The sequence below is a fragment of the Cyanistes caeruleus genome, chromosome 2, assembly GCF_971803275.1.
Source record: "Cyanistes caeruleus chromosome 2, bCyaCae1.hap1.1, whole genome shotgun sequence".
NCBI lineage: Eukaryota > Metazoa > Chordata > Aves > Passeriformes > Paridae > Cyanistes > Cyanistes caeruleus.
Window position 1 is genome coordinate 84739080 of NC_141702.1, and position 70911 is coordinate 84809990.

The window sequence follows — 70911 nt, forward strand, 5'->3', positions numbered from 1 at the left end:
TGGATATTGGTGGAGATTTTGTGAGATGCTGCAGGAATGTGGTTGGGTTTTGAGAAGATTTAGGGATTTTTGTGGTATATTCGTGGAATTTTCAGCAGCTTTCAAGTATTTTGTGAGAGTCTTCTTCAATTTTGTGGAAATTTCCGGAGATTTTGTGAGATGTTGCAGGAATTTTGTGGGATTTTTGTGGAATTTTGAGGATTTCTCTTGAATTTTGTGGGATTTGGAGGAGACTTGAAGAAGTTGGAGGGATTTTTCCTAAATGTTGTGGAAATTGGTGGAGATTTTGTGAGATGTTTCAGGAATTTGTTTGGATTTTGAGAAGATGTAGGGAATTTTGTTGGATTTTTGTGGAATTTTGAGGATTTCTCTTGAATTTTGTGGGATTTGGAGGAGACTTGAAGAATTTTGCGGGAATTTTCTTAGATTTTGTGGAAATGTGTGGAGATTTTGTGAGATGTCTGTAGAATTTTGTAATGTTTTGTGAAGATGTAGGGAATTTTGTGGCATTTTTCTGGAATTTTGAGGGGCTTTCAAGAACTTTGTGAGAGTTTTTTTGAATTTTTTGGAAATTTGTTGAGATTTTGTGAGATGGTTCTGGAGTTTGGTGGGATATTGAGGAAATTCAGTGAATTTGGAGGGAATTTTCTTGAATTTTGTGGAAATTGTTGGAGATTTTGTGGGATGTTGCAGGAATGTGGTTGGGTTCTGAGAAGATTTAGGGAATTGTGTGGGGCTTGTACAGAATTTGGTGGGATTTCTCTTGAATTTTGTGGGATTTCTATTGAATTTTATGGGATGTTTGTGGGATGTTTGTGAGATGTTTGTAGGATGTTTGTGGTATTTGGAGGAGACTTGAAGAATTTTGCGGGATTTTTCTTGAATTGTTTGGAAATTGGTGGAGATTTTGTGAGATGTTGCAGGAGTTTGTTTGGGTTCTGAGAAGATGGAAGGAATTTTGTGGGATTTTTGTGGAATTTTGAGGATTTGTCTTGAATTTTGTGGGATTTGGAGGAGACTTGAAGAATTTTGCGGAATTTTCTTAGATTATGTGGAAATTTGTTGAGATTTTCTGAGATGGTTCTGGAATTTGGTGGGATATTGAGGAAATTCAGTGAATTTTGAGGGATTTTTCTTGAATTTTGTGGAAATTGTTGGAGATTTTGTGGGATGTTGCAGGAATTGGGTAGGGTTTTGAGAAGGTTTAGGGAATTTTGTGGCATTTTTCTGCAATTTTGTGAGGCTTTTCCAGAATTTTTGGTGATATTGAGGTGATTTGGTGGGATGTTTCTGGAATTTTGTGGGATTTTTCTGGGATTTGTAGGAGACTTGAAGAATTTTACGGGATTTTTCTTGAATTGTTTGGAAATTGGTGGAGATTTTGTGAGATGTTGCAGGAGTTTGTTTGGGTTTTGAGAAGATGTAGGGAATTTTGTGGCATTTTTCTGGAATTTTGAGGGGCTTTCAAGAACTTTGTGAGAGTTTTCTTGAATTTAGTGGAAATTTGTTGAGATTTTGTGAGATGGTTCTGGAATTTGGTGGGATTTTTGTGGGATTTTGAGGATTTGTCTTGAATTTTGTGGGATTTGGAGGAGACTTGAAGAATTTGGAGGGAATTTTCTTGAATTTTTTGGATATTGGTGGAGATTTTGTGAGATGCTGCAGGAATGTGGTTGGGTTTTGAGAAGATTTAGGGATTTTTGTGGGATATTCGTGGAATTTTCAGCAGCTTTCAAGTATTTTGTGAGAGTCTTCTTCAATTTTGTGGAAATTTCCGGAGATTTTGTGAGATGTTGCAGGAATGTGGTTGGGTTTTGAGAAGATTTAGGGAATTGTGTGGGGCTTGTACAGGATTTTGTGCGATTTCTTTTGAATTTTGTGGGATTTCTCTTGAATTTTGTGGGATGTTTGTGGGATGTTTGTGGGATGTTTGTGGGATGTTTGTGGGATGTTTGTGGTATTTGGAGGAGACTTGAAGAATTTTGCGGGATTTTTCTTGAATTGTTTGGAAATTGGTGGAGATTTTGTGAGATGTTGCAGGAGTTTGTGTGGGTTCTGAGAAGATGGAAGGAATTTTGTGGGATTTTTGTGGAATTTTGAGGATTTCTCTTGAATTTTGTGGGATTTGGAGGAGACTTGAAGAATTTGGAGGGAATTTTCTTAGATTTTTGGAAATTTGTTGAGATTTTGTGAGATGGTTTTGGAATTTGGTGGGATATTGAGGAAATTCAGTGAATTTTGAGGGATTTTTCTTGAATTTTGTGGAAATTGTTGGAGATTTTGTGGGATGTTGCAGGAATTTGGTAGGGTTTTGAGAAGGTTTAGGGAATTTTGTGGCATTTTTCTGCAATTTTGTGAGGCTTTTCCAGAATTTTTGGTGATATTGAGGTGATTTGGTGGGATGTTTCTGGAATTTTGTGGGATTTTTCTGGGATTTGTACGAGACTTGAAGAATTTTGCGGGATTTTTCTTGAATTGTTTGGAAATTGGTGGAGATTTTGTGAGATGTTGCAGGAGTTTGTTTGGGTTTTGAGAAGATGTAGGGAAGTTTGTGGCATTTTTCTGGAATTTTGAGGGGCTTTCAAGAACTTTGTGAGAGTTTTCTTGAATTTAGTGGAAATTTGTTGAGATTTTGTGAGATGGTTCTGGAATTTGGTGGGATTTTTGTGGGATTTTGAGGATTTGTCTTGAATTTTGTGGGATTTGGAGGAGACTTGAAGAATTTGGAGGGAATTTTCTTGAATTTTTTGGATATTGGTGGAGATTTTGTGAGATGCTGCAGGAATGTGGTTGGGTTTTGAGAAGATTTAGGGATTTTTGTGGGATATTCGTGGAATTTTCAGCAGCTTTCAAGTATTTTGTGAGAGTCTTCTTGAATTTTGTGGAAATTTCCGGAGATTTTGTGAGATGTTGCAGGAATTTTGTGGGATTTTTGTGGAATTTTGAGGATTTCTCTTGAATTTTGTGGGATTTGGAGGAGACTTGAAGAAGTTGGAGGGATTTTTCCTAAATGTTGTGGAAATTGGTGGAGATTTTGTGAGATGTTTCAGGAATTTGTTTGGATTTTGAGAAGATGTAGGGAATTTTGTTGGATTTTTGTGGAATTTTGAGGATTTCTCTTGAATTTTGTGGGATTTGGAGGAGACTTGAAGAATTTTGCGGGAATTTTCTTAGATTTTGTGGAAATGTGTGGAGATTTTGTGAGATGTCTGTAGAATTTTGTAATGTTTTGTGAAGATGTAGGGAATTTTGTGGCATTTTTCTGGAATTTTGAGGGGCTTTCAAGAACTTTGTGAGAGTTTTTTTGAATTTTTTGGAAATTTGTTGAGATTTTGTGAGATGGTTCTGGAGTTTGGTGGGATATTGAGGAAATTCAGTGAATTTGGAGGGAATTTTCTTGAATTTTGTGGAAATTGTTGGAGATTTTGTGGGATGTTGCAGGAATGTGGTTGGGTTCTGAGAAGATTTAGGGAATTGTGTGGGGCTTGTACAGAATTTGGTGGGATTTCTCTTGAATTTTGTGGGATTTCTATTGAATTTTATGGGATGTTTGTGGGATGTTTGTGAGATGTTTGTAGGATGTTTGTGGTATTTGGAGGAGACTTGAAGAATTTTGCGGGATTTTTCTTGAATTGTTTGGAAATTGGTGGAGATTTTGTGAGATGTTGCAGGAGTTTGTTTGGGTTCTGAGAAGATGGAAGGAATTTTGTGGGATTTTTGTGGAATTTTGAGGATTTGTCTTGAATTTTGTGGGATTTGGAGGAGACTTGAAGAATTTTGCGGAATTTTCTTAGATTATGTGGAAATTTGTTGAGATTTTCTGAGATGGTTCTGGAATTTGGTGGGATATTGAGGAAATTCAGTGAATTTTGAGGGATTTTTCTTGAATTTTGTGGAAATTGTTGGAGATTTTGTGGGATGTTGCAGGAATTGGGTAGGGTTTTGAGAAGGTTTAGGGAATTTTGTGGCATTTTTCTGCAATTTTGTGAGGCTTTTCCAGAATTTTTGGTGATATTGAGGTGATTTGGTGGGATGTTTCTGGAATTTTGTGGGATTTTTCTGGGATTTGTACGAGACTTGAAGAATTTTACGGGATTTTTCTTGAATTGTTTGGAAATTGGTGGAGATTTTGTGAGATGTTGCAGGAGTTTGTTTGGGTTTTGAGAAGATGTAGGGAATTTTGTGGCATTTTTCTGGAATTTTGAGGGGCTTTCAAGAACTTTGTGAGAGTTTTCTTGAATTTAGTGGAAATTTGTTGAGATTTTGTGAGATGGTTCTGGAATTTGGTGGGATTTTTGTGGGATTTTGAGGATTTGTCTTGAATTTTGTGGGATTTGGAGGAGACTTGAAGAATTTGGAGGGAATTTTCTTGAATTTTTTGGATATTGGTGGAGATTTTGTGAGATGCTGCAGGAATGTGGTTGGGTTTTGAGAAGATTTAGGGATTTTTGTGGGATATTCGTGGAATTTTCAGCAGCTTTCAAGTATTTTGTGAGAGTCTTCTTCAATTTTGTGGAAATTTCCGGAGATTTTGTGAGATGTTGCAGGAATTTTGTGGGATTTTTGTGGAATTTTGAGGATTTCTCTTGAATTTTGTGGGATTTGGAGGAGACTTGAAGAAGTTGGAGGGATTTTTCCTAAATGTTGTGGAAATTGGTGGAGATTTTGTGAGATGTTTCAGGAATTTGTTTGGATTTTGAGAAGATGTAGGGAATTTTGTTGGATTTTTGTGGAATTTTGAGGATTTCTCTTGAATTTTGTGGGATTTGGAGGAGACTTGAAGAATTTTGCGGGAATTTTCTTAGATTTTGTGGAAATGTGTGGAGATTTTGTGAGATGTCTGTAGAATTTTGTAATGTTTTGTGAAGATGTAGGGAATTTTGTGGCATTTTTCTGGAATTTTGAGGGGCTTTCAAGAACTTTGTGAGAGTTTTTTTGAATTTTTTGGAAATTTGTTGAGATTTTGTGAGATGGTTCTGGAGTTTGGTGGGATATTGAGGAAATTCAGTGAATTTGGAGGGAATTTTCTTGAATTTTGTGGAAATTGTTGGAGATTTTGTGGGATGTTGCAGGAATGTGGTTGGGTTCTGAGAAGATTTAGGGAATTGTGTGGGGCTTGTACAGAATTTGGTGGGATTTCTCTTGAATTTTGTGGGATTTCTATTGAATTTTATGGGATGTTTGTGGGATGTTTGTGAGATGTTTGTAGGATGTTTGTGGTATTTGGAGGAGACTTGAAGAATTTTGCGGGATTTTTCTTGAATTGTTTGGAAATTGGTGGAGATTTTGTGAGATGTTGCAGGAGTTTGTTTGGGTTCTGAGAAGATGGAAGGAATTTTGTGGGATTTTTGTGGAATTTTGAGGATTTGTCTTGAATTTTGTGGGATTTGGAGGAGACTTGAAGAATTTTGCGGAATTTTCTTAGATTATGTGGAAATTTGTTGAGATTTTCTGAGATGGTTCTGGAATTTGGTGGGATATTGAGGAAATTCAGTGAATTTTGAGGGATTTTTCTTGAATTTTGTGGAAATTGTTGGAGATTTTGTGGGATGTTGCAGGAATTGGGTAGGGTTTTGAGAAGGTTTAGGGAATTTTGTGGCATTTTTCTGCAATTTTGTGAGGCTTTTCCAGAATTTTTGGTGATATTGAGGTGATTTGGTGGGATGTTTCTGGAATTTTGTGGGATTTTTCTGGGATTTGTACGAGACTTGAAGAATTTTGTGGGATTTTTCTTGAATTGTTTGGAAATTGTTGGAGATTTTGTGGGATGTTGCAGGAATTGGGTAGGGTTTTGAGAAGGTTTAGGGAATTTTGTGGCATTTTTCTGCAATTTTGTGAGGCTTTTCCAGAATTTTTGGTGATATTGAGGTGATTTGGTGGGATGTTTCTGGAATTTTGTGGGATTTTTCTGGGATTTGTACGAGACTTGAAGAATTTTGCGGGATTTTTCTTGAATTGTTTGGAAATTGGTGGAGATTTTGTGAGATGTTGCAGGAGTTTGTTTGGGTTTTGAGAAGATGTAGGGAAGTTTGTGGCATTTTTCTGGAATTTTGAGGGGCTTTCAAGAACTTTGTGAGAGTTTTCTTGAATTTAGTGGAAATTTGTTGAGATTTTGTGAGATGGTTCTGGAATTTGGTGGGATTTTTGTGGGATTTTGAGGATTTGTCTTGAATTTTGTGGGATTTGGAGGAGACTTGAAGAATTTGGAGGGAATTTTCCTGAATTTTTTGGATATTGGCGGAGATTTTGTGAGATGCTGCAGGAATGTGGTTGGGTTTTGAGAAGATTTAGGGATTTTTGTGGGATATTCGTGGAATTTTCAGCAGCTTTCAAGTATTTTGTGAGAGTCTTCTTGAATTTTGTGGAAATTTCCGGAGATTTTGTGAGATGTTGCAGGAATTTTGTGGGATTTTTGTGGAATTTTGAGGATTTCTCTTGAATTTTGTGGGATTTGGAGGAGACTTGAAGAAGTTGGAGGGATTTTTCCTAAATGTTGTGGAAATTGGTGGAGATTTTGTGAGATGTTTCAGGAATTTGTTTGGATTTTGAGAAGATGTAGGGAATTTTGTTGGATTTTTGTGGAATTTTGAGGATTTCTCTTGAATTTTGTGGGATTTGGAGGAGACTTGAAGAATTTTGCGGGAATTTTCTTAGATTTTGTGGAAATGTGTGGAGATTTTGTGAGATGTCTGTAGAATTTTGTAATGTTTTGTGAAGATGTAGGGAATTTTGTGGCATTTTTCTGGAATTTTGAGGGGCTTTCAAGAACTTTGTGAGAGTTTTCTTGAATTTAGTGGAAATTTGTTGAGATTTTGTGAGATGGTTCTGGAATTTGGTGGGATTTTTGTGGGATTTTGAGGATTTGTCTTGAATTTTGTGGGATTTGGAGGAGACTTGAAGAATTTGGAGGGAATTTTCTTGAATTTTTTGGATATTGGTGGAGATTTTGTGAGATGCTGCAGGAATGTGGTTGGGTTTTGAGAAGATTTAGGGATTTTTGTGGGATATTCGTGGAATTTTCAGCAGCTTTCAAGTATTTTGTGAGAGTCTTCTTCAATTTTGTGGAAATTTCCGGAGATTTTGTGAGATGTTGCAGGAATGTGGTTGGGTTTTGAGAAGATTTAGGGAATTGTGTGGGGCTTGTACAGGATTTTGTGCGATTTCTTTTGAATTTTGTGGGATTTCTCTTGAATTTTGTGGGATGTTTGTGGGATGTTTGTGGGATGTTTGTGGGATGTTTGTGGTATTTGGAGGAGACTTGAAGAATTTTGCGGGATTTTTCTTGAATTGTTTGGAAATTGGTGGAGATTTTGTGAGATGTTGCAGGAGTTTGTGTGGGTTCTGAGAAGATGGAAGGAATTTTGTGGGATTTTTGTGGAATTTTGAGGATTTCTCTTGAATTTTGTGGGATTTGGAGGAGACTTGAAGAATTTGGAGGGAATTTTCTTAGATTTTTGGAAATTTGTTGAGATTTTGTGAGATGGTTTTGGAATTTGGTGGGATATTGAGGAAATTCAGTGAATTTTGAGGGATTTTTCTTGAATTTTGTGGAAATTGTTGGAGATTTTGTGGGATGTTGCAGGAATTGGGTAGGGTTTTGAGAAGGTTTAGGGAATTTTGTGGCATTTTTCTGCAATTTTGTGAGGCTTTTCCAGAATTTTTGGTGATATTGAGGTGATTTGGTGGGATGTTTCTGGAATTTTGTGGGATTTTTCTGGGATTTGTACGAGACTTGAAGAATTTTGCGGGATTTTTCTTGAATTGTTTGGAAATTGGTGGAGATTTTGTGAGATGTTGCAGGAGTTTGTTTGGGTTTTGAGAAGATGTAGGGAAGTTTGTGGCATTTTTCTGGAATTTTGAGGGGCTTTCAAGAACTTTGTGAGAGTTTTCTTGAATTTAGTGGAAATTTGTTGAGATTTTGTGAGATGGTTCTGGAATTTGGTGGGATTTTTGTGGGATTTTGAGGATTTGTCTTGAATTTTGTGGGATTTGGAGGAGACTTGAAGAATTTGGAGGGAATTTTCTTGAATTTTTTGGATATTGGTGGAGATTTTGTGAGATGCTGCAGGAATGTGGTTGGGTTTTGAGAAGATTTAGGGATTTTTGTGGTATATTCGTGGAATTTTCAGCAGCTTTCAAGTATTTTGTGAGAGTCTTCTTGAATTTTGTGGAAATTTCCGGAGATTTTGTGAGATGTTGCAGGAATTTTGTGGGATTTTTGTGGAATTTTGAGGATTTCTCTTGAATTTTGTGGGATTTGGAGGAGACTTGAAGAAGTTGGAGGGATTTTTCCTAAATGTTGTGGAAATTGGTGGAGATTTTGTGAGATGTTTCAGGAATTTGTTTGGATTTTGAGAAGATGTAGGGAATTTTGTTGGATTTTTGTGGAATTTTGAGGATTTCTCTTGAATTTTGTGGGATTTGGAGGAGACTTGAAGAATTTTGCGGGAATTTTCTTAGATTTTGTGGAAATGTGTGGAGATTTTGTGAGATGTCTGTAGAATTTTGTAATGTTTTGTGAAGATGTAGGGAATTTTGTGGCATTTTTCTGGAATTTTGAGGGGCTTTCAAGAACTTTGTGAGAGTTTTTTTGAATTTTTTGGAAATTTGTTGAGATTTTGTGAGATGGTTCTGGAGTTTGGTGGGATATTGAGGAAATTCAGTGAATTTGGAGGGAATTTTCTTGAATTTTGTGGAAATTGTTGGAGATTTTGTGGGATGTTGCAGGAATGTGGTTGGGTTCTGAGAAGATTTAGGGAATTGTGTGGGGCTTGTACAGAATTTGGTGGGATTTCTCTTGAATTTTGTGGGATTTCTATTGAATTTTATGGGATGTTTGTGGGATGTTTGTGAGATGTTTGTAGGATGTTTGTGGTATTTGGAGGAGACTTGAAGAATTTTGCGGGATTTTTCTTGAATTGTTTGGAAATTGGTGGAGATTTTGTGAGATGTTGCAGGAGTTTGTTTGGGTTCTGAGAAGATGGAAGGAATTTTGTGGGATTTTTGTGGAATTTTGAGGATTTGTCTTGAATTTTGTGGGATTTGGAGGAGACTTGAAGAATTTTGCGGAATTTTCTTAGATTATGTGGAAATTTGTTGAGATTTTCTGAGATGGTTCTGGAATTTGGTGGGATATTGAGGAAATTCAGTGAATTTTGAGGGATTTTTCTTGAATTTTGTGGAAATTGTTGGAGATTTTGTGGGATGTTGCAGGAATTGGGTAGGGTTTTGAGAAGGTTTAGGGAATTTTGTGGCATTTTTCTGCAATTTTGTGAGGCTTTTCCAGAATTTTTGGTGATATTGAGGTGATTTGGTGGGATGTTTCTGGAATTTTGTGGGATTTTTCTGGGATTTGTACGAGACTTGAAGAATTTTACGGGATTTTTCTTGAATTGTTTGGAAATTGGTGGAGATTTTGTGAGATGTTGCAGGAGTTTGTTTGGGTTTTGAGAAGATGTAGGGAATTTTGTGGCATTTTTCTGGAATTTTGAGGGGCTTTCAAGAACTTTGTGAGAGTTTTCTTGAATTTAGTGGAAATTTGTTGAGATTTTGTGAGATGGTTCTGGAATTTGGTGGGATTTTTGTGGGATTTTGAGGATTTGTCTTGAATTTTGTGGGATTTGGAGGAGACTTGAAGAATTTGGAGGGAATTTTCTTGAATTTTTTGGATATTGGTGGAGATTTTGTGAGATGCTGCAGGAATGTGGTTGGGTTTTGAGAAGATTTAGGGATTTTTGTGGGATATTCGTGGAATTTTCAGCAGCTTTCAAGTATTTTGTGAGAGTCTTCTTCAATTTTGTGGAAATTTCCGGAGATTTTGTGAGATGTTGCAGGAATGTGGTTGGGTTTTGAGAAGATTTAGGGAATTGTGTGGGGCTTGTACAGGATTTTGTGCGATTTCTTTTGAATTTTGTGGGATTTCTCTTGAATTTTGTGGGATGTTTGTGGGATGTTTGTGGGATGTTTGTGGGATGTTTGTGGGATGTTTGTGGTATTTGGAGGAGACTTGAAGAATTTTGCGGGATTTTTCTTGAATTGTTTGGAAATTGGTGGAGATTTTGTGAGATGTTGCAGGAGTTTGTGTGGGTTCTGAGAAGATGGAAGGAATTTTGTGGGATTTTTGTGGAATTTTGAGGATTTCTCTTGAATTTTGTGGGATTTGGAGGAGACTTGAAGAATTTGGAGGGAATTTTCTTAGATTTTTGGAAATTTGTTGAGATTTTGTGAGATGGTTTTGGAATTTGGTGGGATATTGAGGAAATTCAGTGAATTTTGAGGGATTTTTCTTGAATTTTGTGGAAATTGTTGGAGATTTTGTGGGATGTTGCAGGAATTTGGTAGGGTTTTGAGAAGGTTTAGGGAATTTTGTGGCATTTTTCTGCAATTTTGTGAGGCTTTTCCAGAATTTTTGGTGATATTGAGGTGATTTGGTGGGATGTTTCTGGAATTTTGTGGGATTTTTCTGGGATTTGTACGAGACTTGAAGAATTTTGCGGGATTTTTCTTGAATTGTTTGGAAATTGGTGGAGATTTTGTGAGATGTTGCAGGAGTTTGTTTGGGTTTTGAGAAGATGTAGGGAAGTTTGTGGCATTTTTCTGGAATTTTGAGGGGCTTTCAAGAACTTTGTGAGAGTTTTCTTGAATTTAGTGGAAATTTGTTGAGATTTTGTGAGATGGTTCTGGAATTTGGTGGGATTTTTGTGGGATTTTGAGGATTTGTCTTGAATTTTGTGGGATTTGGAGGAGACTTGAAGAATTTGGAGGGAATTTTCTTGAATTTTTTGGATATTGGTGGAGATTTTGTGAGATGCTGCAGGAATGTGGTTGGGTTTTGAGAAGATTTAGGGATTTTTGTGGGATATTCGTGGAATTTTCAGCAGCTTTCAAGTATTTTGTGAGAGTCTTCTTGAATTTTGTGGAAATTTCCGGAGATTTTGTGAGATGTTGCAGGAATTTTGTGGGATTTTTGTGGAATTTTGAGGATTTCTCTTGAATTTTGTGGGATTTGGAGGAGACTTGAAGAAGTTGGAGGGATTTTTCCTAAATGTTGTGGAAATTGGTGGAGATTTTGTGAGATGTTTCAGGAATTTGTTTGGATTTTGAGAAGATGTAGGGAATTTTGTTGGATTTTTGTGGAATTTTGAGGATTTCTCTTGAATTTTGTGGGATTTGGAGGAGACTTGAAGAATTTTGCGGGAATTTTCTTAGATTTTGTGGAAATGTGTGGAGATTTTGTGAGATGTCTGTAGAATTTTGTAATGTTTTGTGAAGATGTAGGGAATTTTGTGGCATTTTTCTGGAATTTTGAGGGGCTTTCAAGAACTTTGTGAGAGTTTTTTTGAATTTTTTGGAAATTTGTTGAGATTTTGTGAGATGGTTCTGGAGTTTGGTGGGATATTGAGGAAATTCAGTGAATTTGGAGGGAATTTTCTTGAATTTTGTGGAAATTGTTGGAGATTTTGTGGGATGTTGCAGGAATGTGGTTGGGTTCTGAGAAGATTTAGGGAATTGTGTGGGGCTTGTACAGAATTTGGTGGGATTTCTCTTGAATTTTGTGGGATTTCTATTGAATTTTATGGGATGTTTGTGGGATGTTTGTGAGATGTTTGTAGGATGTTTGTGGTATTTGGAGGAGACTTGAAGAATTTTGCGGGATTTTTCTTGAATTGTTTGGAAATTGGTGGAGATTTTGTGAGATGTTGCAGGAGTTTGTTTGGGTTCTGAGAAGATGGAAGGAATTTTGTGGGATTTTTGTGGAATTTTGAGGATTTGTCTTGAATTTTGTGGGATTTGGAGGAGACTTGAAGAATTTTGCGGAATTTTCTTAGATTATGTGGAAATTTGTTGAGATTTTCTGAGATGGTTCTGGAATTTGGTGGGATATTGAGGAAATTCAGTGAATTTTGAGGGATTTTTCTTGAATTTTGTGGAAATTGTTGGAGATTTTGTGGGATGTTGCAGGAATTGGGTAGGGTTTTGAGAAGGTTTAGGGAATTTTGTGGCATTTTTCTGCAATTTTGTGAGGCTTTTCCAGAATTTTTGGTGATATTGAGGTGATTTGGTGGGATGTTTCTGGAATTTTGTGGGATTTTTCTGGGATTTGTAGGAGACTTGAAGAATTTTACGGGATTTTTCTTGAATTGTTTGGAAATTGGTGGAGATTTTGTGAGATGTTGCAGGAGTTTGTTTGGGTTTTGAGAAGATGTAGGGAATTTTGTGGCATTTTTCTGGAATTTTGAGGGGCTTTCAAGAACTTTGTGAGAGTTTTCTTGAATTTAGTGGAAATTTGTTGAGATTTTGTGAGATGGTTCTGGAATTTGGTGGGATTTTTGTGGGATTTTGAGGATTTGTCTTGAATTTTGTGGGATTTGGAGGAGACTTGAAGAATTTGGAGGGAATTTTCTTGAATTTTTTGGATATTGGTGGAGATTTTGTGAGATGCTGCAGGAATGTGGTTGGGTTTTGAGAAGATTTAGGGATTTTTGTGGGATATTCGTGGAATTTTCAGCAGCTTTCAAGTATTTTGTGAGAGTCTTCTTCAATTTTGTGGAAATTTCCGGAGATTTTGTGAGATGTTGCAGGAATGTGGTTGGGTTTTGAGAAGATTTAGGGAATTGTGTGGGGCTTGTACAGGATTTTGTGCGATTTCTTTTGAATTTTGTGGGATTTCTCTTGAATTTTGTGGGATGTTTGTGGGATGTTTGTGGGATGTTTGTGGGATGTTTGTGGGATGTTTGTGGTATTTGGAGGAGACTTGAAGAATTTTGCGGGATTTTTCTTGAATTGTTTGGAAATTGGTGGAGATTTTGTGAGATGTTGCAGGAGTTTGTGTGGGTTCTGAGAAGATGGAAGGAATTTTGTGGGATTTTTGTGGAATTTTGAGGATTTCTCTTGAATTTTGTGGGATTTGGAGGAGACTTGAAGAATTTGGAGGGAATTTTCTTAGATTTTTGGAAATTTGTTGAGATTTTGTGAGATGGTTTTGGAATTTGGTGGGATATTGAGGAAATTCAGTGAATTTTGAGGGATTTTTCTTGAATTTTGTGGAAATTGTTGGAGATTTTGTGGGATGTTGCAGGAATTGGGTAGGGTTTTGAGAAGGTTTAGGGAATTTTGTGGCATTTTTCTGCAATTTTGTGAGGCTTTTCCAGAATTTTTGGTGATATTGAGGTGATTTGGTGGGATGTTTCTGGAATTTTGTGGGATTTTTCTGGGATTTGTACGAGACTTGAAGAATTTTGCGGGATTTTTCTTGAATTGTTTGGAAATTGGTGGAGATTTTGTGAGATGTTGCAGGAGTTTGTTTGGGTTTTGAGAAGATGTAGGGAAGTTTGTGGCATTTTTCTGGAATTTTGAGGGGCTTTCAAGAACTTTGTGAGAGTTTTCTTGAATTTAGTGGAAATTTGTTGAGATTTTGTGAGATGGTTCTGGAATTTGGTGGGATTTTTGTGGGATTTTGAGGATTTGTCTTGAATTTTGTGGGATTTGGAGGAGACTTGAAGAATTTGGAGGGAATTTTCTTGAATTTTTTGGATATTGGTGGAGATTTTGTGAGATGCTGCAGGAATGTGGTTGGGTTTTGAGAAGATTTAGGGATTTTTGTGGTATATTCGTGGAATTTTCAGCAGCTTTCAAGTATTTTGTGAGAGTCTTCTTGAATTTTGTGGAAATTTCCGGAGATTTTGTGAGATGTTGCAGGAATTTTGTGGGATTTTTGTGGAATTTTGAGGATTTCTCTTGAATTTTGTGGGATTTGGAGGAGACTTGAAGAAGTTGGAGGGATTTTTCCTAAATGTTGTGGAAATTGGTGGAGATTTTGTGAGATGTTTCAGGAATTTGTTTGGATTTTGAGAAGATGTAGGGAATTTTGTTGGATTTTTGTGGAATTTTGAGGATTTCTCTTGAATTTTGTGGGATTTGGAGGAGACTTGAAGAATTTTGCGGGAATTTTCTTAGATTTTGTGGAAATGTGTGGAGATTTTGTGAGATGTCTGTAGAATTTTGTAATGTTTTGTGAAGATGTAGGGAATTTTGTGGCATTTTTCTGGAATTTTGAGGGGCTTTCAAGAACTTTGTGAGAGTTTTTTTGAATTTTTTGGAAATTTGTTGAGATTTTGTGAGATGGTTCTGGAGTTTGGTGGGATATTGAGGAAATTCAGTGAATTTGGAGGGAATTTTCTTGAATTTTGTGGAAATTGTTGGAGATTTTGTGGGATGTTGCAGGAATGTGGTTGGGTTCTGAGAAGATTTAGGGAATTGTGTGGGGCTTGTACAGAATTTGGTGGGATTTCTCTTGAATTTTGTGGGATTTCTATTGAATTTTATGGGATGTTTGTGGGATGTTTGTGAGATGTTTGTAGGATGTTTGTGGTATTTGGAGGAGACTTGAAGAATTTTGCGGGATTTTTCTTGAATTGTTTGGAAATTGGTGGAGATTTTGTGAGATGTTGCAGGAGTTTGTTTGGGTTCTGAGAAGATGGAAGGAATTTTGTGGGATTTTTGTGGAATTTTGAGGATTTCTCTTGAATTTTGTGGGATTTGGAGGAGACTTGAAGAATTTTGCGGAATTTTCTTAGATTATGTGGAAATTTGTTGAGATTTTCTGAGATGGTTCTGGAATTTGGTGGGATATTGAGGAAATTCAGTGAATTTTGAGGGATTTTTCTTGAATTTTGTGGAAATTGTTGGAGATTTTGTGGGATGTTGCAGGAATTGGGTAGGGTTTTGAGAAGGTTTAGGGAATTTTGTGGCATTTTTCTGCAATTTTGTGAGGCTTTTCCAGAATTTTTGGTGATATTGAGGTGATTTGGTGGGATGTTTCTGGAATTTTGTGGGATTTTTCTGGGATTTGTACGAGACTTGAAGAATTTTGCGGGATTTTTCTTGAATTGTTTGGAAATTGGTGGAGATTTTGTGAGATGTTGCAGGAGTTTGTTTGGGTTTTGAGAAGATGTAGGGAAGTTTGTGGCATTTTTCTGGAATTTTGAGGGGCTTTCAAGAACTTTGTGAGAGTTTTCTTGAATTTAGTGGAAATTTGTTGAGATTTTGTGAGATGGTTCTGGAATTTGGTGGGATTTTTGTGGGATTTTGAGGATTTGTCTTGAATTTTGTGGGATTTGGAGGAGACTTGAAGAGTTTGGAGGGAATTTTCTTGAATTTTTTGGATATTGGTGGAGATTTTGTGAGATGCTGCAGCAATGTGGTTGGGTTTTGAGAAGATTTAGGGATTTTTGTGGGATTTTCGTGGAATTTTCAGCAGCTTTCAAGTTTTTTGTGAGAGTCTTCTTGAATTTTGTGGAAATTTCCAGAGATTTTGTGAGATGTTGCAGGAATGTTGTTGGGTTCTGAGAAGATTTAGGGAATTGTGTGGGGCTTGTACAGGATTTTGTGCGATTTCTGTTGAATTTTGTGGGATTTCTCTTGAATTTTGTGGGATGTTTGTGGGATGTTTGTGGGATGTTTGTGGTATTTGGAGGAGACTTGAAGAATTTTGCGGGATTTTTCTTGAATTGTTTGGAAATTGGTGGAGATTTTGTGAGATGTTGCAGGAGTTTGTGTGGGTTTTAAGAAGATAGAAGGAATTTTGTGGGATTTTTGTGGAATTTTGAGGATTTCTCTTGAATTTTGTGGGATTTGGAGGAGACTTGAAGAATTTGGAGGGAATTTTCTTAGATTTTGTGGAAATTTGTTGAGATTTTGTGAGATGGTTCTGGAATTTGGTGGGATTTTTGTGGGATTTTGAGGATTTGTCTTGAATTTTGTGAGATTTGGAGGAGACTTGAAGAATTTTGCAAAATTTTCTTAGATTTTGTGGAAATTTGTTGAGATTTTCTGAGATGGTTCTGGAATTTGGTGGGATATTGAGGAAATTCAGTGAATTTTGAGGGATTTTTCTTGAATTTTGTGGAAATTGTTGGAGATTTTGTGGGATGTTGCAGGAATTGGGTAGGGTTTTGAGAAGGTTTAGGGAATTTTGTGGCATTTTTCTGCAATTTTGTGAGGCTTTTCCAGAATTTTTGGTGATATTGAGGTGATTTGGTGGGATGTTTCTGGAATTTTGTGGGATTTTTCTGGGATTTGTACGAGACTTGAAGAATTTTGCGGGATTTTTCTTTAATTGTTTGGAAATTGTTGGAGATTTTGTGAGATGTTGCAGGAGTTTGTTTGGGTTCTGAGAATATGGAAGGAATTTTGTGGGATTTTTGTGGAATTTTGAGGATTTGTCTTGAATTTTGTGGGATTTGGAGGAGACTTGAAGAATTTTGCGGAATTTTCTTAGATTTTGTGGAAATTTGTTGAGATTTTGTGAGATGGTTCTGGAATTTGGTGGGATATTGAGGAAATTCAGTGAATTTTGAGGGATTTTTCTTGAATATTTGTGGAAATTGTTGGAGATTTTGTGGGATGTTGCAGGAATTGGGTAGGGTTTTGAGAAGGTTTAGGGAATTTTGTGGCATTTTTCTGCAATTTTGTGAGGCTTTTCCAGAATGTTTGGTGATATTGAGGTGATTTGGTGGGATGTTTCTGGAATTTTGTGGGATTTTTCTGGGATTTGTACAAGACTTGAAGAATTTTGCGGGATTTTTCTTGAATTGTTTGGAAATTGGTGGAGATTTTGTGAGATGTTGCAGGAGTTTGTTTGGGTTTTGAGAAGATGTAGGGAAGTTTGTGGCATTTTTCTGGAATTTTGAGGGGCTTTCAAGAACTTTGTGAGAGTTTTCTTGAATTTAGTGGAAATTTGTTGAGATTTTGTGAGATGGTTCTGGAATTTGGTGGGATTTTTGTGGGATTTTGAGGATTTGTCTTGAATTTTGTGGGATTTGGAGGAGACTTGAAGAATTTGGAGGGAATTTTCCTGAATTTTTTGGATATTGGTGGAGATTTTGTGAGATGCTGCAGGAATGTGGTTGGGTTTTGAGAAGATTTAGGGATTTTTGTGGGATATTCGTGGAATTTTCAGCAGCTTTCAAGTATTTTGTGAGAGTCTTCTTGAATTTTGTGGAAATTTCTGGAGATTTTGTGAGATGTTGCAGGAATTTTGTGGGATTTTTGTGGAATTTTGAGGAATTCTCTTGAATTTTGTGGGATTTGGAGGAGACTTGAAGAAGTTGGAGGGATTTTTCCTAAATGTTGTGGAAATTGGTGGAGATTTTGTGAGATGTTTCAGGAATTTGTTTGGATTTTGAGAAGATGTAGGGAATTTTGTTGGATTTTTGTGGAATTTTGAGGATTTCTCTTGAATTTTGTGGGATTTGGAGGAGACTTGAAGAATTTTGCGGGAATTTTCTTAGATTTTGTGGAAATGTGTGGAGATTTTGTGAGATGTCTGTAGAATTTTGTAATATTTTGTGAAGATGTAGGGAATTTTGTGGCATTTTTCTGGAATTTTGAGGGGCTTTCAAGAACTTTGTGAGAGTTTTCTTGAATTTAGTGGAAATTTGTTGAGATTTTGTGAGATGGTTCTGGAGTTTGGTGGGATATTGAGGAAATTCAGTGAATTTGGAGGGAATTTTCTTGAATTTTGTGGAAATTGTTGGAGATTTTGTGGGATGTTGCAGGAATGTGGTTGGGTTCTGAGAAGATTTAGGGAATTGTGTGGGGCTTGTACAGAATTTGGTGGGATTTCTCTTGAATTTTGTGGGATTTCTATTGAATTTTATGGGATGTTTGTGGGATGTTTGTGAGATGTTTGTAGGATGTTTGTGGTATTTGGAGGAGACTTGAAGAATTTTGCGGGATTTTTCTTGAAATGTTTGGAAATTGGTGGAGATTTTGTGAGATGTTGCAGGAGTTTGTTTGGGTTCTGAGAAGATGGAAGGAATTTTGTGGGATTTTTGTGGAATTTTGAGGATTTCTCTTGAATTTTGTGGGATTTGGAGGAGACTTGAAGAATTTTGCAGAATTTTCTTATATTTAGTGGAAATTTGTTGAGATTTTGTGAGATGGTTCTGGAATTTGGTGGGATATTGAGGAAATTCAGTGAATTTTGAGGGATTTTTCTTGAATTTTGTGGAAATTGTTGGAGATTTTGTGGGATGTTGCAGGAATTGGGTAGGGTTTTGAGAAGGTTTAGGGAATTTTGTGGCATTTTTCTGCAATTTTGTGAGGCTTTTCCAGAATTTTTGGTGATATTGAGGTGATTTGGTGGGATGTTTCTGGAATTTTGTGGGATTTTTCTGGGATTTGTACGAGACTTGAAGAATTTTGCGGGATTTTTCTTGAATTGTTTGGAAATTGGTGGAGATTTTGTGAGATGTTGCAGGAGTTTGTTTGGGTTTTGAGAAGATGTAGGGAAGTTTGTGGCATTTTTCTGGAATTTTGAGGGGCTTTCAAGAACTTTGTGAGAGTTTTCTTGAATTTAGTGGAAATTTGTTGAGATTTTGTGAGATGGTTCTGGAATTTGGTGGGATTTTTGTGGGATTTTGAGGATTTGTCTTGAATTTTGTGGGATTTGGAGGAGACTTGAAGAATTTGGAGGGAATTTTCTTGAATTTTTTGGATATTGGTGGAGATTTTGTGAGATGCTGCAGGAATGTGGTTGGGTTTTGAGAAGATTTAGGGATTTTTGTGGGATATTCGTGGAATTTTCAGCAGCTTTCAAGTATTTTGTGAGAGTCTTCTTGAATTTTGTGGAAATTTCCGGAGATTTTGTGAGATGTTGCAGGAATTTTGTGGGATTTTTGTGGAATTTTGAGGATTTCTCTTGAATTTTGTGGGATTTGGAGGAGACTTGAAGAAGTTGGAGGGATTTTTCCTAAATGTTGTGGAAATTGGTGGAGATTTTGTGAGATGTTTCAGGAATTTGTTTGGATTTTGAGAAGATGTAGGGAATTTTGTTGGATTTTTGTGGAATTTTGAGGATTTCTCTTGAATTTTGTGGGATTTGGAGGAGACTTGAAGAATTTTGCGGGAATTTTCTTAGATTTTGTGGAAATGTGTGGAGATTTTGTGAGATGTCTGTAGAATTTTGTAATGTTTTGTGAAGATGTAGGGAATTTTGTGGCATTTTTCTGGAATTTTGAGGGGCTTTCAAGAACTTTGTGAGAGTTTTTTTGAATTTTTTGGAAATTTGTTGAGATTTTGTGAGATGGTTCTGGAGTTTGGTGGGATATTGAGGAAATTCAGTGAATTTGGAGGGAATTTTCTTGAATTTTGTGGAAATTGTTGGAGATTTTGTGGGATGTTGCAGGAATGTGGTTGGGTTCTGAGAAGATTTAGGGAATTGTGTGGGGCTTGTACAGAATTTGGTGGGATTTCTCTTGAATTTTGTGGGATTTCTATTGAATTTTATGGGATGTTTGTGGGATGTTTGTGAGATGTTTGTAGGATGTTTGTGGTATTTGGAGGAGACTTGAAGAATTTTGCGGGATTTTTCTTGAATTGTTTGGAAATTGGTGGAGATTTTGTGAGATGTTGCAGGAGTTTGTTTGGGTTCTGAGAAGATGGAAGGAATTTTGTGGGATTTTTGTGGAATTTTGAGGATTTCTCTTGAATTTTGTGGGATTTGGAGGAGACTTGAAGAATTTTGCGGAATTTTCTTAGATTATGTGGAAATTTGTTGAGATTTTCTGAGATGGTTCTGGAATTTGGTGGGATATTGAGGAAATTCAGTGAATTTGGAGGGATTTTTCTTGAATTTTGTGGAAATTGTTGGAGATTTTGTGGGATGTTGCAGGAATTGGGTAGGGTTTTGAGAAGGTTTAGGGAATTTTGTGGCATTTTTCTGCAATTTTGTGAGGCTTTTCCAGAATTTTTGGTGATATTGAGGTGATTTGGTGGGATGTTTCTGGAATTTTGTGGGATTTTTCTGGGATTTGTACGAGACTTGAAGAATTTTGCGGGATTTTTCTTGAATTGTTTGGAAATTGGTGGAGATTTTGTGAGATGTTGCAGGAGTTTGTTTGGGTTTTGAGAAGATGTAGGTTATTTTGTGGCATTTTTCTGGAATTTTGAGGGGCTTTCAAGAACTTTGTGAGAGTTTTCTTGAATTTAGTGGAAATTTGTTGAGATTTTGTGAGATGGTTCTGGAATTTGGTGGGATTTTTGTGGGATTTTGAGGATTTGTCTTGAATTTTGTGGGATTTGGAGGAGACTTGAAGAATTTGGAGGGAATTTTCCTGAATTTTTTGGATATTGGTGGAGATTTTGTGAGATGCTGCAGGAATGTGGTTGGGTTTTGAGAAGATTTAGGGATTTTTGTGGGATTTTCGTGGAATTTTCAGCAGCTTTCAAGTTTTTTGTGAGAGTCTTCTTGAATTTTGTGGAAATTTCCAGAGATTTTGTGAGATGTTGCAGGAATGTTGTTGGGTTCTGAGAAGATTTAGGGAATTGTGTGGGGCTTGTACAGGATTTTGTGTGATTTCTTTTGAATTTTGTGGGATTTCTCTTGAATTTTGTGGGATGTTTGTGGGATGTTTGTGGGATGTTTGTGGTATTTGGAGGAGACTTGAAGAATTTTGCGGGATTTTTCTTGAATTGTTTGGAAATTGGTGGAGATTTTGTGAGATGTTGCAGGAGTTTGTGTGGGTTCTGAGAAGATGGAAGGAATTTTGTGGGATTTTTGTGGAATTTTGAGAATTTGTCTTGAATTTTGTGGGATTTGGAGGAGACTTGAAGAATTTGGAGGGAATTTTCTTAGATTTTGTGGAAATTTGTTGAGATTTTGTGAGATGGTTTTGGAATTTGGTGGGATATTGAGGAAATTCAGTGAATTTTGAGGGATTTTTCTTGAATTTTGTGGAAATTGTTGGAGATTTTGTGGGATGTTGCAGGAATTGGGTAGGGTTTTGAGAAGGTTTAGGGAATTTTGTGGCATTTTTCTGCAATTTTGTGAGGCTTTTCCAGAATTTTTGGTGATATTGAGGTGATTTGGTGGGATGTTTCTGGAATTTTGTGGGATTTTTCTGGGATTTGTACGAGACTTGAAGAATTTTGCGGGATTTTTCTTGAATTGTTTGGAAATTGGTGGAGATTTTGTGAGATGTTGCAGGAGTTTGTTTGGGTTTTGAGAAGATGTAGGGAAGTTTGTGGCATTTTTCTGGAATTTTGAGGGGCTTTCAAGAACTTTGTGAGAGTTTTCTTGAATTTAGTGGAAATTTGTTGAGATTTTGTGAGATGGTTCTGGAATTTGGTGGGATTTTTGTGGGATTTTGAGGATTTGTCTTGAATTTTGTGGGATTTGGAGGAGACTTGAAGAGTTTGGAGGGAATTTTCTTGAATTTTTTGGATATTGGTGGAGATTTTGTGAGATGCTGCAGCAATGTGGTTGGGTTTTGAGAAGATTTAGGGATTTTTGTGGGATTTTCGTGGAATTTTCAGCAGCTTTCAAGTTTTTTGTGAGAGTCTTCTTGAATTTTGTGGAAATTTCCAGAGATTTTGTGAGATGTTGCAGGAATGTTGTTGGGTTCTGAGAAGATTTAGGGAATTGTGTGGGGCTTGTACAGGATTTTGTGCGATTTCTGTTGAATTTTGTGGGATTTCTCTTGAATTTTGTGGGATGTTTGTGGGATGTTTGTGGGATGTTTGTGGTATTTGGAGGAGACTTGAAGAATTTTGCGGGATTTTTCTTGAATTGTTTGGAAATTGGTGGAGATTTTGTGAGATGTTGCAGGAGTTTGTATGGGTTTTAAGAAGATAGAAGGAATTTTGTGGGATTTTTGTGGAATTTTGAGGATTTCTCTTGAATTTTGCGGGATTTGGAGGAGACTTGAAGAATTTGGAGGGAATTTTCTTAGATTTTGTGGAAATTTGTTGAGATTTTGTGAGATGGTTCTGGAATTTGGTGGGATTTTTGTGGGATTTTGAGGATTTGTCTTGAATTTTGTGGGATTTGGAGGAGACTTGAAGAATTTGGAGGGAATTTTCTTGAATTTTTTGGATATTGGTGGAGATTTTGTGAGATGCTGCAGGAATGTGGTTGGGTTTTGAGAAGATTTAGGGATTTTTGTGGGATATTCGTGGAATTTTCAGCAGCTTTCAAGTATTTTGTGAGAGTCTTCTTCAATTTTGTGGAAATTTCCGGAGATTTTGTGAGATGTTGCAGGAATGTGGTTGGGTTTTGAGAAGATTTAGGGAATTGTGTGGGGCTTGTACAGGATTTTGTGCGATTTCTTTTGAATTTTGTGGGATTTCTCTTGAATTTTGTGGGATGTTTGTGGGATGTTTGTGGGATGTTTGTGGGATGTTTGTGGGATGTTTGTGGTATTTGGAGGAGACTTGAAGAATTTTGCGGGATTTTTCTTGAATTGTTTGGAAATTGGTGGAGATTTTGTGAGATGTTGCAGGAGTTTGTGTGGGTTCTGAGAAGATGGAAGGAATTTTGTGGGATTTTTGTGGAATTTTGAGGATTTCTCTTGAATTTTGTGGGATTTGGAGGAGACTTGAAGAATTTGGAGGGAATTTTCTTAGATTTTTGGAAATTTGTTGAGATTTTGTGAGATGGTTTTGGAATTTGGTGGGATATTGAGGAAATTCAGTGAATTTTGAGGGATTTTTCTTGAATTTTGTGGAAATTGTTGGAGATTTTGTGGGATGTTGCAGGAATTTGGTAGGGTTTTGAGAAGGTTTAGGGAATTTTGTGGCATTTTTCTGCAATTTTGTGAGGCTTTTCCAGAATTTTTGGTGATATTGAGGTGATTTGGTGGGATGTTTCTGGAATTTTGTGGGATTTTTCTGGGATTTGTACGAGACTTGAAGAATTTTGCGGGATTTTTCTTGAATTGTTTGGAAATTGGTGGAGATTTTGTGAGATGTTGCAGGAGTTTGTTTGGGTTTTGAGAAGATGTAGGGAAGTTTGTGGCATTTTTCTGGAATTTTGAGGGGCTTTCAAGAACTTTGTGAGAGTTTTCTTGAATTTAGTGGAAATTTGTTGAGATTTTGTGAGATGGTTCTGGAATTTGGTGGGATTTTTGTGGGATTTTGAGGATTTGTCTTGAATTTTGTGGGATTTGGAGGAGACTTGAAGAATTTGGAGGGAATTTTCTTGAATTTTTTGGATATTGGTGGAGATTTTGTGAGATGCTGCAGGAATGTGGTTGGGTTTTGAGAAGATTTAGGGATTTTTGTGGGATATTCGTGGAATTTTCAGCAGCTTTCAAGTATTTTGTGAGAGTCTTCTTCAATTTTGTGGAAATTTCCGGAGATTTTGTGAGATGTTGCAGGAATGTGGTTGGGTTTTGAGAAGATTTAGGGAATTGTGTGGGGCTTGTACAGGATTTTGTGCGATTTCTTTTGAATTTTGTGGGATTTCTCTTGAATTTTGTGGGATGTTTGTGGGATGTTTGTGGGATGTTTGTGGGATGTTTGTGGGATGTTTGTGGTATTTGGAGGAGACTTGAAGAATTTTGCGGGATTTTTCTTGAATTGTTTGGAAATTGGTGGAGATTTTGTGAGATGTTGCAGGAGTTTGTGTGGGTTCTGAGAAGATGGAAGGAATTTTGTGGGATTTTTGTGGAATTTTGAGGATTTGTCTTGAATTTTGTGGGATTTGGAGGAGACTTGAAGAATTTGGAGGGAATTTTCTTAGATTTAGTGGAAATTTGTTGAGATTTTGTGAGATGGTTCTGGAATTTGGTGGGATATTGAGGAAATTCAGTGAATTTTGAGGGATTTTTCTTGAATTTTGTGGAAATTGTTGGAGATTTTGTGGGATGTTGCAGGAATTGGGTAGGGTTTTGAGAAGGTTTAGGGAATTTTGTGGCATTTTTCTGCAATTTTGTGAGGCTTTTCCAGAATTTTTGGTGATATTGAGGTGATTTGGTGGGATGTTTCTGGAATTTTGTGGGATTTTTCTGGGATTTGTACGAGACTTGAAGAATTTTGCGGGATTTTTCTTGAATTGTTTGGAAATTGGTGGAGATTTTGTGAGATGTTGCAGGAGTTTGTTTGGGTTTTGAGAAGATGTAGGGAAGTTTGTGGCATTTTTCTGGAATTTTGAGGGGCTTTCAAGAACTTTGTGAGAGTTTTCTTGAATTTAGTGGAAATTTGTGGAGATTTTGTGAGATGGTTCTGGAATTTTGTGGGATTTTTGTGGGATTTTGAGGATTTGTCTTGAATTTTGTGGGATTTGGAGGAGACTTGAAGAATTTGGAGGGAATTTTCCTGAATTTTTTGGATATTGGTGGAGATTTTGTGAGATGCTGCAGGAATGTGGTTGGGTTTTGAGAAGATTTAGGGATTTTTGTGGTATATTCGTGGAATTTTCAGCAGCTTTCAAGTATTTTGTGAGAGTCTTCTTGAATTTTGTGGAAATTTCCGGAGATTTTGTGAGATGTTGCAGGAATTTTGTGGGATTTTTGTGGAATTTTGAGGATTTCTCTTGAATTTTGTGGGATTTGGAGGAGACTTGAAGAAGTTGGAGGGATTTTTCCTAAATGTTGTGGAAATTGGTGGAGATTTTGTGAGATGTTTCAGGAATTTGTTTGGATTTTGAGAAGATGTAGGGAATTTTGTTGGATTTTTGTGGAATTTTGAGGATTTCTCTTGAATTTTGTGGGATTTGGAGGAGACTTGAAGAATTTTGCGGGAATTTTCTTAGATTTTGTGGAAATGTGTGGAGATTTTGTGAGATGTCTGTAGAATTTTGTAATGTTTTGAGAAGATGTAGGGAATTTTGTGGCATTTTTCTTGAATTTTGAGGGGCTTTCAAGAACTTTGTGAGAGTTTTTTTGAATTTTTTGGAAATTTGTTGAGATTTTGTGAGATGGTTCTGGAGTTTGGTGGGATATTGAGGAAATTCAGTGAATTTTGAGGGAATTTTCTTGAATTTTGTGGAAATTGTTGGAGATTTTGTGGGATGTTGCAGGAATGTGGTTGGGTTCTGAGAAGATTTAGGGAATTGTGTGGGGCTTGTACAGAATTTGGTGGGATTTCTCTTGAATTTTGTGGGATTTCTATTGAATTTTATGGGATGTTTGTGGGATGTTTGTGAGATGTTTGTAGGATGTTTGTGGTATTTGGAGGAGACTTGAAGAATTTTGCGGGATTTTTCTTGAATTGTTTGGAAATTGGTGGAGATTTTGTGAGATGTTGCAGGAGTTTTTTTGGGTTCTGAGAAGATGGAAGGAATTTTGTGGGATTTTTGTGGAATTTTGAGGATTTCTCTTGAATTTTGTGGGATTTGGAGGAGACTTGAAGAATTTTGCAGAATTTTCTTAGATTTTGTGGAAATTTGTTGAGATTTTGTGAGATGGTTCTGGAATTTGGTGGGATATTGAGGAAATTCAGTGAATTTTGAGGGATTTTTCTTGAATTTTGTGGAAATTGTTGGAGATTTTGTGGGATGTTGCAGGAATTGGGTAGGGTTTTGAGAAGGTTTAGGGAATTTTGTGGCATTTTTCTGCAATTTTGTGAGGCTTTTCCAGAATGTTTGGTGATATTGAGGTGATTTGGTGGGATGTTTCTGGAATTTTGTGGGATTTTTCTGGGATTTGTACGAGACTTGAAGAATTTTGCGGGATTTTTCTTGAATTGTTTGGAAATTGGTGGAGATTTTGTGGGATGTTGCAGGAGTTTGTTTGGGTTTTGAGAAGATGTAGGGAAGTTTGTGGCATTTTTCTGGAATTTTGAGGGGCTTTCAAGAACTTTGTGAGAGTTTTCTTGAATTTAGTGGAAATTTGTTGAGATTTTGTGAGATGGTTCTGGAATTTGGTGGGATTTTTGTGGGATTTTGAGGATTTGTCTTGAATTTTGTGGGATTTGGAGGAGACTTGAAGAATTTGGAGGGAATTTTCTTGAATTTTTTGGATATTGGTGGAGATTTTGTGAGATGCTGCAGGAATGTGGTTGGGTTTTGAGAAGATTTAGGGATTTTTGTGGGATATTCGTGGAATTTTCAGCAGCTTTCAAGTATTTTGTGAGAGTCTTCTTCAATTTTGTGGAAATTTCCGGAGATTTTGTGAGATGTTGCAGGAATGTGGTTGGGTTTTGAGAAGATTTAGGGAATTGTGTGGGGCTTGTACAGGATTTTGTGCGATTTCTTTTGAATTTTGTGGGATTTCTCTTGAATTTTGTGGGATGTTTGTGGGATGTTTGTGGGATGTTTGTGGGATGTTTGTGGGATGTTTGTGGTATTTGGAGGAGACTTGAAGAATTTTGCGGGATTTTTCTTGAATTGTTTGGAAATTGGTGGAGATTTTGTGAGATGTTGCAGGAGTTTGTGTGGGTTCTGAGAAGATGGAAGGAATTTTGTGGGATTTTTGTGGAATTTTGAGGATTTCTCTTGAATTTTGTGGGATTTGGAGGAGACTTGAAGAATTTGGAGGGAATTTTCTTAGATTTTTGGAAATTTGTTGAGATTTTGTGAGATGGTTTTGGAATTTGGTGGGATATTGAGGAAATTCAGTGAATTTTGAGGGATTTTTCTTGAATTTTGTGGAAATTGTTGGAGATTTTGTGGGATGTTGCAGGAATTTGGTAGGGTTTTGAGAAGGTTTAGGGAATTTTGTGGCATTTTTCTGCAATTTTGTGAGGCTTTTCCAGAATTTTTGGTGATATTGAGGTGATTTGGTGGGATGTTTCTGGAATTTTGTGGGATTTTTCTGGGATTTGTACGAGACTTGAAGAATTTTGCGGGATTTTTCTTGAATTGTTTGGAAATTGGTGGAGATTTTGTGAGATGTTGCAGGAGTTTGTTTGGGTTTTGAGAAGATGTAGGGAAGTTTGTGGCATTTTTCTGGAATTTTGAGGGGCTTTCAAGAACTTTGTGAGAGTTTTCTTGAATTTAGTGGAAATTTGTTGAGATTTTGTGAGATGGTTCTGGAATTTGGTGGGATTTTTGTGGGATTTTGAGGATTTGTCTTGAATTTTGTGGGATTTGGAGGAGACTTGAAGAATTTGGAGGGAATTTTCTTGAATTTTTTGGATATTGGTGGAGATTTTGTGAGATGCTGCAGGAATGTGGTTGGGTTTTGAGAAGATTTAGGGATTTTTGTGGTATATTCGTGGAATTTTCAGCAGCTTTCAAGTATTTTGTGAGAGTCTTCTTGAATTTTGTGGAAATTTCCGGAGATTTTGTGAGATGTTGCAGGAATTTTGTGGGATTTTTGTGGAATTTTGAGGAATTCTCTTGAATTTTGTGGGATTTGGAGGAGACTTGAAGAAGTTGGAGGGATTTTTCCTAAATGTTGTGGAAATTGGTGGAGATTTTGTGAGATGTTTCAGGAATTTGTTTGGATTTTGAGAAGATGTAGGGAATTTTGTTGGATTTTTGTGGAATTTTGAGGATTTCTCTTGAATTTTGTGGGATTTGGAGGAGACTTGAAGAATTTTGCGGGAATTTTCTTAGATTTTGTGGAAATGTGTGGAGATTTTGTGAGATGTCTGTAGAATTTTGTAATGTTTTGTGAAGATGTAGGGAATTTTGTGGCATTTTTCTGGAATTTTGAGGGGCTTTCAAGAACTTTGTGAGAGTTTTTTTGAATTTTTTGGAAATTTGTTGAGATTTTGTGAGATGGTTCTGGAGTTTGGTGGGATATTGAGGAAATTCAGTGAATTTGGAGGGAATTTTCTTGAATTTTGTGGAAATTGTTGGAGATTTTGTGGGATGTTGCAGGAATGTGGTTGGGTTCTGAGAAGATTTAGGGAATTGTGTGGGGCTTGTACAGAATTTGGTGGGATTTCTCTTGAATTTTGTGGGATTTCTATTGAATTTTATGGGATGTTTGTGGGATGTTTGTGAGATGTTTGTAGGATGTTTGTGGTATTTGGAGGAGACTTGAAGAATTTTGCGGGATTTTTCTTGAATTGTTTGGAAATTGGTGGAGATTTTGTGAGATGTTGCAGGAGTTTTTTTGGGTTCTGAGAAGATGGAAGGAATTTTGTGGGATTTTTGTGGAATTTTGAGGATTTCTCTTGAATTTTGTGGGATTTGGAGGAGACTTGAAGAATTTTGCAGAATTTTCTTAGATTTTGTGGAAATTTGTTGAGATTTTGTGAGATGGTTCTGGAATTTGGTGGGATATTGAGGAAATTCAGTGAATTTTGAGGGATTTTTCTTGAATTTTGTGGAAATTGTTGGAGATTTTGTGGGATGTTGCAGGAATTGGGTAGGGTTTTGAGAAGGTTTAGGGAATTTTGTGGCATTTTTCTGCAATTTTGTGAGGCTTTTCCAGAATTTTTGGTGATATTGAGGTGATTTGGTGGGATGTTTCTGGAATTTTGTGGGATTTTTCTGGGATTTGTAGGAGACTTGAAGAATTTTACGGGATTTTTCTTGAATTGTTTGGAAATTGGTGGAGATTTTGTGAGATGTTGCAGGAGTTTGTTTGGGTTTTGAGAAGATGTAGGGAATTTTGTGGCATTTTTCTGGAATTTTGAGGGGCTTTCAAGAACTTTGTGAGAGTTTTCTTGAATTTAGTGGAAATTTGTTGAGATTTTGTGAGATGGTTCTGGAATTTGGTGGGATTTTTGTGGGATTTTGAGGATTTGTCTTGAATTTTGTGGGATTTGGAGGAGACTTGAAGAGTTTGGAGGGAATTTTCTTGAATTTTTTGGATATTGGTGGAGATTTTGTGAGATGCTGCAGCAATGTGGTTGGGTTTTGAGAAGATTTAGGGATTTTTGTGGGATTTTCGTGGAATTTTCAGCAGCTTTCAAGTATTTTGTGAGAGTCTTCTTCAATTTTGTGGAAATTTCCGGAGATTTTGTGAGATGTTGCAGGAATGTGGTTGGGTTTTGAGAAGATTTAGGGAATTGTGTGGGGCTTGTACAGGATTTTGTGCGATTTCTTTTGAATTTTGTGGGATTTCTCTTGAATTTTGTGGGATGTTTGTGGGATGTTTGTGGGATGTTTGTGGGATGTTTGTGGGATGTTTGTGGTATTTGGAGGAGACTTGAAGAATTTTGCGGGATTTTTCTTGAATTGTTTGGAAATTGGTGGAGATTTTGTGAGATGTTGCAGGAGTTTGTGTGGGTTCTGAGAAGATGGAAGGAATTTTGTGGGATTTTTGTGGAATTTTGAGGATTTCTCTTGAATTTTGTGGGATTTGGAGGAGACTTGAAGAATTTGGAGGGAATTTTCTTAGATTTTTGGAAATTTGTTGAGATTTTGTGAGATGGTTTTGGAATTTGGTGGGATATTGAGGAAATTCAGTGAATTTTGAGGGATTTTTCTTGAATTTTGTGGAAATTGTTGGAGATTTTGTGGGATGTTGCAGGAATTTGGTAGGGTTTTGAGAAGGTTTAGGGAATTTTGTGGCATTTTTCTGCAATTTTGTGAGGCTTTTCCAGAATTTTTGGTGATATTGAGGTGATTTGGTGGGATGTTTCTGGAATTTTGTGGGATTTTTCTGGGATTTGTACGAGACTTGAAGAATTTTGCGGGATTTTTCTTGAATTGTTTGGAAATTGGTGGAGATTTTGTGAGATGTTGCAGGAGTTTGTTTGGGTTTTGAGAAGATGTAGGGAAGTTTGTGGCATTTTTCTGGAATTTTGAGGGGCTTTCAAGAACTTTGTGAGAGTTTTCTTGAATTTAGTGGAAATTTGTTGAGATTTTGTGAGATGGTTCTGGAATTTGGTGGGATTTTTGTGGGATTTTGAGGATTTGTCTTGAATTTTGTGGGATTTGGAGGAGACTTGAAGAATTTGGAGGGAATTTTCTTGAATTTTTTGGATATTGGTGGAGATTTTGTGAGATGCTGCAGGAATGTGGTTGGGTTTTGAGAAGATTTAGGGATTTTTGTGGGATATTCGTGGAATTTTCAGCAGCTTTCAAGTATTTTGTGAGAGTCTTCTTGAATTTTGTGGAAATTTCCGGAGATTTTGTGAGATGTTGCAGGAATTTTGTGGGATTTTTGTGGAATTTTGAGGATTTCTCTTGAATTTTGTGGGATTTGGAGGAGACTTGAAGAAGTTGGAGGGATTTTTCCTAAATGTTGTGGAAATTGGTGGAGATTTTGTGAGATGTTTCAGGAATTTGTTTGGATTTTGAGAAGATGTAGGGAATTTTGTTGGATTTTTGTGGAATTTTGAGGATTTCTCTTGAATTTTGTGGGATTTGGAGGAGACTTGAAGAATTTTGCGGGAATTTTCTTAGATTTTGTGGAAATGTGTGGAGATTTTGTGAGATGTCTGTAGAATTTTGTAATGTTTTGTGAAGATGTAGGGAATTTTGTGGCATTTTTCTGGAATTTTGAGGGGCTTTCAAGAACTTTGTGAGAGTTTTTTTGAATTTTTTGGAAATTTGTTGAGATTTTGTGAGATGGTTCTGGAGTTTGGTGGGATATTGAGGAAATTCAGTGAATTTGGAGGGAATTTTCTTGAATTTTGTGGAAATTGTTGGAGATTTTGTGGGATGTTGCAGGAATGTGGTTGGGTTCTGAGAAGATTTAGGGAATTGTGTGGGGCTTGTACAGAATTTGGTGGGATTTCTCTTGAATTTTGTGGGATTTCTATTGAATTTTATGGGATGTTTGTGGGATGTTTGTGAGATGTTTGTAGGATGTTTGTGGTATTTGGAGGAGACTTGAAGAATTTTGCGGGATTTTTCTTGAATTGTTTGGAAATTGGTGGAGATTTTGTGAGATGTTGCAGGAGTTTGTTTGGGTTCTGAGAAGATGGAAGGAATTTTGTGGGATTTTTGTGGAATTTTGAGGATTTGTCTTGAATTTTGTGGGATTTGGAGGAGACTTGAAGAATTTTGCGGAATTTTCTTAGATTATGTGGAAATTTGTTGAGATTTTCTGAGATGGTTCTGGAATTTGGTGGGATATTGAGGAAATTCAGTGAATTTTGAGGGATTTTTCTTGAATTTTGTGGAAATTGTTGGAGATTTTGTGGGATGTTGCAGGAATTGGGTAGGGTTTTGAGAAGGTTTAGGGAATTTTGTGGCATTTTTCTGCAATTTTGTGAGGCTTTTCCAGAATTTTTGGTGATATTGAGGTGATTTGGTGGGATGTTTCTGGAATTTTGTGGGATTTTTCTGGGATTTGTAGGAGACTTGAAGAATTTTACGGGATTTTTCTTGAATTGTTTGGAAATTGGTGGAGATTTTGTGAGATGTTGCAGGAGTTTGTTTGGGTTTTGAGAAGATGTAGGGAATTTTGTGGCATTTTTCTGGAATTTTGAGGGGCTTTCAAGAACTTTGTGAGAGTTTTCTTGAATTTAGTGGAAATTTGTTGAGATTTTGTGAGATGGTTCTGGAATTTGGTGGGATTTTTGTGGGATTTTGAGGATTTGTCTTGAATTTTGTGGGATTTGGAGGAGACTTGAAGAATTTGGAGGGAATTTTCTTGAATTTTTTGGATATTGGTGGAGATTTTGTGAGATGCTGCAGGAATGTGGTTGGGTTTTGAGAAGATTTAGGGATTTTTGTGGGATATTCGTGGAATTTTCAGCAGCTTTCAAGTATTTTGTGAGAGTCTTCTTCAATTTTGTGGAAATTTCCGGAGATTTTGTGAGATGTTGCAGGAATGTGGTTGGGTTTTGAGAAGATTTAGGGAATTGTGTGGGGCTTGTACAGGATTTTGTGCGATTTCTTTTGAATTTTGTGGGATTTCTCTTGAATTTTGTGGGATGTTTGTGGGATGTTTGTGGGATGTTTGTGGGATGTTTGTGGGATGTTTGTGGTATTTGGAGGAGACTTGAAGAATTTTGCGGGATTTTTCTTGAATTGTTTGGAAATTGGTGGAGATTTTGTGAGATGTTGCAGGAGTTTGTGTGGGTTCTGAGAAGATGGAAGGAATTTTGTGGGATTTTTGTGGAATTTTGAGGATTTCTCTTGAATTTTGTGGGATTTGGAGGAGACTTGAAGAATTTGGAGGGAATTTTCTTAGATTTTTGGAAATTTGTTGAGATTTTGTGAGATGGTTTTGGAATTTGGTGGGATATTGAGGAAATTCAGTGAATTTTGAGGGATTTTTCTTGAATTTTGTGGAAATTGTTGGAGATTTTGTGGGATGTTGCAGGAATTTGGTAGGGTTTTGAGAAGGTTTAGGGAATTTTGTGGCATTTTTCTGCAATTTTGTGAGGCTTTTCCAGAATTTTTGGTGATATTGAGGTGATTTGGTGGGATGTTTCTGGAATTTTGTGGGATTTTTCTGGGATTTGTACGAGACTTGAAGAATTTTGCGGGATTTTTCTTGAATTGTTTGGAAATTGGTGGAGATTTTGTGAGATGTTGCAGGAGTTTGTTTGGGTTTTGAGAAGATGTAGGGAAGTTTGTGGCATTTTTCTGGAATTTTGAGGGGCTTTCAAGAACTTTGTGAGAGTTTTCTTGAATTTAGTGGAAATTTGTTGAGATTTTGTGAGATGGTTCTGGAATTTGGTGGGATTTTTGTGGGATTTTGAGGATTTGTCTTGAATTTTGTGGGATTTGGAGGAGACTTGAAGAATTTGGAGGGAATTTTCTTGAATTTTTTGGATATTGGTGGAGATTTTGTGAGATGCTGCAGGAATGTGGTTGGGTTTTGAGAAGATTTAGGGATTTTTGTGGGATATTCGTGGAATTTTCAGCAGCTTTCAAGTATTTTGTGAGAGTCTTCTTGAATTTTGTGGAAATTTCCGGAGATTTTGTGAGATGTTGCAGGAATTTTGTGGGATTTTTGTGGAATTTTGAGGATTTCTCTTGAATTTTGTGGGATTTGGAGGAGACTTGAAGAAGTTGGAGGGATTTTTCCTAAATGTTGTGGAAATTGGTGGAGATTTTGTGAGATGTTTCAGGAATTTGTTTGGATTTTGAGAAGATGTAGGGAATTTTGTTGGATTTTTGTGGAATTTTGAGGATTTCTCTTGAATTTTGTGGGATTTGGAGGAGACTTGAAGAATTTTGCGGGAATTTTCTTAGATTTTGTGGAAATGTGTGGAGATTTTGTGAGATGTCTGTAGAATTTTGTAATGTTTTGTGAAGATGTAGGGAATTTTGTGGCATTTTTCTGGAATTTTGAGGGGCTTTCAAGAACTTTGTGAGAGTTTTTTTGAATTTTTTGGAAATTTGTTGAGATTTTGTGAGATGGTTCTGGAGTTTGGTGGGATATTGAGGAAATTCAGTGAATTTGGAGGGAATTTTCTTGAATTTTGTGGAAATTGTTGGAGATTTTGTGGGATGTTGCAGGAATGTGGTTGGGTTCTGAGAAGATTTAGGGAATTGTGTGGGGCTTGTACAGAATTTGGTGGGATTTCTCTTGAATTTTGTGGGATTTCTATTGAATTTTATGGGATGTTTGTGGGATGTTTGTGAGATGTTTGTAGGATGTTTGTGGTATTTGGAGGAGACTTGAAGAATTTTGCGGGATTTTTCTTGAATTGTTTGGAAATTGGTGGAGATTTTGTGAGATGTTGCAGGAGTTTGTTTGGGTTCTGAGAAGATGGAAGGAATTTTGTGGGATTTTTGTGGAATTTTGAGGATTTGTCTTGAATTTTGTGGGATTTGGAGGAGACTTGAAGAATTTTGCGGAATTTTCTTAGATTATGTGGAAATTTGTTGAGATTTTCTGAGATGGTTCTGGAATTTGGTGGGATATTGAGGAAATTCAGTGAATTTTGAGGGATTTTTCTTGAATTTTGTGGAAATTGTTGGAGATTTTGTGGGATGTTGCAGGAATTGGGTAGGGTTTTGAGAAGGTTTAGGGAATTTTGTGGCATTTTTCTGCAATTTTGTGAGGCTTTTCCAGAATTTTTGGTGATATTGAGGTGATTTGGTGGGATGTTTCTGGAATTTTGTGGGATTTTTCTGGGATTTGTAGGAGACTTGAAGAATTTTACGGGATTTTTCTTGAATTGTTTGGAAATTGGTGGAGATTTTGTGAGATGTTGCAGGAGTTTGTTTGGGTTTTGAGAAGATGTAGGGAATTTTGTGGCATTTTTCTGGAATTTTGAGGGGCTTTCAAGAACTTTGTGAGAGTTTTCTTGAATTTAGTGGAAATTTGTTGAGATTTTGTGAGATGGTTCTGGAATTTGGTGGGATTTTTGTGGGATTTTGAGGATTTGTCTTGAATTTTGTGGGATTTGGAGGAGACTTGAAGAATTTGGAGGGAATTTTCTTGAATTTTTTGGATATTGGTGGAGATTTTGTGAGATGCTGCAGGAATGTGGTTGGGTTTTGAGAAGATTTAGGGATTTTTGTGGGATATTCGTGGAATTTTCAGCAGCTTTCAAGTATTTTGTGAGAGTCTTCTTCAATTTTGTGGAAATTTCCGGAGATTTTGTGAGATGTTGCAGGAATGTGGTTGGGTTTTGAGAAGATTTAGGGAATTGTGTGGGGCTTGTACAGGATTTTGTGCGATTTCTTTTGAATTTTGTGGGATTTCTCTTGAATTTTGTGGGATGTTTGTGGGATGTTTGTGGGATGTTTGTGGGATGTTTGTGGGATGTTTGTGGTATTTGGAGGAGACTTGAAGAATTTTGCGGGATTTTTCTTGAATTGTTTGGAAATTGGTGGAGATTTTGTGAGATGTTGCAGGAGTTTGTGTGGGTTCTGAGAAGATGGAAGGAATTTTGTGGGATTTTTGTGGAATTTTGAGGATTTCTCTTGAATTTTGTGGGATTTGGAGGAGACTTGAAGAATTTGGAGGGAATTTTCTTAGATTTTTGGAAATTTGTTGCGATTTTGTGAGATGGTTTTGGAATTTGGTGGGATATTGAGGAAATTCAGTGAATTTTGAGGGATTTTTCTTGAATTTTGTGGAAATTGTTGGAGATTTTGTGGGATGTTGCAGGAATTTGGTAGGGTTTTGAGAAGGTTTAGGGAATTTTGTGGCATTTTTCTGCAATTTTGTGAGGCTTTTCCAGAATTTTTGGTGATATTGAGGTGATTTGGTGGGATGTTTCTGGAATTTTGTGGGATTTTTCTGGGATTTGTACGAGACTTGAAGAATTTTGCGGGATTTTTCTTGAATTTTTTGGAAATTGGTGGAGATTTTGTGAGATGTTGCAGGAGTTTGTTTGGGTTTTGAGAAGATGTAGGGAAGTTTGTGGCATTTTTCTGGAATTTTGAGGGGCTTTCAAGAACTTTGTGAGAGTTTTCTTGAATTTAGTGGAAATTTGTTGAGATTTTGTGAGATGGTTCTGGAATTTGGTGGGATTTTTGTGGGATTTTGAGGATTTGTCTTGAATTTTGTGGGATTTGGAGGAGACTTGAAGAATTTGGAGGGAATTTTCTTGAATTTTTTGGATATTGGTGGAGATTTTGTGAGATGCTGCAGGAATGTGGTTGGGTTTTGAGAAGATTTAGGGATTTTTGTGGTATATTCGTGGAATTTTCAGCAGCTTTCAAGTATTTTGTGAGAGTCTTCTTGAATTTTGTGGAAATTTCCGGAGATTTTGTGAGATGTTGCAGGAATTTTGTGGGATTTTTGTGGAATTTTGAGGAATTCTCTTGAATTTTGTGGGATTTGGAGGAGACTTGAAGAAGTTGGAGGGATTTTTCCTAAATGTTGTGGAAATTGGTGGAGATTTTGTGAGATGTTTCAGGAATTTGTTTGGATTTTGAGAAGATGTAGGGAATTTTGTTGGATTTTTGTGGAATTTTGAGGATTTCTCTTGAATTTTGTGGGATTTGGAGGAGACTTGAAGAATTTTGCGGGAATTTTCTTAGATTTTGTGGAAATGTGTGGAGATTTTGTGAGATGTCTGTAGAATTTTGTAATGTTTTGTGAAGATGTAGGGAATTTTGTGGCATTTTTCTGGAATTTTGAGGGGCTTTCAAGAACTTTGTGAGAGTTTTTTTGAATTTTTTGGAAATTTGTTGAGATTTTGTGAGATGGTTCTGGAGTTTGGTGGGATATTGAGGAAATTCAGTGAATTTGGAGGGAATTTTCTTGAATTTTGTGGAAATTGTTGGAGATTTTGTGGGATGTTGCAGGAATGTGGTTGGGTTCTGAGAAGATTTAGGGAATTGTGTGGGGCTTGTACAGAATTTGGTGGGATTTCTCTTGAATTTTGTGGGATTTCTATTGAATTTTATGGGATGTTTGTGGGATGTTTGTGAGATGTTTGTAGGATGTTTGTGGTATTTGGAGGAGACTTGAAGAATTTTGCGGGATTTTTCTTGAATTGTTTGGAAATTGGTGGAGATTTTGTGAGATGTTGCAGGAGTTTGTTTGGGTTCTGAGAAGATGGAAGGAATTTTGTGGGATTTTTGTGGAATTTTGAGGATTTGTCTTGAATTTTGTGGGATTTGGAGGAGACTTGAAGAATTTTGCGGAATTTTCTTAGATTATGTGGAAATTTGTTGAGATTTTCTGAGATGGTTCTGGAATTTGGTGGGATATTGAGGAAATTCAGTGAATTTTGAGGGATTTTTCTTGAATTTTGTGGAAATTGTTGGAGATTTTGTGGGATGTTGCAGGAATTGGGTAGGGTTTTGAGAAGGTTTAGGGAATTTTGTGGCATTTTTCTGCAATTTTGTGAGGCTTTTCCAGAATTTTTGGTGATATTGAGGTGATTTGGTGGGATGTTTCTGGAATTTTGTGGGATTTTTCTGGGATTTGTAGGAGACTTGAAGAATTTTACGGGATTTTTCTTGAATTGTTTGGAAATTGGTGGAGATTTTGTGAGATGTTGCAGGAGTTTGTTTGGGTTTTGAGAAGATGTAGGGAATTTTGTGGCATTTTTCTGGAATTTTGAGGGGCTTTCAAGAACTTTGTGAGAGTTTTCTTGAATTTAGTGGAAATTTGTTGAGATTTTGTGAGATGGTTCTGGAATTTGGTGGGATTTTTGTGGGATTTTGAGGATTTGTCTTGAATTTTGTGGGATTTGGAGGAGACTTGAAGAATTTGGAGGGAATTTTCTTGAATTTTTTGGATATTGGTGGAGATTTTGTGAGATGCTGCAGGAATGTGGTTGGGTTTTGAGAAGATTTAGGGATTTTTGTGGGATATTCGTGGAATTTTCAGCAGCTTTCAAGTATTTTGTGAGAGTCTTCTTCAATTTTGTGGAAATTTCCGGAGATTTTGTGAGATGTTGCAGGAATGTGGTTGGGTTTTGAGAAGATTTAGGGAATTGTGTGGGGCTTGTACAGGATTTTGTGCGATTTCTTTTGAATTTTGTGGGATTTCTCTTGAATTTTGTGGGATGTTTGTGGGATGTTTGTGGGATGTTTGTGGGATGTTTGTGGGATGTTTGTGGGATGTTTGTGGGATGTTTGTGGGATGTTTGTGGTATTTGGAGGAGACTTGAAGAATTTTGCGGGATTTTTCTTGAATTGTTTGGAAATTGGTGGAGATTTTGTGAGATGTTGCAGGAGTTTGTGTGGGTTCTGAGAAGATGGAAGGAATTTTGTGGGATTTTTGTGGAATTTTGAGGATTTCTCTTGAATTTTGTGGGATTTGGAGGAGACTTGAAGAATTTGGAGGGAATTTTCTTAGATTTTTGGAAATTTGTTGAGATTTTGTGAGATGGTTTTGGAATTTGGTGGGATATTGAGGAAATTCAGTGAATTTTGAGGGATTTTTCTTGAATTTTGTGGAAATTGTTGGAGATTTTGTGGGATGTTGCAGGAATTTGGTAGGGTTTTGAGAAGGTTTAGGGAATTTTGTGGCATTTTTCTGCAATTTTGTGAGGCTTTTCCAGAATTTTTGGTGATATTGAGGTGATTTGGTGGGATGTTTCTGGAATTTTGTGGGATTTTTCTGGGATTTGTACGAGACTTGAAGAATTTTGCGGGATTTTTCTTGAATTTTTTGGAAATTGGTGGAGATTTTGTGAGATGTTGCAGGAGTTTGTTTGGGTTTTGAGAAGATGTAGGGAAGTTTGTGGCATTTTTCTGGAATTTTGAGGGGCTTTCAAGAACTTTGTGAGAGTTTTCTTGAATTTAGTGGAAATTTGTTGAGATTTTGTGAGATGGTTCTGGAATTTGGTGGGATTTTTGTGGGATTTTGAGGATTTGTCTTGAATTTTGTGGGATTTGGAGGAGACTTGAAGAATTTGGAGGGAATTTTCTTGAATTTTTTGGATATTGGTGGAGATTTTGTGAGATGCTGCAGGAATGTGGTTGGGTTTTGAGAAGATTTAGGGATTTTTGTGGTATATTCGTGGAATTTTCAGCAGCTTTCAAGTATTTTGTGAGAGTCTTCTTGAATTTTGTGGAAATTTCCGGAGATTTTGTGAGATGTTGCAGGAATTTTGTGGGATTTTTGTGGAATTTTGAGGATTTCTCTTGAATTTTGTGGGATTTGGAGGAGACTTGAAGAAGTTGGAGGGATTTTTCCTAAATGTTGTGGAAATTGGTGGAGATTTTGTGAGATGTTTCAGGAATTTGTTTGGATTTTGAGAAGATGTAGGGAATTTTGTTGGATTTTTGTGGAATTTTGAGGATTTCTCTTGAATTTTGTGGGATTTGGAGGAGACTTGAAGAATTTTGCGGGAATTTTCTTAGATTTTGTGGAAATGTGTGGAGATTTTGTGAGATGTCTGTAGAATTTTGTAATGTTTTGTGAAGATGTAGGGAATTTTGTGGCATTTTTCTGGAATTTTGAGGGGCTTTCAAGAACTTTGTGAGAGTTTTTTTGAATTTTTTGGAAATTTGTTGAGATTTTGTGAGATGGTTCTGGAGTTTGGTGGGATATTGAGGAAATTCAGTGAATTTGGAGGGAATTTTCTTGAATTTTGTGGAAATTGTTGGAGATTTTGTGGGATGTTGCAGGAATGTGGTTGGGTTCTGAGAAGATTTAGGGAATTGTGTGGGGCTTGTACAGAATTTGGTGGGATTTCTCTTGAATTTTGTGGGATTTCTATTGAATTTTATGGGATGTTTGTGGGATGTTTGTGAGATGTTTGTAGGATGTTTGTGGTATTTGGAGGAGACTTGAAGAATTTTGCGGGATTTTTCTTGAATTGTTTGGAAATTGGTGGAGATTTTGTGAGATGTTGCAGGAGTTTGTTTGGGTTCTGAGAAGATGGAAGGAATTTTGTGGGATTTTTGTGGAATTTTGAGGATTTGTCTTGAATTTTGTGGGATTTGGAGGAGACTTGAAGAATTTTGCGGAATTTTCTTAGATTATGTGGAAATTTGTTGAGATTTTCTGAGATGGTTCTGGAATTTGGTGGGATATTGAGGAAATTCAGTGAATTTTGAGGGATTTTTCTTGAATTTTGTGGAAATTGTTGGAGATTTTGTGGGATGTTGCAGGAATTGGGTAGGGTTTTGAGAAGGTTTAGGGAATTTTGTGGCATTTTTCTGCAATTTTGTGAGGCTTTTCCAGAATTTTTGGTGATATTGAGGTGATTTGGTGGGATGTTTCTGGAATTTTGTGGGATTTTTCTGGGATTTGTAGGAGACTTGAAGAATTTTACGGGATTTTTCTTGAATTGTTTGGAAATTGGTGGAGATTTTGTGAGATGTTGCAGGAGTTTGTTTGGGTTTTGAGAAGATGTAGGGAATTTTGTGGCATTTTTCTGGAATTTTGAGGGGCTTTCAAGAACTTTGTGAGAGTTTTCTTGAATTTAGTGGAAATTTGTTGAGATTTTGTGAGATGGTTCTGGAATTTGGTGGGATTTTTGTGGGATTTTGAGGATTTGTCTTGAATTTTGTGGGATTTGGAGGAGACTTGAAGAATTTGGAGGGAATTTTCTTGAATTTTTTGGATATTGGTGGAGATTTTGTGAGATGCTGCAGGAATGTGGTTGGGTTTTGAGAAGATTTAGGGATTTTTGTGGGATATTCGTGGAATTTTCAGCAGCTTTCAAGTATTTTGTGAGAGTCTTCTTCAATTTTGTGGAAATTTCCGGAGATTTTGTGAGATGTTGCAGGAATGTGGTTGGGTTTTGAGAAGATTTAGGGAATTGTGTGGGGCTTGTACAGGATTTTGTGCGATTTCTTTTGAATTTTGTGGGATTTCTCTTGAATTTTGTGGGATGTTTGTGGGATGTTTGTGGGATGTTTGTGGGATGTTTGTGGGATGTTTGTGGTATTTGGAGGAGACTTGAAGAATTTTGCGGGATTTTTCTTGAATTGTTTGGAAATTGGTGGAGATTTTGTGAGATGTTGCAGGAGTTTGTGTGGGTTCTGAGAAGATGGAAGGAATTTTGTGGGATTTTTGTGGAATTTTGAGGATTTGTCTTGAATTTTGTGGGATTTGGAGGAGACTTGAAGAATTTGGAGGGAATTTTCTTAGATTTTTGGAAATTTGTTGAGATTTTGTGAGATGGTTTTGGAATTTGGTGGGATATTGAGGAAATTCAGTGAATTTTGAGGGATTTTTCTTGAATTTTGTGGAAATTGTTGGAGATTTTGTGGGATGTTGCAGGAATTTGGTAGGGTTTTGAGAAGGTTTAGGGAATTTTGTGGCATTTTTCTGCAATTTTGTGAGGCTTTTCCAGAATTTTTGGTGATATTGAGGTGATTTGGTGGGATGTTTCTGGAATTTTGTGGGATTTTTCTGGGATTTGTACGAGACTTGAAGAATTTTGCGGGATTTTTCTTGAATTGTTTGGAAATTGGTGGAGATTTTGTGAGATGTTGCAGGAGTTTGTTTGGGTTTTGAGAAGATGTAGGGAAGTTTGTGGCATTTTTCTGGAATTTTGAGGGGCTTTCAAGAACTTTGTGAGAGTTTTCTTGAATTTAGTGGAAATTTGTTGAGATTTTGTGAGATGGTTCTGGAATTTGGTGGGATTTTTGTGGGATTTTGAGGATTTGTCTTGAATTTTGTGGGATTTGGAGGAGACTTGAAGAATTTGGAGGGAATTTTCTTGAATTTTTTGGATATTGGTGGAGATTTTGTGAGATGCTGCAGGAATGTGGTTGGGTTTTGAGAAGATTTAGGGATTTTTGTGGGATATTCGTGGAATTTTCAGCAGCTTTCAAGTATTTTGTGAGAGTCTTCTTGAATTTTGTGGAAATTTCCGGAGATTTTGTGAGATGTTGCAGGAATTTTGTGGGATTTTTGTGGAATTTTGAGGAATTCTCTTGAATTTTGTGGGATTTGGAGGAGACTTGAAGAAGTTGGAGGGATTTTTCCTAAATGTTGTGGAAATTGGTGGAGATTTTGTGAGATGTTTCAGGAATTTGTTTGGATTTTGAGAAGATGTAGGGAATTTTGTTGGATTTTTGTGGAATTTTGAGGATTTCTCTTGAATTTTGTGGGATTTGGAGGAGACTTGAAGAATTTTGCGGGAATTTTCTTAGATTTTGTGGAAATGTGTGGAGATTTTGTGAGATGTCTGTAGAATTTTGTAATGTTTTGTGAAGATGTAGGGAATTTTGTGGCATTTTTCTGGAATTTTGAGGGGCTTTCAAGAACTTTGTGAGAGTTTTTTTGAATTTTTTGGAAATTTGTTGAGATTTTGTGAGATGGTTCTGGAGTTTGGTGGGATATTGAGGAAATTCAGTGAATTTGGAGGGAATTTTCTTGAATTTTGTGGAAATTGTTGGAGATTTTGTGGGATGTTGCAGGAATGTGGTTGGGTTCTGAGAAGATTTAGGGAATTGTGTGGGGCTTGTACAGAATTTGGTGGGATTTCTCTTGAATTTTGTGGGATTTCTATTGAATTTTATGGGATGTTTGTGGGATGTTTGTGAGATGTTTGTAGGATGTTTGTGGTATTTGGAGGAGACTTGAAGAATTTTGCGGGATTTTTCTTGAATTGTTTGGAAATTGGTGGAGATTTTGTGAGATGTTGCAGGAGTTTGTTTGGGTTCTGAGAAGATGGAAGGAATTTTGTGGGATTTTTGTGGAATTTTGAGGATTTGTCTTGAATTTTGTGGGATTTGGAGGAGACTTGAAGAATTTTGCGGAATTTTCTTAGATTTTGTGGAAATTTGTTGAGATTTTCTGAGATGGTTCTGGAATTTGGTGGGATATTGAGGAAATTCAGTGAATTTTGAGGGATTTTTCTTGAATTTTGTGGAAATTGTTGGAGATTTTGTGGGATGTTGCAGGAATTGGGTAGGGTTTTGAGAAGGTTTAGGGAATTTTGTGGCATTTTTCTGCAATTTTGTGAGGCTTTTCCAGAATTTTTGGTGATATTGAGGTGATTTGGTGGGATGTTTCTGGAATTTTGTGGGATTTTTCTGGGATTTGTACGAGACTTGAAGAATTTTACGGGATTTTTCTTGAATTGTTTGGAAATTGGTGGAGATTTTGTGAGATGTTGCAGGAGTTTGTTTGGGTTTTGAGAAGATGTAGGGAAGTTTGTGGCATTTTTCTGGAATTTTGAGGGGCTTTCAAGAACTTTGTGAGAGTTTTCTTGAATTTAGTGGAAATTTGTTGAGATTTTGTGAGATGGTTCTGGAATTTGGTGGGATTTTTGTGGGATTTTGAGGATTTGTCTTGAATTTTGTGGGATTTGGAGGAGACTTGAAGAATTTGGAGGGAATTTTCTTGAATTTTTTGGATATTGGTGGAGATTTTGTGAGATGCTGCAGGAATGTGGTTGGGTTTTGAGAAGATTTAGGGATTTTTGTGGGATTTTCGTGGAATTTTCAGCAGCTTTCAAGTATTTTGTGAGAGTCTTCTTCAATTTTGTGGAAATTTCCGGAGATTTTGTGAGATGTTGCAGGAGTGTGGTTGGGTTTTGAGAAGATTTAGGGAATTGTGTGGGGCTTGTACAGGATTTTGTGCGATTTCTTTTGAATTTTGTGGGATTTCTCTTGAATTTTGTGGGATGTTTGTGGGATGTTTGTGGGATGTTTGTGGGATGTTTGTGGGATGTTTGTGGTATTTGGAGGAGACTTGAAGAATTTTGCGGGATTTTTCTTGAATTGTTTGGAAATTGGTGGAGATTTTGTGAGATGTTGCAGGAGTTTGTGTGGGTTCTGAGAAGATGGAAGGAATTTTGTGGGATTTTTGTGGAATTTTGAGGATTTGTCTTGAATTTTGTGGGATTTGGAGGAGACTTGAAGAATTTGGAGGGAATTTTCTTAGATTTTTGGAAATTTGTTGAGATTTTGTGAGATGGTTTTGGAATTTGGTGGGATATTGAGGAAATTCAGTGAATTTTGAGGGATTTTTCTTGAATTTTGTGGAAATTGTTGGAGATTTTGTGGGATGTTGCAGGAATTTGGTAGGGTTTTGAGAAGGTTTAGGGAATTTTGTGGCATTTTTCTGCAATTTTGTGAGGCTTTTCCAGAATTTTTGGTGATATTGAGGTGATTTGGTGGGATGTTTCTGGAATTTTGTGGGATTTTTCTGGGATTTGTACGAGACTTGAAGAATTTTGCGGGATTTTTCTTGAATTGTTTGGAAATTGGTGGAGATTTTGTGAGATGTTGCAGGAGTTTGTTTGGGTTTTGAGAAGATGTAGGGAAGTTTGTGGCATTTTTCTGGAATTTTGAGGGGCTTTCAAGAACTTTGTGAGAGTTTTCTTGAATTTAGTGGAAATTTGTTGAGATTTTGTGAGATGGTTCTGGAATTTGGTGGGATTTTTGTGGGATTTTGAGGATTTGTCTTGAATTTTGTGGGATTTGGAGGAGACTTGAAGAATTTGGAGGGAATTTTCTTGAATTTTTTGGATATTGGTGGAGATTTTGTGAGATGCTGCAGGAATGTGGTTGGGTTTTGAGAAGATTTAGGGATTTTTGTGGTATATTCGTGGAATTTTCAGCAGCTTTCAAGTATTTTGTGAGAGTCTTCTTGAATTTTGTGGAAATTTCCGGAGATTTTGTGAGATGTTGCAGGAATTTTGTGGGATTTTTGTGGAATTTTGAGGAATTCTCTTGAATTTTGTGGGATTTGGAGGAGACTTGAAGAAGTTGGAGGGATTTTTCCTAAATGTTGTGGAAATTGGTGGAGATTTTGTGAGATGTTTCAGGAATTTGTTTGGATTTTGAGAAGATGTAGGGAATTTTGTTGGATTTTTGTGGAATTTTGAGGATTTCTCTTGAATTTTGTGGGATTTGGAGGAGACTTGAAGAATTTTGCGGGAATTTTCTTAGATTTTGTGGAAATGTGTGGAGATTTTGTGAGATGTCTGTAGAATTTTGTAATGTTTTGTGAAGATGTAGGGAATTTTGTGGCATTTTTCTGGAATTTTGAGGGGCTTTCAAGAACTTTGTGAGAGTTTTTTTGAATTTTTTGGAAATTTGTTGAGATTTTGTGAGATGGTTCTGGAGTTTGGTGGGATATTGAGGAAATTCAGTGAATTTGGAGGGAATTTTCTTGAATTTTGTGGAAATTGTTGGAGATTTTGTGGGATGTTGCAGGAATGTGGTTGGGTTCTGAGAAGATTTAGGGAATTGTGTGGGGCTTGTACAGAATTTGGTGGGATTTCTCTTGAATTTTGTGGGATTTCTATTGAATTTTATGGGATGTTTGTGGGATGTTTGTGAGATGTTTGTAGGATGTTTGTGGTATTTGGAGGAGACTTGAAGAATTTTGCGGGATTTTTCTTGAATTGTTTGGAAATTGGTGGAGATTTTGTGAGATGTTGCAGGAGTTTGTTTGGGTTCTGAGAAGATGGAAGGAATTTTGTGGGATTTTTGTGGAATTTTGAGGATTTGTCTTGAATTTTGTGGGATTTGGAGGAGACTTGAAGAATTTTGCGGAATTTTCTTAGATTATGTGGAAATTTGTTGAGATTTTCTGAGATGGTTCTGGAATTTGGTGGGATATTGAGGAAATTCAGTGAATTTTGAGGGATTTTTCTTGAATTTTGTGGAAATTGTTGGAGATTTTGTGGGATGTTGCAGGAATTGGGTAGGGTTTTGAGAAGGTTTAGGGAATTTTGTGGCATTTTTCTGCAATTTTGTGAGGCTTTTCCAGAATTTTTGGTGATATTGAGGTGATTTGGTGGGATGTTTCTGGAATTTTGTGGGATTTTTCTGGGATTTGTACGAGACTTGAAGAATTTTACGGGATTTTTCTTGAATTGTTTGGAAATTGGTGGAGATTTTGTGAGATGTTGCAGGAGTTTGTTTGGGTTTTGAGAAGATGTAGGTTATTTTGTGGCATTTTTCTGGAATTTTGAGGGGCTTTCAAGAACTTTGTGAGAGTTTTCTTGAATTTAGTGGAAATTTGTTGAGATTTTGTGAGATGGTTCTGGAATTTGGTGGGATTTTTGTGGGATTTTGAGGATTTGTCTTGAATTTTGTGGGATTTGGAGGAGACTTGAAGAATTTGGAGGGAATTTTCCTGAATTTTTTGGATATTGGTGGAGATTTTGTGAGATGCTGCAGGAATGTGGTTGGGTTTTGAGAAGATTTAGGGATTTTTGTGGGATTTTCGTGGAATTTTCAGCAGCTTTCAAGTTTTTTGTGAGAGTCTTCTTGAATTTTGTGGAAATTTCCAGAGATTTTGTGAGATGTTGCAGGAATGTTGTTGGGTTCTGAGAAGATTTAGGGAATTGTGTGGGGCTTGTACAGGATTTTGTGTGATTTCTTTTGAATTTTGTGGGATTTCTCTTGAATTTTGTGGGATGTTTGTGGGATGTTTGTGGGATGTTTGTGGTATTTGGAGGAGACTTGAAGAATTTTGCGGGATTTTTCTTGAATTGTTTGGAAATTGGTGGAGATTTTGTGAGATGTTGCAGGAGTTTGTGTGGGTTCTGAGAAGATGGAAGGAATTTTGTGGGATTTTTGTGGAATTTTGAGGATTTGTCTTGAATTTTGTGGGATTTGGAGGAGACTTGAAGAATTTTGCGGGAATTTTCTTAGATTTTGTGGAAATTTGTTGAGATTTTGTGAGATGGTTTTGGAATTTGGTGGGATATTGAGGAAATTCAGTGAATTTTGAGGGATTTTTCTTGAATTTTGTGGAAATTGTTGGAGATTTTGTGGGATGTTGCAGGAATTGGGTAGGGTTTTGAGAAGGTTTAGGGAATTTTGTGGCATTTTTCTGCAATTTTGTGAGGCTTTTCCAGAATTTTTGGTGATATTGAGGTGATTTGGTGGGATGTTTCTGGAATTTTGTGGGATTTTTCTGGGATTTGTACGAGACTTGAAGAATTTTGCGGGATTTTTCTTGAATTGTTTGGAAATTGGTGGAGATTTTGTGAGATGTTGCAGGAGTTTGTTTGGGTTTTGAGAAGATGTAGGGAAGTTTGTGGCATTTTTCTGGAATTTTGAGGGGCTTTCAAGAACTTTGTGAGAGTTTTCTTGAATTTAGTGGAAATTTGTTGAGATTTTGTGAGATGGTTCTGGAATTTGGTGGGATTTTTGTGGGATTTTGAGGATTTGTCTTGAATTTTGTGGGATTTGGAGGAGACTTGAAGAGTTTGGAGGGAATTTTCTTGAATTTTTTGGATATTGGTGGAGATTTTGTGAGATGCTGCAGCAATGTGGTTGGGTTTTGAGAAGATTTAGGGATTTTTGTGGGATTTTCGTGGAATTTTCAGCAGCTTTCAAGTTTTTTGTGAGAGTCTTCTTGAATTTTGTGGAAATTTCCGGAGATTTTGTGAGATGTTGCAGGAATGTTGATGGGTTCTGAGAAGATTTAGGGAATTGTGTGGGGCTTGTACAGGATTTTGTGCGATTTCTGTTGAATTTTGTGGGATTTCTCTTGAATTTTGTGGGATGTTTGTGGGATGTTTGTGGGATGTTTGTGGTATTTGGAGGAGACTTGAAGAATTTTGCGGGATTTTTCTTGAATTGTTTGGAAATTGGTGGAGATTTTGTGAGATGTTGCAGGAGTTTGTGTGGGTTTTAAGAAGATAGAAGGAATTTTGTGGGATTTTTGTGGAATTTTGAGGATTTGTCTTGAATTTTGTGGGATTTGGAGGAGACTTGAAGAATTTGGAGGGAATTTTCTTAGATTTTGTGGAAATTTGTTGAGATTTTGTGAGATGGTTCTGGAATTTGGTGGGATTTTTGTGGGATTTTGAGGATTTGTCTTGAATTTTGTGAGATTTGGAGGAGACTTGAAGAATTTTGCAAAATTTTCTTAGATTATGTGGAAATTTGTTGAGATTTTCTGAGATGGTTCTGGAATTTGGTGGGATATTGAGGAAATTCAGTGAATTTTGAGGGATTTTTCTTGAATTTTGTGGAAATTGTTGGAGATTTTGTGGGATGTTGCAGGAATTGGGTAGGGTTTTGAGAAGGTTTAGGGAATTTTGTGGCATTTTTCTGCAATTTTGTGAGGCTTTTCCAGAATTTTTGGTGATATTGAGGTGATTTGGTGGGATGTTTCTGGAATTTTGTGGGATTTTTCTGGGATTTGTACGAGACTTGAAGAATTTTGCGGGATTTTTCTTTAATTGTTTGGAAATTGTTGGAGATTTTGTGAGATGTTGCAGGAGTTTGTTTGGGTTCTGAGAATATGGAAGGAATTTTGTGGGATTTTTGTGGAATTTTGAGGATTTGTCTTGAATTTTGTGGGATTTGGAGGAGACTTGAAGAATTTTGCGGAATTTTCTTAGATTTTGTGGAAATTTGTTGAGATTTTGTGAGATGGTTCTGGAATTTGGTGGGATATTGAGGAAATTCAGTGAATTTTGAGGGATTTTTCTTGAATATTTGTGGAAATTGTTGGAGATTTTGTGGGATGTTGCAGGAATTGGGTAGGGTTTTGAGAAGGTTTAGGGAATTTTGTGGCATTTTTCTGCAATTTTGTGAGGCTTTTCCAGAATGTTTGGTGATATTGAGGTGATTTGGTGGGATGTTTCTGGAATTTTGTGGGATTTTTCTGGGATTTGTACAAGACTTGAAGAATTTTGCGGGATTTTTCTTGAATTGTTTGGAAATTGGTGGAGATTTTGTGAGATGTTGCAGGAGTTTGTTTGGGTTTTGAGAAGATGTAGGGAAGTTTGTGGCATTTTTCTGGAATTTTGAGGGGCTTTCAAGAACTTTGTGAGAGTTTTCTTGAATTTAGTGGAAATTTGTTGAGATTTTGTGAGATGGTTCTGGAATTTGGTGGGATTTTTGTGGGATTTTGAGGATTTGTCTTGAATTTTGTGGGATTTGGAGGAGACTTGAAGAATTTGGAGGGAATTTTCCTGAATTTTTTGGATATTGGTGGAGATTTTGTGAGATGCTGCAGGAATGTGGTTGGGTTTTGAGAAGATTTAGGGATTTTTGTGGGATATTCGTGGAATTTTCAGCAGCTTTCAAGTATTTTGTGAGAGTCTTCTTGAATTTTGTGGAAATTTCTGGAGATTTTGTGAGATGTTGCAGGAATTTTGTGGGATTTTTGTGGAATTTTGAGGAATTCTCTTGAATTTTGTGGGATTTGGAGGAGACTTGAAGAAGTTGGAGGGATTTTTCCTAAATGTTGTGGAAATTGGTGGAGATTTTGTGAGATGTTTCAGGAATTTGTTTGGATTTTGAGAAGATGTAGGGAATTTTGTTGGATTTTTGTGGAATTTTGAGGATTTGTCTTGAATTTTGTGGGATTTGGAGGAGACTTGAAGAATTTTGCGGGAATTTTCTTAGATTTTGTGGAAATGTGTGGAGATTTTGTGAGATGTCTGTAGAATTTTGTAATGTTTTGTGAAGATGTAGGGAATTTTGTGGCATTTTTCTGGAATTTTGAGGGGCTTTCAAGAACTTTGTGAGAGTTTTTTTGAATTTTTTGGAAATTTGTTGAGATTTTGTGAGATGGTTCTGGAGTTTGGTGGGATATTGAGGAAATTCAGTGAATTTGGAGGGAATTTTCTTGAATTTTGTGGAAATTGTTGGAGATTTTGTGGGATGTTGCAGGAATGTGGTTGGGTTCTGAGAAGATTTAGGGAATTGTGTGGGGCTTGTACAGAATTTGGTGGGATTTCTCTTGAATTTTGTGGGATTTCTATTGAATTTTATGGGATGTTTGTGGGATGTTTGTGAGATGTTTGTAGGATGTTTGTGGTATTTGGAGGAGACTTGAAGAATTTTGCGGGATTTTTCTTGAAATGTTTGGAAATTGGTGGAGATTTTGTGAGATGTTGCAGGAGTTTGTTTGGGTTCTGAGAAGATGGAAGGAATTTTGTGGGATTTTTGTGGAATTTTGAGGATTTGTCTTGAATTTTGTGGGATTTGGAGGAGACTTGAAGAATTTTGCGGAATTTTCTTAGATTTTGTGGAAATTTGTTGAGATTTTCTGAGATGGTTCTGGAATTTGGTGGGATATTGAGGAAATTCAGTGAATTTTGAGGGATTTTTCTTGAATTTTGTGGAAATTGTTGGAGATTTTGTGGGATGTTGCAGGAATTGGGTAGGGTTTTGAGAAGGTTTAGGGAATTTTGTGGCATTTTTCTGCAATTTTGTGAGGCTTTTCCAGAATTTTTGGTGATATTGAGGTGATTTGGTGGGATGTTTCTGGAATTTTGTGGGATTTTTCTGGGATTTGTACGAGACTTGAAGAATTTTACGGGATTTTTCTTGAATTGTTTGGAAATTGGTGGAGATTTTGTGAGATGTTGCAGGAGTTTGTTTGGGTTTTGAGAAGATGTAGGGAAGTTTGTGGCATTTTTCTGGAATTTTGAGGGGCTTTCAAGAACTTTGTGAGAGTTTTCTTGAATTTAGTGGAAATTTGTTGAGATTTTGTGAGATGGTTCTGGAATTTGGTGGGATTTTTGTGGGATTTTGAGGATTTGTCTTGAATTTTGTGGGATTTGGAGGAGACTTGAAGAATTTGGAGGGAATTTTCTTGAATTTTTTGGATATTGGTGGAGATTTTGTGAGATGCTGCAGGAATGTGGTTGGGTTTTGAGAAGATTTAGGGATTTTTGTGGGATTTTCGTGGAATTTTCAGCAGCTTTCAAGTATTTTGTGAGAGTCTTCTTCAATTTTGTGGAAATTTCCGGAGATTTTGTGAGATGTTGCAGGAGTGTGGTTGGGTTTTGAGAAGATTTAGGGAATTGTGTGGGGCTTGTACAGGATTTTGTGCGATTTCTTTTGAATTTTGTGGGATTTCTCTTGAATTTTGTGGGATGTTTGTGGGATGTTTGTGGGATGTTTGTGGGATGTTTGTGGGATGTTTGTGGTATTTGGAGGAGACTTGAAGAATTTTGCGGGATTTTTCTTGAATTGTTTGGAAATTGGTGGAGATTTTGTGAGATGTTGCAGGAGTTTGTGTGGGTTCTGAGAAGATGGAAGGAATTTTGTGGGATTTTTGTGGAATTTTGAGGATTTGTCTTGAATTTTGTGGGATTTGGAGGAGACTTGAAGAATTTGGAGGGAATTTTCTTAGATTTTTGGAAATTTGTTGAGATTTTGTGAGATGGTTTTGGAATTTGGTGGGATATTGAGGAAATTCAGTGAATTTTGAGGGATTTTTCTTGAATTTTGTGGAAATTGTTGGAGATTTTGTGGGATGTTGCAGGAATTTGGTAGGGTTTTGAGAAGGTTTAGGGAATTTTGTGGCATTTTTCTGCAATTTTGTGAGGCTTTTCCAGAATTTTTGGTGATATTGAGGTGATTTGGTGGGATGTTTCTGGAATTTTGTGGGATTTTTCTGGGATTTGTACGAGACTTGAAGAATTTCCGGGATTTTTCTTGAATTGTTTGGAAATTGGTGGAGATTTTGTGAGATGTTGCAGGAGTTTGTTTGGGTTTTGAGAAGATGTAGGGAAGTTTGTGGCATTTTTCTGGAATTTTGAGGGGCTTTCAAGAACTTTGTGAGAGTTTTCTTGAATTTAGTGGAAATTTGTTGAGATTTTGTGAGATGGTTCTGGAATTTGGTGGGATTTTTGTGGGATTTTGAGGATTTGTCTTGAATTTTGTGGGATTTGGAGGAGACTTGAAGAATTTGGAGGGAATTTTCTTGAATTTTTTGGATATTGGTGGAGATTTTGTGAGATGCTGCAGGAATGTGGTTGGGTTTTGAGAAGATTTAGGGATTTTTGTGGTATATTCGTGGAATTTTCAGCAGCTTTCAAGTATTTTGTGAGAGTCTTCTTGAATTTTGTGGAAATTTCCGGAGATTTTGTGAGATGTTGCAGGAATTTTGTGGGATTTTTGTGGAATTTTGAGGAATTCTCTTGAATTTTGTGGGATTTGGAGGAGACTTGAAGAAGTTGGAGGGATTTTTCCTAAATGTTGTGGAAATTGGTGGAGATTTTGTGAGATGTTTCAGGAATTTGTTTGGATTTTGAGAAGATGTAGGGAATTTTGTTGGATTTTTGTGGAATTTTGAGGATTTCTCTTGAATTTTGTGGGATTTGGAGGAGACTTGAAGAATTTTGCGGGAATTTTCTTAGATTTTGTGGAAATGTGTGGAGATTTTGTGAGATGTCTGTAGAATTTTGTAATGTTTTGTGAAGATGTAGGGAATTTTGTGGCATTTTTCTGGAATTTTGAGGGGCTTTCAAGAACTTTGTGAGAGTTTTTTTGAATTTTTTGGAAATTTGTTGAGATTTTGTGAGATGGTTCTGGAGTTTGGTGGGATATTGAGGAAATTCAGTGAATTTGGAGGGAATTTTCTTGAATTTTGTGGAAATTGTTGGAGATTTTGTGGGATGTTGCAGGAATGTGGTTGGGTTCTGAGAAGATTTAGGGAATTGTGTGGGGCTTGTACAGAATTTGGTGGGATTTCTCTTGAATTTTGTGGGATTTCTATTGAATTTTATGGGATGTTTGTGGGATGTTTGTGAGATGTTTGTAGGATGTTTGTGGTATTTGGAGGAGACTTGAAGAATTTTGCGGGATTTTTCTTGAATTGTTTGGAAATTGGTGGAGATTTTGTGAGATGTTGCAGGAGTTTGTTTGGGTTCTGAGAAGATGGAAGGAATTTTGTGGGATTTTTGTGGAATTTTGAGGATTTGTCTTGAATTTTGTGGGATTTGGAGGAGACTTGAAGAATTTTGCGGAATTTTCTTAGATTTTGTGGAAATTTGTTGAGATTTTCTGAGATGGTTCTGGAATTTGGTGGGATATTGAGGAAATTCAGTGAATTTTGAGGGATTTTTCTTGAATTTTGTGGAAATTGTTGGAGATTTTGTGGGATGTTGCAGGAATTGGGTAGGGTTTTGAGAAGGTTTAGGGAATTTTGTGGCATTTTTCTGCAATTTTGTGAGGCTTTTCCAGAATTTTTGGTGATATTGAGGTGATTTGGTGGGATGTTTCTGGAATTTTGTGGGATTTTTCTGGGATTTGTACGAGACTTGAAGAATTTTACGGGATTTTTCTTGAATTGTTTGGAAATTGGTGGAGATTTTGTGAGATGTTGCAGGAGTTTGTTTGGGTTTTGAGAAGATGTAGGTTATTTTGTGGCATTTTTCTGGAATTTTGAGGGGCTTTCAAGAACTTTGTGAGAGTTTTCTTGAATTTAGTGGAAATTTGTTGAGATTTTGTGAGATGGTTCTGGAATTTGGTGGGATTTTTGTGGGATTTTGAGGATTTGTCTTGAATTTTGTGGGATTTGGAGGAGACTTGAAGAATTTGGAGGGAATTTTCCTGAATTTTTTGGATATTGGTGGAGATTTTGTGAGATGCTGCAGGAATGTGGTTGGGTTTTGAGAAGATTTAGGGATTTTTGTGGGATTTTCGTGGAATTTTCAGCAGCTTTCAAGTTTTTTGTGAGAGTCTTCTTGAATTTTGTGGAAATTTCCAGAGATTTTGTGAGATGTTGCAGGAATGTTGTTGGGTTCTGAGAAGATTTAGGGAATTGTGTGGGGCTTGTACAGGATTTTGTGTGATTTCTTTTGAATTTTGTGGGATTTCTCTTGAATTTTGTGGGATGTTTGTGGGATGTTTGTGGGATGTTTGTGGTATTTGGAGGAGACTTGAAGAATTTTGCGGGATTTTTCTTGAATTGTTTGGAAATTGGTGGAGATTTTGTGAGATGTTGCAGGAGTTTGTGTGGGTTCTGAGAAGATGGAAGGAATTTTGTGGGATTTTTGTGGAATTTTGAGAATTTGTCTTGAATTTTGTGGGATTTGGAGGAGACTTGAAGAATTTGGAGGGAATTTTCTTAGATTTTGTGGAAATTTGTTGAGATTTTGTGAGATGGTTTTGGAATTTGCTGGGATATTGAGGAAATTCAGTGAATTTTGAGGGATTTTTCTTGAATTTTGTGGAAATTGTTGGAGATTTTGTGGGATGTTGCAGGAATTGGGTAGGGTTTTGAGAAGGTTTAGGGAATTTTGTGGCATTTTTCTGCAATTTTGTGAGGCTTTTCCAGAATTTTTGGTGATATTGAGGTGATTTGGTGGGATGTTTCTGGAATTTTGTGGGATTTTTCTGGGATTTGTACGAGACTTGAAGAATTTTGCGGGATTTTTCTTGAATTGTTTGGAAATTGGTGGAGATTTTGTGAGATGTTGCAGGAGTTTGTTTGGGTTTTGAGAAGATGTAGGGAAGTTTGTGGCATTTTTCTGGAATTTTGAGGGGCTTTCAAGAACTTTGTGAGAGTTTTCTTGAATTTAGTGGAAATTTGTTGAGATTTTGTGAGATGGTTCTGGAATTTGGTGGGATTTTTGTGGGATTTTGAGGATTTGTCTTGAATTTTGTGGGATTTGGAGGAGACTTGAAGAGTTTGGAGGGAATTTTCTTGAATTTTTTGGATATTGGTGGAGATTTTGTGAGATGCTGCAGCAATGTGGTTGGGTTTTGAGAAGATTTAGGGATTTTTGTGGGATTTTCGTGGAATTTTCAGCAGCTTTCAAGTTTTTTGTGAGAGTCTTCTTGAATTTTGTGGAAATTTCCGGAGATTTTGTGAGATGTTGCAGGAATGTTGATGGGTTCTGAGAAGATTTAGGGAATTGTGTGGGGCTTGTACAGGATTTTGTGCGATTTCTGTTGAATTTTGTGGGATTTCTCTTGAATTTTGTGGGATGTTTGTGGGATGTTTGTGGGATGTTTGTGGTATTTGTAGGAGACTTGAAGAATTTTGCGGGATTTTTCTTGAATTGTTTGGGAATTGGTGGAGATTTTGTGAGATGTTGCAGGAGTTTGTGTGGGTTTTAAGAAGATAGAAGGAATTTTGTGGGATTTTTGTGGAATTTTGAGGATTTCTCTTGAATTTTGTGGGATTTGGAGGAGACTTGAAGAATTTGGAGGGAATTTTCTTAGATTTTGTGGAAATTTGTTGAGATTTTGTGAGATGGTTCTGGAATTTGGTGGGATTTTTGTGGGATTTTGAGGATTTGTCTTGAATTTTGTGAGATTTGGAGGAGACTTGAAGAATTTTGCAAAATTTTCTTAGATTATGTGGAAATTTGTTGAGATTTTCTGAGATGGTTCTGGAATTTGGTGGGATATTGAGGAAATTCAGTGAATTTTGAGGGATTTTTCTTGAATTTTGTGGAAATTGTTGGAGATTTTGTGGGATGTTGCAGGAATTGGGTAGGGTTTTGAGAAGGTTTAGGGAATTTTGTGGCATTTTTCTGCAATTTTGTGAGGCTTTTCCAGAATTTTTGGTGATACTGAGGTGATTTGGTGGGATGTTTCTGGAATTTTGTGGGATTTTTCTGGGATTTGTACGAGACTTGAAGAATTTTGCGGGATTTTTCTTTAATTGTTTGGAAATTGTTGGAGATTTTGTGAGATGTTGCAGGAGTTTGTTTGGGTTCTGAGAATATGGAAGGAATTTTGTGGGATTTTTGTGGAATTTTGAGGATTTGTCTTGAATTTTGTGGGATTTGGAGTAGACTTGAAGAATTTTGCGGAATTTTCTTAGATTTTTGGAAATTTGTTGAGATTTTGTGAGATGGTTTTGGAATTTGGTGGGATATTGAGGAAATTCAGTGAATTTTGAGGGATTTTTCTTGAATTTTGTGGAAATTGTTGGAGATTTTGTGGGATGTTGCAGGAATTGGGTAGGGTTTTGAGAAGGTTTAGGGAATTTTGTGGCATTTTTCTGCAATTTTGTGAGGCTTTTCCAGAATGTTTGGTGATATTGAGGTGATTTGGTGGGATGTTTCTGGAATTTTGTGGGATTTTTCTGGGATTTGTACGAGACTTGAAGAATTTTGCGGGATTTTTCTTGAATTGTTTGGAAATTGGTGGAGATTTTGTGAGATGTTGCAGGAGTTTGTTTGGGTTTTGAGAAGATGTAGGGAAGTTTGTGGCATTTTTCTGGAATTTTGAGGGGCTTTCAAGAACTTTGTGAGAGTTTTCTTGAATTTAGTGGAAATTTGTTGAGATTTTGTGAGATGGTTCTGGAATTTGGTGGGATTTTTGTGGGATTTTGAGGATTTGTCTTGAATTTTGTGGGATTTGGAGGAGACTTGAAGAATTTGGAGGGAATTTTCCTGAATTTTTTGGATATTGGTGGAGATTTTGTGAGATGCTGCAGGAATGTGGTTGGGTTTTGAGAAGATTTAGGGATTTTTGTGGGATATTCGTGGAATTTTCAGCAGCTTTCAAGTATTTTGTGAGAGTCTTCTTGAATTTTGTGGAAATTTCTGGAGATTTTGTGAGATGTTGCAGGAATTTTGTGGGATTTTTGTGGAATTTTGAGGAATTCTCTTGAATTTTGTGGGATTTGGAGGAGACTTGAAGAAGTTGGAGGGATTTTTCCTAAATGTTGTGGAAATTGGTGGAGATTTTGTGAGATGTTTCAGGAATTTGTTTGGATTTTGAGATTATGTAGGGAATTTTGTTGGATTTTTGTGGAATTTTGAGGATTTGTCTTGAATTTTGTGGGATTTGGAGGAGACTTGAAGAATTTTGCGGGAATTTTCTTAGATTTTGTGGAAATGTGTGGAGATTTTGTGAGATGTCTGTAGAATTTTGTAATATTTTGTGAAGATGTAGGGAATTTTGTGGCATTTTTCTGGAATTTTGAGGGGCTTTCAAGAACTTTGTGAGAGTTTTTTTGAATTTTTTGGAAATTTGTTGAGATTTTGTGAGATGGTTCTGGAGTTTGGTGGGATATTGAGGAAATTCAGTGAATTTGGAGGGAATTTTCTTGAATTTTGTGGAAATTGTTGGAGATTTTGTGGGATGTTGCAGGAATGTGGTTGGGTTCTGAGAAGATTTAGGGAATTGTGTGGGGCTTGTACAGAATTTGGTGGGATTTCTCTTGAATTTTGTGGGATTTCTATTGAATTTTATGGGATGTTTGTGGGATGTTTGTGAGATGTTTGTAGGATGTTTGTGGTATTTGGAGGAGACTTGAAGAATTTTGCGGGATTTTTCTTGAATTGTTTGGAAATTGGTGGAGATTTTGTGAGATGTTGCAGGAGTTTGTTTGGGTTCTGAGAAGATGGAAGGAATTTTGTGGGATTTTTGTGGAATTTTGAGGATTTGTCTTGAATTTTGTGGGATTTGGAGGAGACTTGAAGAATTTTGCGGAATTTTCTTAGATTATGTGGAAATTTGTTGAGATTTTCTGAGATGGTTCTGGAATTTGGTGGGATATTGAGGAAATTCAGTGAATTTTGAGGGATTTTTCTTGAATTTTGTGGAAATTGTTGGAGATTTTGTGGGATGTTGCAGGAATTGGGTAGGGTTTTGAGAAGGTTTAGGGAATTTTGTGGCATTTTTCTGCAATTTTGTGAGGCTTTTCCAGAATTTTTGGTGATATTGAGGTGATTTGGTGGGATGTTTCTGGAATTTTGTGGGATTTTTCTGGGATTTGTACGAGACTTGAAGAATTTTACGGGATTTTTCTTGAATTGTTTGGAAATTGGTGGAGATTTTGTGAGATGTTGCAGGAGTTTGTTTGGGTTTTGAGAAGATGTAGGTTATTTTGTGGCATTTTTCTGGAATTTTGAGGGGCTTTCAAGAACTTTGTGAGAGTTTTCTTGAATTTAGTGGAAATTTGTTGAGATTTTGTGAGATGGTTCTGGAATTTGGTGGGATTTTTGTGGGATTTTGAGGATTTGTCTTGAATTTTGTGGGATTTGGAGGAGACTTGAAGAATTTGGAGGGAATTTTCCTGAATTTTTTGGATATTGGTGGAGATTTTGTGAGATGCTGCAGCAATGTGGTTGGGTTTTGAGAAGATTTAGGGATTTTTGTGGGATTTTCGTGGAATTTTCAGCAGCTTTCAAGTTTTTTGTGAGAGTCTTCTTGAATTTTGTGGAAATTTCCGGAGATTTTGTGAGATGTTGCAGGAATGTTGATGGGTTCTGAGAAGATTTAGGGAATTGTGTGGGGCTTGTACAGGATTTTGTGCGATTTCTGTTGAATTTTGTGGGATTTCTCTTGAATTTTGTGGGATGTTTGTGGGATGTTTGTGGGATGTTTGTGGTATTTGTAGGAGACTTGAAGAATTTTGCGGGATTTTTCTTGAATTGTTTGGAAATTGGTGGAGATTTTGTGAGATGTTGCAGGAGTTTGTGTGGGTTTTAAGAAGATAGAAGGAATTTTGTGGGATTTTTGTGGAATTTTGAGGATTTGTCTTGAATTTTGTGGGATTTGGAGGAGACTTGAAGAATTTGGAGGGAATTTTCTTAGATTTTGTGGAAATTTGTTGAGATTTTGTGAGATGGTTCTGGAATTTGGTGGGATTTTTGTGGGATTTTGAGGATTTGTCTTGAATTTTGTGAGATTTGGAGGAGACTTGAAGAATTTTGCAAAATTTTCTTAGATTATGTGGAAATTTGTTGAGATTTTCTGAGATGGTTCTGGAATTTGGTGGGATATTGAGGAAATTCAGTGAATTTTGAGGGATTTTTCTTGAATTTTGTGGAAATTGTTGGAGATTTTGTGGGATGTTGCAGGAATTGGGTAGGGTTTTGAGAAGGTTTAGGGAATTTTGTGGCATTTTTCTGCAATTTTGTGAGGCTTTTCCAGAATTTTTGGTGATATTGAGGTGATTTGGTGGGATGTTTCTGGAATTTTGTGGGATTTTTCTGGGATTTGTACGAGACTTGAAGAATTTTGCGGGATTTTTCTTTAATTGTTTGGAAATTGTTGGAGATTTTGTGAGATGTTGCAGGAGTTTGTTTGGGTTCTGAGAATATGGAAGGAATTTTGTGGGATTTTTGTGGAATTTTGAGGATTTGTCTTGAATTTTGTGGGATTTGGAGGAGACTTGAAGAATTTTGCGGAATTTTCTTAGATTTTGTGGAAATTTGTTGAGATTTTGTGAGATGGTTCTGGAATTTGGTGGGATATTGAGGAAATTCAGTGAATTTTGAGGGATTTTTCTTGAATATTTGTGGAAATTGTTGGAGATTTTGTGGGATGTTGCAGGAATTGGGTAGGGTTTTGAGAAGGTTTAGGGAATTTTGTGGCATTTTTCTGCAATTTTGTGAGGCTTTTCCAGAATGTTTGGTGATATTGAGGTGATTTGGTGGGATGTTTCTGGAATTTTGTGGGATTTTTCTGGGATTTGTACAAGACTTGAAGAATTTTGCGGGATTTTTCTTGAATTGTTTGGAAATTGGTGGAGATTTTGTGAGATGTTGCAGGAGTTTGTTTGGGTTTTGAGAAGATGTAGGGAAGTTTGTGGCATTTTTCTGGAATTTTGAGGGGCTTTCAAGAACTTTGTGAGAGTTTTCTTGAATTTAGTGGAAATTTGTTGAGATTTTGTGAGATGGTTCTGGAATTTGGTGGGATTTTTGTGGGATTTTGAGGATTTGTCTTGAATTTTGTGGGATTTGGAGGAGACTTGAAGAATTTGGAGGGAATTTTCCTGAATTTTTTGGATATTGGTGGAGATTTTGTGAGATGCTGCAGGAATGTGGTTGGGTTTTGAGAAGATTTAGGGATTTTTGTGGGATATTCGTGGAATTTTCAGCAGCTTTCAAGTATTTTGTGAGAGTCTTCTTGAATTTTGTGGAAATTTCTGGAGATTTTGTGAGATGTTGCAGGAATTTTGTGGGATTTTTGTGGAATTTTGAGGAATTCTCTTGAATTTTGTGGGATTTGGAGGAGACTTGAAGAAGTTGGAGGGATTTTTCCTAAATGTTGTGGAAATTGGTGGAGATTTTGTGAGATGTTTCAGGAATTTGTTTGGATTTTGAGAAGATGTAGGGAATTTTGTTGGATTTTTGTGGAATTTTGAGGATTTGTCTTGAATTTTGTGGGATTTGGAGGAGACTTGAAGAATTTTGCGGGAATTTTCTTAGATTTTGTGGAAATGTGTGGAGATTTTGTGAGATGTCTGTAGAATTTTGTAATGTTTTGTGAAGATGTAGGGAATTTTGTGGCATTTTTCTGGAATTTTGAGGGGCTTTCAAGAACTTTGTGAGAGTTTTTTTGAATTTTTTGGAAATTTGTTGAGATTTTGTGAGATGGTTCTGGAGTTTGGTGGGATATTGAGGAAATTCAGTGAATTTGGAGGGAATTTTCTTGAATTTTGTGGAAATTGTTGGAGATTTTGTGGGATGTTGCAGGAATGTGGTTGGGTTCTGAGAAGATTTAGGGAATTGTGTGGGGCTTGTACAGAATTTGGTGGGATTTCTCTTGAATTTTGTGGGATTTCTATTGAATTTTATGGGATGTTTGTGGGATGTTTGTGAGATGTTTGTAGGATGTTTGTGGTATTTGGAGGAGACTTGAAGAATTTTGCGGGATTTTTCTTGAAATGTTTGGAAATTGGTGGAGATTTTGTGAGATGTTGCAGGAGTTTGTTTGGGTTCTGAGAAGATGGAAGGAATTTTGTGGGATTTTTGTGGAATTTTGAGGATTTGTCTTGAATTTTGTGGGATTTGGAGGAGACTTGAAGAATTTTGCGGAATTTTCTTAGATTTTGTGGAAATTTGTTGAGATTTTCTGAGATGGTTCTGGAATTTGGTGGGATATTGAGGAAATTCAGTGAATTTTGAGGGATTTTTCTTGAATTTTGTGGAAATTGTTGGAGATTTTGTGGGATGTTGCAGGAATTGGGTAGGGTTTTGAGAAGGTTTAGGGAATTTTGTGGCATTTTTCTGCAATTTTGTGAGGCTTTTCCAGAATTTTTGGTGATATTGAGGTGATTTGGTGGGATGTTTCTGGAATTTTGTGGGATTTTTCTGGGATTTGTACGAGACTTGAAGAATTTTACGGGATTTTTCTTGAATTGTTTGGAAATTGGTGGAGATTTTGTGAGATGTTGCAGGAGTTTGTTTGGGTTTTGAGAAGATGTAGGGAAGTTTGTGGCATTTTTCTGGAATTTTGAGGGGCTTTCAAGAACTTTGTGAGAGTTTTCTTGAATTTAGTGGAAATTTGTTGAGATTTTGTGAGATGGTTCTGGAATTTGGTGGGATTTTTGTGGGATTTTGAGGATTTGTCTTGAATTTTGTGGGATTTGGAGGAGACTTGAAGAATTTGGAGGGAATTTTCTTGAATTTTTTGGATATTGGTGGAGATTTTGTGAGATGCTGCAGGAATGTGGTTGGGTTTTGAGAAGATTTAGGGATTTTTGTGGGATTTTCGTGGAATTTTCAGCAGCTTTCAAGTATTTTGTGAGAGTCTTCTTCAATTTTGTGGAAATTTCCGGAGATTTTGTGAGATGTTGCAGGAGTGTGGTTGGGTTTTGAGAAGATTTAGGGAATTGTGTGGGGCTTGTACAGGATTTTGTGCGATTTCTTTTGAATTTTGTGGGATTTCTCTTGAATTTTGTGGGATGTTTGTGGGATGTTTGTGGGATGTTTGTGGGATGTTTGTGGGATGTTTGTGGTATTTGGAGGAGACTTGAAGAATTTTGCGGGATTTTTCTTGAATTGTTTGGAAATTGGTGGAGATTTTGTGAGATGTTGCAGGAGTTTGTGTGGGTTCTGAGAAGATGGAAGGAATTTTGTGGGATTTTTGTGGAATTTTGAGGATTTGTCTTGAATTTTGTGGGATTTGGAGGAGACTTGAAGAATTTGGAGGGAATTTTCTTAGATTTTTGGAAATTTGTTGAGATTTTGTGAGATGGTTTTGGAATTTGGTGGGATATTGAGGAAATTCAGTGAATTTTGAGGGATTTTTCTTGAATTTTGTGGAAATTGTTGGAGATTTTGTGGGATGTTGCAGGAATTTGGTAGGGTTTTGAGAAGGTTTAGGGAATTTTGTGGCATTTTTCTGCAATTTTGTGAGGCTTTTCCAGAATTTTTGGTGATATTGAGGTGATTTGGTGGGATGTTTCTGGAATTTTGTGGGATTTTTCTGGGATTTGTACGAGACTTGAAGAATTTCCGGGATTTTTCTTGAATTGTTTGGAAATTGGTGGAGATTTTGTGAGATGTTGCAGGAGTTTGTTTGGGTTTTGAGAAGATGTAGGGAAGTTTGTGGCATTTTTCTGGAATTTTGAGGGGCTTTCAAGAACTTTGTGAGAGTTTTCTTGAATTTAGTGGAAATTTGTTGAGATTTTGTGAGATGGTTCTGGAATTTGGTGGGATTTTTGTGGGATTTTGAGGATTTGTCTTGAATTTTGTGGGATTTGGAGGAGACTTGAAGAATTTGGAGGGAATTTTCTTGAATTTTTTGGATATTGGTGGAGATTTTGTGAGATGCTGCAGGAATGTGGTTGGGTTTTGAGAAGATTTAGGGATTTTTGTGGTATATTCGTGGAATTTTCAGCAGCTTTCAAGTATTTTGTGAGAGTCTTCTTGAATTTTGTGGAAATTTCCGGAGATTTTGTGAGATGTTGCAGGAATTTTGTGGGATTTTTGTGGAATTTTGAGGAATTCTCTTGAATTTTGTGGGATTTGGAGGAGACTTGAAGAAGTTGGAGGGATTTTTCCTAAATGTTGTGGAAATTGGTGGAGATTTTGTGAGATGTTTCAGGAATTTGTTTGGATTTTGAGAAGATGTAGGGAATTTTGTTGGATTTTTGTGGAATTTTGAGGATTTCTCTTGAATTTTGTGGGATTTGGAGGAGACTTGAAGAATTTTGCGGGAATTTTCTTAGATTTTGTGGAAATGTGTGGAGATTTTGTGAGATGTCTGTAGAATTTTGTAATGTTTTGTGAAGATGTAGGGAATTTTGTGGCATTTTTCTGGAATTTTGAGGGGCTTTCAAGAACTTTGTGACAGTTTTTTTGAATTTTTTGGAAATTTGTTGAGATTTTGTGAGATGGTTCTGGAGTTTGGTGGGATATTGAGGAAATTCAGTGAATTTGGAGGGAATTTTCTTGAATTTTGTGGAAATTGTTGGAGATTTTGTGGGATGTTGCAGGAATGTGGTTGGGTTCTGAGAAGATTTAGGGAATTGTGTGGGGCTTGTACAGAATTTGGTGGGATTTCTCTTGAATTTTGTGGGATTTCTATTGAATTTTATGGGATGTTTGTGGGATGTTTGTGAGATGTTTGTAGGATGTTTGTGGTATTTGGAGGAGACTTGAAGAATTTTGCGGGATTTTTCTTGAATTGTTTGGAAATTGGTGGAGATTTTGTGAGATGTTGCAGGAGTTTGTTTGGGTTCTGAGAAGATGGAAGGAATTTTGTGGGATTTTTGTGGAATTTTGAGGATTTGTCTTGAATTTTGTGGGATTTGGAGGAGACTTGAAGAATTTTGCGGAATTTTCTTAGATTTTGTGGAAATTTGTTGAGATTTTCTGAGATGGTTCTGGAATTTGGTGGGATATTGAGGAAATTCAGTGAATTTTGAGGGATTTTTCTTGAATTTTGTGGAAATTGTTGGAGATTTTGTGGGATGTTGCAGGAATTGGGTAGGGTTTTGAGAAGGTTTAGGGAATTTTGTGGCATTTTTCTGCAATTTTGTGAGGCTTTTCCAGAATTTTTGGTGATATTGAGGTGATTTGGTGGGATGTTTCTGGAATTTTGTGGGATTTTTCTGGGATTTGTACGAGACTTGAAGAATTTTACGGGATTTTTCTTGAATTGTTTGGAAATTGGTGGAGATTTTGTGAGATGTTGCAGGAGTTTGTTTGGGTTTTGAGAAGATGTAGGTTATTTTGTGGCATTTTTCTGGAATTTTGAGGGGCTTTCAAGAACTTTGTGAGAGTTTTCTTGAATTTAGTGGAAATTTGTTGAGATTTTGTGAGATGGTTCTGGAATTTGGTGGGATTTTTGTGGGATTTTGAGGATTTGTCTTGAATTTTGTGGGATTTGGAGGAGACTTGAAGAATTTGGAGGGAATTTTCCTGAATTTTTTGGATATTGGTGGAGATTTTGTGAGATGCTGCAGGAATGTGGTTGGGTTTTGAGAAGATTTAGGGATTTTTGTGGGATTTTCGTGGAATTTTCAGCAGCTTTCAAGTTTTTTGTGAGAGTCTTCTTGAATTTTGTGGAAATTTCCAGAGATTTTGTGAGATGTTGCAGGAATGTTGTTGGGTTCTGAGAAGATTTAGGGAATTGTGTGGGGCTTGTACAGGATTTTGTGTGATTTCTTTTGAATTTTGTGGGATTTCTCTTGAATTTTGTGGGATGTTTGTGGGATGTTTGTGGGATGTTTGTGGTATTTGGAGGAGACTTGAAGAATTTTGCGGGATTTTTCTTGAATTGTTTGGAAATTGGTGGAGATTTTGTGAGATGTTGCAGGAGTTTGTGTGGGTTCTGAGAAGATGGAAGGAATTTTGTGGGATTTTTGTGGAATTTTGAGAATTTGTCTTGAATTTTGTGGGATTTGGAGGAGACTTGAAGAATTTGGAGGGAATTTTCTTAGATTTTGTGGAAATTTGTTGAGATTTTGTGAGATGGTTTTGGAATTTGCTGGGATATTGAGGAAATTCAGTGAATTTTGAGGGATTTTTCTTGAATTTTGTGGAAATTGTTGGAGATTTTGTGGGATGTTGCAGGAATTGGGTAGGGTTTTGAGAAGGTTTAGGGAATTTTGTGGCATTTTTCTGCAATTTTGTGAGGCTTTTCCAGAATTTTTGGTGATATTGAGGTGATTTGGTGGGATGTTTCTGGAATTTTGTGGGATTTTTCTGGGATTTGTACGAGACTTGAAGAATTTTGCGGGATTTTTCTTGAATTGTTTGGAAATTGGTGGAGATTTTGTGAGATGTTGCAGGAGTTTGTTTGGGTTTTGAGAAGATGTAGGGAAGTTTGTGGCATTTTTCTGGAATTTTGAGGGGCTTTCAAGAACTTTGTGAGAGTTTTCTTGAATTTAGTGGAAATTTGTTGAGATTTTGTGAGATGGTTCTGGAATTTGGTGGGATTTTTGTGGGATTTTGAGGATTTGTCTTGAATTTTGTGGGATTTGGAGGAGACTTGAAGAGTTTGGAGGGAATTTTCTTGAATTTTTTGGATATTGGTGGAGATTTTGTGAGATGCTGCAGCAATGTGGTTGGGTTTTGAGAAGATTTAGGGATTTTTGTGGGATTTTCGTGGAATTTTCAGCAGCTTTCAAGTTTTTTGTGAGAGTCTTCTTGAATTTTGTGGAAATTTCCGGAGATTTTGTGAGATGTTGCAGGAATGTTGATGGGTTCTGAGAAGATTTAGGGAATTGTGTGGGGCTTGTACAGGATTTTGTGCGATTTCTGTTGAATTTTGTGGGATTTCTCTTGAATTTTGTGGGATGTTTGTGGGATGTTTGTGGGATGTTTGTGGTATTTGTAGGAGACTTGAAGAATTTTGCGGGATTTTTCTTGAATTGTTTGGGAATTGGTGGAGATTTTGTGAGATGTTGCAGGAGTTTGTGTGGGTTTTAAGAAGATAGAAGGAATTTTGTGGGATTTTTGTGGAATTTTGAGGATTTCTCTTGAATTTTGTGGGATTTGGAGGAGACTTGAAGAATTTGGAGGGAATTTTCTTAGATTTTGTGGAAATTTGTTGAGATTTTGTGAGATGGTTCTGGAATTTGGTGGGATTTTTGTGGGATTTTGAGGATTTGTCTTGAATTTTGTGAGATTTGGAGGAGACTTGAAGAATTTTGCAAAATTTTCTTAGATTATGTGGAAATTTGTTGAGATTTTCTGAGATGGTTCTGGAATTTGGTGGGATATTGAGGAAATTCAGTGAATTTTGAGGGATTTTTCTTGAATTTTGTGGAAATTGTTGGAGATTTTGTGGGATGTTGCAGGAATTGGGTAGGGTTTTGAGAAGGTTTAGGGAATTTTGTGGCATTTTTCTGCAATTTTGTGAGGCTTTTCCAGAATTTTTGGTGATACTGAGGTGATTTGGTGGGATGTTTCTGGAATTTTGTGGGATTTTTCTGGGATTTGTACGAGACTTGAAGAATTTTGCGGGATTTTTCTTTAATTGTTTGGAAATTGTTGGAGATTTTGTGAGATGTTGCAGGAGTTTGTTTGGGTTCTGAGAATATGGAAGGAATTTTGTGGGATTTTTGTGGAATTTTGAGGATTTGTCTTGAATTTTGTGGGATTTGGAGTAGACTTGAAGAATTTTGCGGAATTTTCTTAGATTTTGTGGAAATTTGTTGAGATTTTGTGAGATGGTTCTGGAATTTGGTGGGATATTGAGGAAATTCAGTGAATTTTGAGGGATTTTTCTTGAATATTTGTGGAAATTGTTGGAGATTTTGTGGGATGTTGCAGGAATTGGGTAGGGTTTTGAGAAGGTTTAGGGAATTTTGTGGCATTTTTCTGCAATTTTGTGAGGCTTTTCCAGAATGTTTGGTGATATTGAGGTGATTTGGTGGGATGTTTCTGGAATTTTGTGGGATTTTTCTGGGATTTGTACAAGACTTGAAGAATTTTGCGGGATTTTTCTTGAATTGTTTGGAAATTGGTGGAGATTTTGTGAGATGTTGCAGGAGTTTGTTTGGGTTTTGAGAAGATGTAGGGAAGTTTGTGGCATTTTTCTGGAATTTTGAGGGGCTTTCAAGAACTTTGTGAGAGTTTTCTTGAATTTAGTGGAAATTTGTTGAGATTTTGTGAGATGGTTCTGGAATTTGGTGGGATTTTTGTGGGATTTTGAGGATTTGTCTTGAATTTTGTGGGATTTGGAGGAGACTTGAAGAATTTGGAGGGAATTTTCCTGAATTTTTTGGATATTGGTGGAGATTTTGTGAGATGCTGCAGGAATGTGGTTGGGTTTTGAGAAGATTTAGGGATTTTTGTGGGATATTCGTGGAATTTTCAGCAGCTTTCAAGTATTTTGTGAGAGTCTTCTTGAATTTTGTGGAAATTTCTGGAGATTTTGTGAGATGTTGCAGGAATTTTGTGGGATTTTTGTGGAATTTTGAGGAATTCTCTTGAATTTTGTGGGATTTGGAGGAGACTTGAAGAAGTTGGAGGGATTTTTCCTAAATGTTGTGGAAATTGGTGGAGATTTTGTGAGATGTTTCAGGAATTTGTTTGGATTTTGAGATTATGTAGGGAATTTTGTTGGATTTTTGTGGAATTTTGAGGATTTGTCTTGAATTTTGTGGGATTTGGAGGAGACTTGAAGAATTTTGCGGGAATTTTCTTAGATTTTGTGGAAATGTGTGGAGATTTTGTGAGATGTCTGTAGAATTTTGTAATATTTTGTGAAGATGTAGGGAATTTTGTGGCATTTTTCTGGAATTTTGAGGGGCTTTCAAGAACTTTGTGAGAGTTTTTTTGAATTTTTTGGAAATTTGTTGAGATTTTGTGAGATGGTTCTGGAGTTTGGTGGGATATTGAGGAAATTCAGTGAATTTGGAGGGAATTTTCTTGAATTTTGTGGAAATTGTTGGAGATTTTGTGGGATGTTGCAGGAATGTGGTTGGGTTCTGAGAAGATTTAGGGAATTGTGTGGGGCTTGTACAGAATTTGGTGGGATTTCTCTTGAATTTTGTGGGATTTCTATTGAATTTTATGGGATGTTTGTGGGATGTTTGTGAGATGTTTGTAGGATGTTTGTGGTATTTGGAGGAGACTTGAAGAATTTTGCGGGATTTTTCTTGAAATGTTTGGAAATTGGTGGAGATTTTGTGAGATGTTGCAGGAGTTTGTTTGGGTTCTGAGAAGATGGAAGGAATTTTGTGGGATTTTTGTGGAATTTTGAGGATTTCTCTTGAATTTTGTGGGATTTGGAGGAGACTTGAAGAATTTTGCAGAATTTTCTTATATTTAGTGGAAATTTGTTGAGATTTTGTGAGATGGTTCTGGAATTTGGTGGGATATTGAGGAAATTCAGTGAATTTTGAGGGATTTTTCTTGAATTTTGTGGAAATTGTTGGAGATTTTGTGGGATGTTGCAGGAATTGGGTAGGGTTTTGAGAAGGTTTAGGGAATTTTGTGGCATTTTTCTGCAATTTTGTGAGGCTTTTCCAGAATTTTTGGTGATATTGAGGTGATTTGGTGGGATGTTTCTGGAATTTTGTGGGATTTTTCTGGGATTTGTACGAGACTTGAAGAATTTTGCGGGATTTTTCTTGAATTGTTTGGAAATTGGTGGAGATTTTGTGAGATGTTGCAGGAGTTTGTTTGGGTTTTGAGAAGATGTAGGGAAGTTTGTGGCATTTTTCTGGAATTTTGAGGGGCTTTCAAGAACTTTGTGAGAGTTTTCTTGAATTTAGTGGAAATTTGTTGAGATTTTGTGAGATGGTTCTGGAATTTGGTGGGATTTTTGTGGGATTTTGAGGATTTGTCTTGAATTTTGTGGGATTTGGAGGAGACTTGAAGAGTTTGGAGGGAATTTTCTTGAATTTTTTGGATATTGGTGGAGATTTTGTGAGATGCTGCAGCAATGTGGTTGGGTTTTGAGAAGATTTAGGGATTTTTGTGGGATTTTCGTGGAATTTTCAGCAGCTTTCAAGTTTTTTGTGAGAGTCTTCTTGAATTTTGTGGAAATTTCCAGAGATTTTGTGAGATGTTGCAGGAATGTTGTTGGGTTCTGAGAAGATTTAGGGAATTGTGTGGGGCTTGTACAGGATTTTGTGCGATTTCTGTTGAATTTTGTGGGATTTCTCTTGAATTTTGTGGGATGTTTGTGGGATGTTTGTGGGATGTTTGTGGTATTTGGAGGAGACTTGAAGAATTTTGCGGGATTTTTCTTGAATTGTTTGGAAATTGGTGGAGATTTTGTGAGATGTTGCAGGAGTTTGTGTGGGTTTTAAGAAGATAGAAGGAATTTTGTGGGATTTTTGTGGAATTTTGAGGATTTCTCTTGAATTTTGTGGGATTTGGAGGAGACTTGAAGAATTTGGAGGGAATTTTCTTAGATTTTGTGGAAATTTGTTGAGATTTTGTGAGATGGTTCTGGAATTTGGTGGGATTTTTGTGGGATTTTGAGGATTTGTCTTGAATTTTGTGAGATTTGGAGGAGACTTGAAGAATTTTGCAAAATTTTCTTAGATTATGTGGAAATTTGTTGAGATTTTCTGAGATGGTTCTGGAATTTGGTGGGATATTGAGGAAATTCAGTGAATTTTGAGGGATTTTTCTTGAATTTTGTGGAAATTGTTGGAGATTTTGTGGGATGTTGCAGGAATTGGGTAGGGTTTTGAGAAGGTTTAGGGAATTTTGTGGCATTTTTCTGCAATTTTGTGAGGCTTTTCCAGAATTTTTGGTGATATTGAGGTGATTTGGTGGGATGTTTCTGGAATTTTGTGGGATTTTTCTGGGATTTGTACGAGACTTGAAGAATTTTGCGGGATTTTTCTTTAATTGTTTGGAAATTGTTGGAGATTTTGTGAGATGTTGCAGGAGTTTGTTTGGGTTCTGAGAATATGGAAGGAATTTTGTGGGATTTTTGTGGAATTTTGAGGATTTGTCTTGAATTTTGTGGGATTTGGAGGAGACTTGAAGAATTTTGCGGAATTTTCTTAGATTTTGTGGAAATTTGTTGAGATTTTGTGAGATGGTTCTGGAATTTGGTGGGATATTGAGGAAATTCAGTGAATTTTGAGGGATTTTTCTTGAATATTTGTGGAAATTGTTGGAGATTTTGTGGGATGTTGCAGGAATTGGGTAGGGTTTTGAGAAGGTTTAGGGAATTTTGTGGCATTTTTCTGCAATTTTGTGAGGCTTTTCCAGAATGTTTGGTGATATTGAGGTGATTTGGTGGGATGTTTCTGGAATTTTGTGGGATTTTTCTGGGATTTGTACAAGACTTGAAGAATTTTGCGGGATTTTTCTTGAATTGTTTGGAAATTGGTGGAGATTTTGTGAGATGTTGCAGGAGTTTGTTTGGGTTTTGAGAAGATGTAGGGAAGTTTGTGGCATTTTTCTGGAATTTTGAGGGGCTTTCAAGAACTTTGTGAGAGTTTTCTTGAATTTAGTGGAAATTTGTTGAGATTTTGTGAGATGGTTCTGGAATTTGGTGGGATTTTTGTGGGATTTTGAGGATTTGTCTTGAATTTTGTGGGATTTGGAGGAGACTTGAAGAATTTGGAGGGAATTTTCCTGAATTTTTTGGATATTGGTGGAGATTTTGTGAGATGCTGCAGGAATGTGGTTGGGTTTTGAGAAGATTTAGGGATTTTTGTGGGATATTCGTGGAATTTTCAGCAGCTTTCAAGTATTTTGTGAGAGTCTTCTTGAATTTTGTGGAAATTTCTGGAGATTTTGTGAGATGTTGCAGGAATTTTGTGGGATTTTTGTGGAATTTTGAGGAATTCTCTTGAATTTTGTGGGATTTGGAGGAGACTTGAAGAAGTTGGAGGGATTTTTCCTAAATGTTGTGGAAATTGGTGGAGATTTTGTGAGATGTTTCAGGAATTTGTTTGGATTTTGAGAAGATGTAGGGAATTTTGTTGGATTTTTGTGGAATTTTGAGGATTTCTCTTGAATTTTGTGGGATTTGGAGGAGACTTGAAGAATTTTGCGGGAATTTTCTTAGATTTTGTGGAAATGTGTGGAGATTTTGTGAGATGTCTGTAGAATTTTGTAATATTTTGTGAAGATGTAGGGAATTTTGTGGCATTTTTCTGGAATTTTGAGGGGCTTTCAAGAACTTTGTGAGAGTTTTCTTGAATTTAGTGGAAATTTGTTGAGATTTTGTGAGATGGTTCTGGAGTTTGGTGGGATATTGAGGAAATTCAGTGAATTTGGAGGGAATTTTCTTGAATTTTGTGGAAATTGTTGGAGATTTTGTGGGATGTTGCAGGAATGTGGTTGGGTTCTGAGAAGATTTAGGGAATTGTGTGGGGCTTGTACAGAATTTGGTGGGATTTCTCTTGAATTTTGTGGGATTTCTATTGAATTTTATGGGATGTTTGTGGGATGTTTGTGAGATGTTTGTAGGATGTTTGTGGTATTTGGAGGAGACTTGAAGAATTTTGCGGGATTTTTCTTGAAATGTTTGGAAATTGGTGGAGATTTTGTGAGATGTTGCAGGAGTTTGTTTGGGTTCTGAGAAGATGGAAGGAATTTTGTGGGATTTTTGTGGAATTTTGAGGATTTCTCTTGAATTTTGTGGGATTTGGAGGAGACTTGAAGAATTTTGCAGAATTTTCTTATATTTAGTGGAAATTTGTTGAGATTTTGTGAGATGGTTCTGGAATTTGGTGGGATATTGAGGAAATTCAGTGAATTTTGAGGGATTTTTCTTGAATTTTGTGGAAATTGTTGGAGATTTTGTGGGATGTTGCAGGAATTGGGTAGGGTTTTGAGAAGGTTTAGGGAATTTTGTGGCATTTTTCTGCAATTTTGTGAGGCTTTTCCAGAATTTTTGGTGATATTGAGGTGATTTGGTGGGATGTTTCTGGAATTTTGTGGGATTTTTCTGGGATTTGTACGAGACTTGAAGAATTTTGCGGGATTTTTCTTGAATTGTTTGGAAATTGGTGGAGATTTTGTGAGATGTTGCAGGAGTTTGTTTGGGTTTTGAGAAGATGTAGGGAAGTTTGTGGCATTTTTCTGGAATTTTGAGGGGCTTTCAAGAACTTTGTGAGAGTTTTCTTGAATTTAGTGGAAATTTGTTGAGATTTTGTGAGATGGTTCTGGAATTTGGTGGGATTTTTGTGGGATTTTGAGGATTTGTCTTGAATTTTGTGGGATTTGGAGGAGACTTGAAGAATTTGGAGGGAATTTTCTTGAATTTTTTGGATATTGGTGGAGATTTTGTGAGATGCTGCAGGAATGTGGTTGGGTTTTGAGAAGATTTAGGGATTTTTGTGGGATTTTCGTGGAATTTTCAGCAGCTTTCAAGTTTTTTGTGTGAGTCTTCTTGACTTTTGTGGAAATTTCCGGAGATTTTGTGAGATGTTGCAGGAATTTTGTGGGATTTTTGTGGAATTTTGAGGAATTCTCTTGAATTTTGTGGGATTTGGAGGAGACTTGAAGAAGTTGGAGGGATTTTTCCTAAATGTTGTGGAAATTGGTGGAGATTTTGTGAGATGTTTCAGGAATTTGTTTGGATTTTGAGAAGATGTAGGGAATTTTGTTGGATTTTTGTGGAATTTTGAGGATTTCTCTTGAATTTTGTGGGATTTGGAGGAGACTTGAAGAATTTTGCGGGAATTTTCTTAGATTTTGTGGAAATGTGTGGAG